General features: G+C 37.4%; 1 protein-coding gene across 1 annotated transcript; it reads right to left on the bottom strand.

Annotated features, from left to right (window-relative positions):
• Positions 1-25481: 25481 nt before the first annotated feature.
• Positions 25482-49433, bottom strand: LOC311432457 (uncharacterized protein; the record flags this gene model as incomplete). Its single annotated transcript, XM_084510907.1, has 4 exons — positions 49256-49433; positions 44715-44798; positions 40703-40779; positions 25482-25551 (listed from the first exon to the last, which is right to left on the bottom strand). Exons 1-4 carry the CDS (start codon positions 49352-49354, stop codon positions 25482-25484), a joined length of 330 nt encoding a protein of 109 aa, XP_084367033.1. The 5' UTR covers positions 49355-49433.
• Between the last annotated feature and the right edge of the window lie 22656 nt (positions 49434-72089).

Below are 72089 nucleotides of genomic sequence, written 5' to 3'. Positions count from 1 at the left end.
GGATTAAACATAATTATTTATTTAAATTTGCTCTTACTTGACCATTTCGGTATTATTCATGCAACTATAGACGTGTATGTGAGGGAAAAGGTCAATATATCAGCTAGATACCCCACAACACTGCAAAAACATTTAGGAAGCTGTCTAGTTTGTATGAGCAAAATGTTTCAGGTGTTCTCCTTCAATGAATTTATCTTGAGTTTGATATCATCTTCTGCTTCAAAATCCCCCAAAATATTATTTAGCATACATTTTACTAATCTGAAATATCTGAGTAAGGACTCAATTTTATTTATTTATTTATTTATTTTTGTCTCCACTTCTAATGACTCATTACCTTTTTTTTTTTTTGTGAAGAAGAGAGTTCCTTTTTTCTTGTCCTGCCTTTCCCCTCATCTTAACCTCGGTTATATAATTACACTGGCTTACCAAAATTTTTGCATGCAAAGGAGATTGAGAATGCCAGTCAAAGAGGTATTAATTCTTTAGGCTACTCTGAAAATCTGTGTCAGACACTTTTCCACTCTTTTCTGAAAACAGCTTTTGCTCTGTGGGTTAGAAAATTTAGAGGTTAGTTTGGGCTCAGGCTTTTTTAAAAAACAAAGTCTAAAAATGCCTGGTTTAGAATTATCATGGCAGGTGAAGAAAACAGCAACAGCCATCTTAATTTCAATTCACTTCTGTCCTTTGCCATACTCAAGGACACAAGGAAAGGTTAGCATGGATAAAGGAAAAGAGAACAGGGAGGAAAAATCCACATGCTGTAAGTAGGAATAAACACAGATTAAAAGAAAAAAAATATTGTCAGCTGTATCTCTTCTGTAGCTTTGGACAGCTTTACACCAAATTAATTCCTTTATTTATACAAGGATGTGAGATGAATCCAACCAGTTGAATCATACAGTGCATAATCCAAACATTTCAACTATCTCAGGTCTTTTTTCCTATCCTAGAAGGATACTAGAAATTCCCTTTATGCTCTGACAGTTTCCAGTAGGAGAGGAATCTTTTGCTCTTTATTTAGCCTTGTATCTTACCTTCTCTCTGCTCCTGACCTTTCAGTGTGCAATGATTTATGGAACAGAGAGAAAGAAGAGAATGCCAAGCACTGCTCAAACAACAGAAGCAAACTTCAGCTGACCTGGGCAATGTGAGGATAACTCCTTGTATTCAGTTCACATACAAAAAGATCAGTAAAAATTTAATTATTTAATAAAATTTAATAATTATGTAATAATCCATCCTCTCCACCATGAAAAGCCCAAAGCTTGGATAGCATATTAGACATTATGAATAGCACATACCTCTGCTGATTACAGGATTTCAGAGCTACAGAAAAAGTAGTTCTAGTTACATAATGGAAGTTCCTTATTTTGCCAAAATGCAAAAGGCTGGCATTCTCACAATTGTCTCAGCCCAGTATACCACCTGAAATGAACAGCATTGTTATCTGCAGTTGTAATATTCCTCTCTTCTGAGCCCTTACCTCTCTATGTGGAAGCTCTAGATGAACTTAATGCTAAAATTATCAGTAACCATTACTACATTTTCCTGTATTCCTTGAATGATTGCCTTAAGCAAAAATATTTTGTAGCCTTCCTTCCAATCCAGTATCCCACTAACTACATTTCTCTGAGTTCTTTTACTGGGGCAGAGGACCACACAAACAGACTAGGGTGAGAATGCCACAAACATAATTCATACTTATGCCCTTCCTCTCTTTTACTTCCCCAGCAGTAACGACAGGCCTCACTACATTTTTTACATTGTCACCATTTTTTGCTCTCCTATACATAGAAATTCTAGGAAAACAACCTCACCAAATAAGCTATTTTCCAGCAAGCAGTAAAGAAAAGGTAGTAAGAGATGGGAGAAAAAAACAAACAATCAAACAATCAAACAAACAAAAAAAAACAAGCATTTAAAGGGTTCAGAAAAACTTTTTCTTAGGCGATTTGGGCCCACTGTAACAGGCCAGCAGAATAGCTGTGGAAAGAGAGGAACTGGCTTTGCTCTGTACTCAGCTAATACAAAGTGGGAGCAGTGTGGTTGGTCACCAGTTTATAGACATGACGAGTGAGCATAATGAGAATTGTGATCCCCCTTGTTTCAGAATTTATTGATACCAACCGAAGAGTTGTACTAAAACAACTCGTCTTTTTCATATTATTGACAGAGATAAGAGCAGAGAATTTTCTCTCTTTTTGAAACAGTTCTCAGGTGCATCAACAGATGTGCATACCACATATATTAGGTTACATTTCTGCTGTCTTCTTTATTTTATAATGGGGAAACAATAGAAAAGGCAGGATACTTTACTCACATCCACTTCTCTTGATTCACCTGCTTTGACCAATGTATCATCTGGGATCCAAATTCAATTGCCTAGCATTCTCAAATTGAATTTTACTATAAGATCCCCAAAGTTTCATAAATTCCATGCTGGAAATACACAGTTTTCTACTCATCAATGCTATTCTTATTCCACTGTTAAAGATTTCCTTCTACAAGAAAAACAGCTAAAAATGACTCTTTGCAGTGAATGGCACAATAGTACACAATGCAACAAACAATAAACGTTATCTTAGAAAGAAAAGCTGGTGAGTTTTTTTGCAGTCCATTTGTGAACTAAAAGTGAAGCACAAATGTGAAAACCTGATTTTGATCAATAACCATACTTAAACTAAACATCAATCTTGTCTCTGAATTCACCAAGCAGAATTGCAGAAGACTGTAATTTCCTTGCCTTATATCAATTCTAATGAATTTGTCCTGATGGAAAATTGCTAACTTACAACCTTAAACCCAATTCTTTATTTTCTACCTGCAGTGAAAAGTTTTACACAATGCTTAAAGATCTATAAAGTATACTTAAAAATTCTGGCAGATTTTGGAAAGTGCTAGACATTCAAAGAGAGCACTCAGTTTTAAATTTGTAATCAGGTAGACTGACTTTAAAACTTCTTGGCACTTCTCAGTCTCCCCCATTTCTCTCTGGGGACAGGTGCCAAATATCATTGCACCATAGAGGGACAAAGAATCCTTCTCACAGTGTAAAACCTCATCCCTCCCCAGGCATATCAGCTTTATGCTTAGGAACCAGATCCTTCTCACTGATATGGCACCATTTGAATAAAAAATGTCTTTTCTACTTTTTTTTTTTTTTTTTTTTTTTCTTCAGGATTGTTCCTGCTTTGCCTGTCAACTTTTATGGGGGAGTGAATGAATCAGCTCAGAAAGCATGAAGGAGTAGAAAATTCTTATCCTAACTTGTCATATTATCTTTTTGGCCACCTGGCCTGAAATTCAGACACAATAAACATTTGAGTTTGGTATTTTAAGGCTAACACCATTGCTACTTCAAGGTTATGAAGGACCTTATCTTACTTCAGGGAGGATATGGAAAGGAATAGTAAATTCATCATAGTTAAGACTCAAAAGATGCCATTACTCTGACCTTGACTACATATTTCATTAAACATGAACTATTTTCAGTTCGGGTACCTTTTCATATCAAAGCAGCAGGTCAATAGGAATGTTTCTTCCCTCCTCCCTTTCCCTGAGGGAAAAAAAAAAAAATAAAAAATAGACTTGTTACTTCTTACTAAATGTAACTTACAGGAATTAGTCTTTACATGAAGGCAGACTAAAAATAAACTTGTTTTCTCATTAATATCTGTACATACGGAGAAGAAAAAGAACTTAAAAAATATCATTCTGATAAATTGTAGTTTCACTATAAAACATATGAACCTATGATCACTTCATTAAACAACTTACATGGTGTTACTCCTGCTTTGGTTTGACTGCAATTTCTTTCATAGTACTAATCCTTATTTCCCTACTGTACAGCAAGAGAGAATAGCTCTGTAAGTGTGTAGCCCTTTGTTGAATTTGGGATTTGGGGAGGAAGGTTTTTTTCTTCTAAATTCAAATTAAAGTAGAATTGTATTTCCTTCTTTTGTGCCTAGATGAGTAAAATATTTTCCTTAAATAAGTCATACAACAGTCCAAACTGTCATCTGTTTTGGTATGTAAAACAGAGATTAAAAAATACAATAAGTATTTTTATCAACTTTGATGGATTTTCTGAAAAAAACCTTTTTCAAATCAATTCATTAGAACTACATAGGGTTCATAACAGTCTATGAACCTTCCCTATTCTTCAAGAAACATAGTTCTTCAAATTTTCTGACTCTTGTCACTAAAAGTGAGCAAGGAATACAATGCTTATGTCAATTCTTTATGACTTATATACATACATATGTATATATATAAATGTGAAAACATATTTTTCCTGACAAAAGAAAATTTGAGAGCTTTTCTACTGAAGTCAATGTTTAAAAAGAGAAAGAGAGTAGAAGCAAAATTAAAATTAGCAGTAAAAAATACATGGTAATAAAATGAGGTATTGATTCAATACTGCTGCCACTTCACACACAACTTACTGGAAAAGAAATATTCAAAACACTAATGAGGTTTATAATGAAGTCAGATATAAATTGTGTGATACACTTCATAGGCCTCCGGCAAAAAAGTGCAGATTATTCATTGAAGTAATTGCCTAAAAAATAGGGTATCGCTAAAACACTACAGTATCAGTTTAGTATCAAATGAACCCAGGTAAAACTGTAAACTGCCTTAATAATTGTTTTCTCCAAATCTGAGACATTAGTATGCACAAGATAAATGTAACTAGCTAATTGCTAAGAACTGGAAAATTGGAAGAATCTCCTTGTTTGCTTCTTGCTGTTTCAAACACCTTGCTAGTATTTGTGAAAGAACTGCAGCTATTATACCTTTATACCGGCCAGGAACACAGAAAAACACATGGACATAGGAATCCAACGGAAACTTTTCATTAAGCACCAAGAAAATGAATAAGAAAAAAAAAAAAATAAAAATGTGTAGGCATGAAAAGACCTCTTTGGCAAGATATGCATTTTATCAATGGTTCTGTACATTGCCATTCATAGATTTGAGTATGCATGACTTATTTTTATTTCTAGGACACTAGAGGAGGCTCTGGAGTCATGATTTTTTTTTTTTTTTTTTTTTTTTTTTTTTTTTAACAAGGTTAAGGAAATTAGAAAAGAGGTAACTTGATGGTGTACTATAAAAAATGTACCCATTGTTCCTCGATGCAACTTTAAGAGCTTCAGCTGAGCTACATCAAGATTAATTCTGATCATAGAGGATTATTCTTAGATATGTACACATTTAAGGACTTGAAGAAATGCTCTGTAATAATTCCTGTTCCAATGAAAAATTTACTCCTTGCTTTCTCTCTTCCTGCTCCAAAAGGCCTATGAAGGTGTTTGGCATTTTTTTTAGAGTTAGTTAGATAGTTAGATGGTTTTGGTTATGTTTCTGTATTTTAGGCTTCATTTATCACCTTACTTTCTTGCTATGTCTACTGCTTGTAAATATTTTTACTGAAATGTCATTTAAGTCTAGATAGATCTCCCTTCTCAACTTTCTCTTCTAAATTTCAAGTTCTTAAAATTAGGTTTATAGTGTATTTAGTTAAACCTTAGTAAGGAATAAATGACAAAACAAAACAACAAATAAAAACAACCACAGAAGGTATTTTAAAAAATATATTTTATATTTCGAAAGTAGCATATGTATGGAGAACAGCTTCTACAAGATCCACTTCACTCAAACTGCAAGTTATTCTCTTGCTAATCCAGACGAGTATGCAGACAGCCTTCATGGCTGCAAAGGTGCATTACTGATGACTTCTGTTCATCTGGTTGTCCACCTACATCATCAGTCCTGCATTCAGCAAAGCTGCTTTTTAGCTGTCTGGACACAAGACTGTAGTGCTGCACAGGTTTATTCCATACCAGATGCAGAAGTCTTTATTTATCAAAGCTGAAGTTCATGAGGTTCTTGTCATCCCTTTTCTCTAGCCTGTGAAGTCTTTTGAACAGCACCCTTCCCTCCAGCCTTTCTTCATGTTTCTATCATCCAAAAACATGCAGAAAGTGCACTCTGTCTTACTACTGAGTTTGTTAACAAAGGATTCCCTGGAGATTAAGTGAGGCTGGCCAGCCTGTAGTTCCCTGGATTCTTCTTGTTCCCCATCTTCAAGATGGTGGTATTGTTTCCCTTTTTCCAATGAGCAGCAATATCACAAGGACAGTGGATAACTCCTCCAGCACCCTTTGGTGCATCCTGTCTGGCCCCTTGAGAGAGCCCTTCTTTGATCTTCCTCTGTTGTGGGTAATGCTTTCCTCCCACAGACTCTGCTAACAGGCAGGAGGTCTATGCAGGCAAACCTTACCTGTCAAAAAAAAAAAGGTAAATCTAAATTGGGTACCTTGGCTTTCTCCATGCCATTTGACACTAACTCTCCAGACCCACTGAGCACTGGCCCCACATTTTCTTTGCCTCCCTTTGGTGCCAGCAAACTTATAGAAGCTCTTGTGGCTGCCCTTCACATCATTCTTTAGTTCCAACTCCAGCTGTGCGTTGGCTTTTCTAGCTCCATCCCTGCATATTTGAACAATGTTTCTGTATTCCGACTGTCTGTCCCATCCCCATTTCCACCTTCTGTGTTCCTCTTTTAACTGTTCGAGCTCAGTCAGGAGTTCCTTGCTGATCCATGCTGGACTTCTGCCACACTTGCTGTGATAGTCCTTGAAATATCAGCTCTCACATTAGACCAGTTTCTCTGCATTTCTTTGAAATTTTAGCTGTTGAAGATATGCTTCATTTTCCTTTTATTTTTCTTTTTTCTATTTTTTTTTTCTTTTTTTTTTTTTTCATTTTAATTTAAGCTAATTTAATTAAGCTACTGTTATAGCTACAGGGAAATCAATAAAGTTACACAGCTATGAAACAGAGTGACACTGCAACGAATAACTTAAAACCACCTCTTATAATTGCCTGACACTTCTCATGGCCTACTGCTTAGTTAAACACAGCTTTGCCAAACTTCTAATATTTCAACCTCTGGTGAACGTTTTTCAGATTCTTCAGTTTTAAGAGAATAAAACTAGTTAAAATATATCTTTTTTTTTTTTTTTTTTTGTAAATAAAAGAGTCAGGCAAACATCTCTTTGAAAAGCTAAGCACAACCATGTTTAGATGATATGCAATTTATCAGATGTCAGTTTTACTGTTCCCCCTAAAATCCATTCAGATACTGAAAGGGGAAACAAACAAACAAAAAAAATTGCCAGTCACTGAATGGGACTGGAACTTGTAATCCAGGCTGACCCTTCCAGGGCAAATGGTGAGCAGAAACTAAATATCTGGAACATGGAAAAGCTCAAGGTAGGTGTGTTTCCAAAAACAGGGGCACTAGGTGATGGCGTGTTACATGGAAGCAAGGTATAGCTGACCAGCATCTTCTACTCTAAAGCAAATACTAACAGACAGCATAGTTCCCTGTGGGCTAATTGCGCCTGTGGGTGAGAATTGAGCTACCAGCCCTGATAAGAGTGTGACATGAGCCCATTTCTCACAGATCCCACCTGCCAGCTGCACTGGCTGCTCCACAGTGCTTGGTGAATCTCAGGAGGAGCACTTGTCTCTTTGCTGTGCAAAGCAGAAGCTGTGGTTGAACTCCTGTTCAAATGCAACCCACCAGAAGTAGAAAGAGCCCGATGTTTGTGTTTAAAAAAAAAAAAAAAGGGAAGGGAAGGGACACATAACTACCAAAAGCACCTCATCTCAGCACTGCTGATGCTGTTTCAATACGTACCATAAATACGTACACGTCAAAATGTTTTCTTAGAATAATCCCACTCTTTCATGATACAACGTTTCTTGAACATGATAAAAGTAGTTTGATCTTAAACTCCAAAACCTGGAGGATTCATAATGTCCCTCTAAAAGAAAATGAAAAGGCTCATCAGGTAGCCCTCAGATACTTAAGAAATACATTTAAGAAAGCAAATAGATGGGAATATTACTTTAATGTAACAAAGCTGAGGAATTTCATTGTAATGTGCTTGAAACATGCCTCAGCATAAATGCACACAGATGCCTAGCTTTAATACAACACAGCTTATTACTGACATCAGTGGGGTAATACTAAACTACTTCTCCACACAGGTGGAGAGTGCAATTTTGAAGGCTACTGAACACTGTGAATCTCCCAATGTATCACAATTATAGAAACACCTGTGTTAAATAACTTTGCGCTGATTCACTATGAAAATGCATGGTGTTCAATAGTCCTTAGAATTAAATGCCTTGCCAACAAGCCACAGGTGTACACCACTGGAGCACATGATAATATAATTGTGAAGGATGTGATGACAGCTCTCCATCCATAATACCACCTTCCCAAGATGCACTCATGCATCTATTTTATATTTAGGTATTTTCTAACTTTATCTTTATCTTTAGAGTCACCTAAGAAAGCAGCGTTGGTTCTAAAAGGAGAGCTATGCAGAAAAGAAGCAACAACGTAACGTATAATTCAGATTTAAAATCTTGATTGAATCCAGTCCAGGAAAAAAAAAAAAGGCGGGGGAAAGGGGGTGAAGAAGGGAGGCTAGGGGAGCTGGTATTTTGCATATACAGGATAATCTTGACCTTTAATATTCTTATATCTATATCAAGGTTTTGTCAAATACTTTCTTTACAGAAAATACTACAGAAGCTACTGATAAAATAAATACTTTGAATCTGTTGATCACTATAGCAGAATTGTATTAATTTGTTAAAGTTGAGAGTTTAGTTTAAAAATTCCATGGGTATTACCCATAAAAATTCCATGGGTATACCTTTCTGTTATACAAGGACATTTTGAGTGTTTTTTAAAGAAATGTATTCCTATTTGGTAGACACTGACTGGTATTAGTCCTATTCTTTGGCATAGAATTTTTGCAAGACCACTTCAGAAAATTTTGGGGGAGTTATATGATGTGGAAACTTCAGAAAATCCCTGGAGCTTTCTGCCAGAAGTTTGTGACCATGTGAGACAATAACCAAGAACAGCTAGTACAGAACCTCCTTCTAGATTGTTTCAAATAAACAATAAATATATATTATATATGAAGTTCTTAAATTAAGGAACAGAAAACTATAGCGTTACTGTCCTAAAAGATTCTGTAGAATGATAAAACTGTCTGTAACAATTATGAAACCACACATCTATCCAGATCCACTGAGGTGTACTGCCCTTTGTTTCAGTGTTTTAATGGCATGCAAAACCTAAAGGTTCAGTCAAATTTAATTTTCTGATGATTACAGTTACAAGATCCTGTACTGCAATAGTGGATGACAGGAAGAAGGTGAGCTTCGTGACTATACGTGACTTAGAAATGCATGCAAGTTGGCTAGAGTTAGTAAGAGGAAAGTGGAAAGGAAAGTTAGAAGAGGAAAGCCAAGTGGACTCATTCTCCTCATGCTTCTCTCTGCTCTTGATATGGCTTTTGATCCAAATCTTTTCTACATGTTTCAGTTAGCCCAGAGCTACAAGTACAGGTACAGAAATTTACACAGCATCTAAACTGTACTGAACATTTGCACTAGTTGGTATGGTTTTACTTTGTTTTAATTCCAAGTCCGGGGTAGCATTATTGCAAAATGCAATATTGCAAATCTGTGAAAAGTTCAGTCAAAGATCCTTGTGTTATAGTCACAACTTTAACCTTCACTCCTTCCCTCATGTTTGTCTATTTGCAGCAATTATGACATTCACTCACCTCTCACCCATAGCATGAGTATTAAACTGTTGAATAGAAATTCCATGGGAATAAGAATGAGCAAATCTGACATCCCCCAATCTGCAAATATGCTAAAAGATTGAAGAAAGGGGATCATAGAAGAAATTCTTCCCCTCCTCAATAGCCACTGTCTGTCAGATTCATGTCATTTAATTACCATAAATGCGAGTCAGTAACTTCCATCAATTTGTATCTAATTGTCGATTTAAATCTGGTGCAAGCTTTCTCCTCAAAGTACAGAATATTAAGTAGTACTGAGATTTCCTCTCATACTACTGCATTGTTAATGCCTGCTTTTTGTTCTTCTGGCTCTCATACATGAAGAACAGCAAGGGACTCCACTCTTTTTAACTCCTCTGTGCACATATACACATACACATGCACACACACACACACGCACACTGGGTCTCCTCAACAACAGAATCCAGAGCATGTTTTAGAAACAAACATTTACTATGTCATAGTCTTCAAGGTACTATGATTTTAATAGCTATCAACTTGACTGATAGCAAGATTTAGCAATGGGAGACTTCAAGGAATGAAACTATGAGACTGGAGTTAAAAACTTTTTTAAAAGCTTTTTTTGGTATGACTGCAATGAGAGTCATGCTCACTGATACGCACAGTGGTGGCAGATAACATAAACTGACCAGTGGATTATGCAGCTGCCTCTTGATCTCAATGAATTTATTCAGAAAACTAAAAAAAATAATAATAAAATACATATATATATATATATATATTTGTCCTTCTATTCAGATCCACACATTGGATGTGTGGATGCATTATCTCTGTCCTTTGTTTTTGAAGTATTGATATTTTCATGTAATACACTCTGTTTTTTGGCCCAGATTCTCTTTCTGCTTGATCTTGTGGTCAAACCCTAATCCTGCTCTTTTGAACACCACAGCTTAAAGTGATTCAGTATTATGCCTTCCTTTCCAAGTCATAGAATAAGATAAGACAGGTCATGAGGAAACAAATCTTTGCTGACAAGTAAATATCTCTGATAACCTAACTGCCAAACATGACAAAAGTCCAGAGACACACAGAAATTGATTTAACTAAGCAATATTTCAGTTTTGCTTGCATGCTTCTGATCAGTGATTTCATTAGGATATAGAATCATAGAACAAAGTTTTCATCCTGGATCAGACAAAAACCAAAGCTCAGCTACAAGGACAAAAGTACCCTTGCTTAAATGTATCTATAGCATAGTGCCACCTACTTGAAAGTGCATAGTTATAAAGGCTATAGTTGAGCATGTATCTAATTCCTTTGAGGATCATGGATATAAACCAAATCAATGGTACTTTGAAGTTAGTGAAGCTGCATCAATTTTTATCCATATTGTCTAGAACATAAGATACTCTCAAAGTGTGGTAAAGATTTTGAGCAGAATAATGTACAACATACTATTAAAATTTCAATGCATACCACCTATCCTAAAAAACAAATGTTTGAGGATCAAGTTAAAACACACTGAAGAATATAACCTATATTCAAGAATATAGCTGTCATTGAATTATGTGGACACTTTATTAATTTATGAAAACCATCTGCTGGCTACATTACTGAGGTGGTTTAACTTAAGGTGTCTGGAATTTAACAGTAAAAACATTGATGGTGGTGAGGTAAGCTAGTCTTCAAGCCAACTGATTTGTTCAAACAAGACTGATTTATTAGCTTTCATAACTTTAAGTTATCCCCAACTACCCATCTAGAAAAAAATAGTATTTTCGCACTTGCTGCTCCAGAATGATGAAGACAAAAGCAATAATGAAATTTAAAGGATCATCCCCTTTTCTCAAACAGATGAGTACTAGACAGAAATACAGGGGCCCCCTAAGTTTTATTTATTTATTTATTTTTCTAATTTGGATACACTCTTGATCACTATGAGGGAATTAATAATTTAGACAGACTTTTTTGCAGTCTCCTTCTTTATCTGCATTCTTTCTTCAGTTAAACAAATACCATTCAATTACAAAAAGCTGACTGACTTTACTCACAGGCCTCTGTATATGAGTAAGTACAAGAGCATGCATGCATTGTGTTTAAGGTAATTTCTGATTTAGAACTGGTAAATGCCAGAAAATTGGTACCACAGTGGATGCACTTAAAGAGACCAAATGGACAGCAGATGTACAGATAGACCTGTAATCATGACAACAGTTAAAAATTAATTCAGCCTGTCTACATGATTGAAATTTATTCTGTATCCAGGGACTACAGTGCTAAATGAGTTTCATAAGATGGTTACACTCTGCACTGTTGAATCATTTTAGGAAGAGACTTATTTTAAAGTAGCTGGATAGTATTTTCTCCAGTGGTATACAAAGATAGAAGTAACTAAGATTATACTCTGTAATTCATTAGACACTACACCAATTGCTTTGATATTTTCTGAAATACTAACTATATGCAATTACAGGTTGTTGTTTTCATATTCCCGTTAGTCTATGGCTGCATGCAGCTACTTCTTGGGGAAAGAAAACATAAGCACTGCATTAGAGCACAGGCGCTAAATACCTGTATTATGGCAGCATGCCCAATTTCTATCACTAACATCGAAAGCATTGCTTATCAGGGCCTTCCTTCTTATCAACTTTCCAGATAAGTTTATACCTAAAAAGACAGATGTGTAAGTACAAGAGCAGACAGTCTGAATGATGTTAAGCAGAAGATTAACTCATTTGCTGTTACATTCTTGGTATCTGTATTCAGTTTCTGCTAGTGAAAATTGGTTATATGGTTTCATCTTAGTCTTTATTTGCAGCTGTCGGTAAATACTGATGTTATAGCCTGTTATATCCCTTTAACAGATGACCAAGATTATCTTGTATGGATTGGAACTGAAATATGCATGCAAAACTGTGAAAGTTTTGAACATTGCTATTTCTTCTACTCCATGGACATTGAACCCTTAGAAAAATACCTAAAATAGTCAAATCTCAGTGAAAAAATATTTCTTGATGATGCATCTATGGGGAGTTCCTGTTCTCATAACAAACTGGTAAATTGACAAGAAAGATATTTCTTTTGTAGGAAATTCTTTGCACTTTAACTTAAAATGACAATGAGTCAGAAAAAAAATAAGCATGAAAATTCTCCAGTCTGCTCCACGTATGAATGCATCTTAACACTATACTATTTTCTGTTATTACAGAGAATCCTATAAGAGAAGTAGGAAGCCTTGCTGTGTAATTAAGACCATTTGATTTCCCATCATACTCAGTATTTACTGCATCAACTGAATTGTATTCTCAATATTATACTTGAGATGGTACCTAAGTAGAAGCCCAGATATACACATCCCCACACTTCTCTCCCTGCTCTGTATCCCTGTACCTTGGTTTTAAAAGAAGGAAAGCAAGCCTGGCTCCTAGGACTGGAAGGGAACTGTGGTGTGCTCAGACAGTTTCCTAGTCAGGATTCTGCAGAAGAACCAAGGCTCTTGCACATGCCAAGGTACACATTGGGTACTTAGCATAAAGCTAACCTTGATTTTCCTGTTCCTAGACACCCATTTGCAAGTGTTAATACCTGGTGGAGGCAGATACATTCACAACAGTTAAGTGTCCCTTCATAATAGCACAGTATTTGAGTGATCTGTCTCTTACTGTTACAGACTTTTGATTTGTTAACTAACTGCCTAAGAAAATGAGCATCCAACGTTAGTTATTCTAGCTTGATGTGCACGCCTGTTGCTGTTTTGTGCAGGTAATGCATAAAATTACAGACTATAATGTTGGAGATTTTCCTTTCCTCCTTTTTTCCCTTAGTGTAGAAGAAAAGTCTTTCAGAACAAATGTGAATAGCTGCCTCAGTGTGTGTGTGTGTGTGTTTATAGAAAATGATAATATGCACCTTGGTAGCCTTCATATAATCTTTATGTGCTGTGAGATTTAATAGGATTTTCATGCTGATCTTGTAATGGCATGTTTTTAAGTCTTGCTGTTTTTCTTTGGAAGCAAATGAGCTATGGCTGCAAGAACCCTTAGTTAATGGCACTGTGTTATCGCCTGACCATCCTCTAGGTTAACTTGGTTAGCTCGTGGCCAGTTATCTGTGCATACCAAAATGATGTGCAGAACACCACAGCTAAACATTGTGGATTCATTTTATATCTATGGCATCTTTTAGTTTCAGGTCTGTAATATTCATTTAAATGTTTCAGTAGATTCTGAAAGACAATTATAGGTTGGAAAAAATCCCCCAGATAAGGGTAAAAGCCAAGTTTTCATTATAAATTAGGTTAGACTAAAGAGAGGACATAAGAATGTTATATTGTAAGCTAAACTATAATGGGAGTAGATAAGCTAATTCACTTTCATAGCTAATATTACAGTGCTAAGTCAGGTCCATAAAGCGAAACCAAAAGAGTATTTACTTTGGTAAGACAAGAAAGAATTTGTTCTTAACATTTCTCAATTGTTATATACCTCTTCTTCAGCGGATTACAAAAAAAAAAAAAAAAAAAAAAAGGATGCCATTATTAATGCCATTATTATGTGTAGTAGCAGTCTTGCGAAAAGATTTAGTAGTGACTGGAAGTTGCTTTTAATACACTCAAAGAATTATTTAAAAAATTAAGTGTCCCAAAGTAATTTTACTCCTGAGACCTGATGTAACTACTGAGACTGAAAAGACAGCCAGATTACCACAAAACTAGCAGCAGAAGCAGATGAGACTGAGGTCATATATACATATGTATATTTATGTGTGTGTGTGTGTGTGTATATATAGTCATTTTATCGTTACTCCACTCCTACCTTGGCCTTTCTTCCTTCCAGACTATTTCTTTTATTTTTTTTCTTTCTTTCTTTCTTTATATATATATATATATATATATATATTTACACATACAAACATGTATCTATCTATCTATAGATAGATATCTAGATATCTAGATATATAGATAAATACATGCCTGAAAACAATATTTTTTTCTTTAGACATCTATAAATATAATAAATACAAAATTAGGTATGTATTTATTATATATACTTATATACATAAAATACAATATTTATTTCTTTATATGTGTTTATTAATATTATATATTATTTATATTTTCCTTATATGTGTATTTATTATAAATATTTATACATTGTGTATATATTATATATATATGTATTTATTGTCATGTATATCATATATGTATATATAAAGAAAAAAAGAAAAAAAAGTCTGGGAGGAGGAAAGGCCAAGGTAGGAGTGGAGTATATTCTTTTGTAAAGGATGAAAAAAACACTGAATAACATGTTAGGGAGTCTGAAATTCAATTTAAGAGTCTGGGAAGTGATAAGTTTCTTCTTATTATTTTCTAGTTTCTTTATTTTCACTGTTTGTTTGTATTTAATCCATCAAACTCTTATCCATGAAATTTTCCTGCTTTAGACAAGGAGCAAGTAGACATTTTCTTTGCAGACAAAAGTAGTTCAGGTTTTTGTAGCTCTCACTTTTTTTTTTTTTTTTTTTTTACAGTTGACAAGAACTAGATAATATTTATCATCTCTCTAAGAGCTTGATCCAGTACTACCAGAGTCAATAGAATTTTTTCTAGTGACCTCAATAGGCTGAAGATCAGGCAGTGAAAGAAATGTCTTGTGTGTGTGTGTGCCAATAATAACAAATTCATCCCATACCCTAGGAGTGTATCTGATCCAATATCCATCCCCTCCCTAAAACATAAAATGAATTGAAAGATATTATAAGCACACAGCTACAGCTGTGACATCTTAATGGATCTCTTGTCAGAACATAATACAAAGCCATTAAAATGTTCCAGCATAAGTCATTTGTTACTGCAGGAAACAGAACATCACCGCTTATACTTTCACAAATTCCTGTAAAAAATAGCTTCTCCACCAAGATACACACCTGTACATTTTAGGGTATTAGATTTACCATCTTCCCTATGAGCAAGAGAAAGAATACATAATCGACAGATGAATGCTTATTAAGCAGAAAAGAGCAGCCAACTGCAAAAAGATGCTTCTGTGGTAACTGCTGTGTGACTCCACCAAATTTAAAGGAGACAATTAAAAAGACAAATTAATAATGGTTAGCTCCTTAAAATGGCAACTGTGCATTAGCTGGTGCAAGTCATCATGGTAACTGATTCTGCTCTTCAGCTTTTCACATGATCATTATATTGCAGATGGAAAACAACTTTTTGCCCTTTTAATTTTAGAAGATGTCTGTAACCAGATAAATAACTGTTCTTATTCTTTATTCATACAGTTCTAATTATATCTTATTTTGGCCACAGCTATAATATTTGTGCTTGCCTAATTTCTTGCATTTAAATTCAACGCATATATAAAGAGCTAGAGCATCCACTCTGATGTTATTTAATTTTGAGAATTCAAGTCTCAATTAAAAATGAAGTATTTTGTAACAAAAAGCATCATGTCATAATAAAATGTGGGCTTGAGGTAACCTATGTGTTAAGTTTTTCTTAAATATATTTCTTTATATTATATTTATATTTCTTTATTTTATATTTTCTTAAATATATTTACCCACAGCAATGATTTAATGAGTGTATATGATATTATATACTCATTATATAATAGATATTCTTAATTCTTAACGCATTGTACAATGTCTCTGTTTAGTTACCAAACATAAGATTATAAAAGTCTACTACTTCAGAGATGAGAGCTGTGTTTTAGCTAGGTTATCATCAACCATTTAATAGATTAAATTAATTTTTCACAGTAGGATTTAATCTAAGGGTTTATCTTGGACTCCTTTGTAGTCTAAATTTAATTTAAATATGTATAATACTAAATGTTTGGGGTATATTTGTGAACTTTGTATTGACCACAAATCAAATGCTATGTAATGTAGCTGGAAAATTGCTAACATATCATGACTATGATCTTTCAAGACACTACTTTTTTTACATAGTTTTTGGGATGACTCTCTACCGTGAATTTCCTCAGTAGCTCCAGACTCCAAGCAGAGGAACAAGAACTGGGGTGGCAGGTTGAATATCACTCACTGCTTTCTCTCCATCTGTATTTATTGGACTGAAAAGTTCTCATTATTTCTCTAAATATTTTTAACTTTATACACAGAGGATTTCATGCAGGATCATGTCTAAACATTGCAGCAGGGCAAAAACCTACAGAAATTGTATAAACATGGTTGTGATGAAGTCTAGAGTTTGTGCACTTTAAGTCACTCTAAAGGCCCATATACCGTTTTGAAAATGAAATCTGATTGACAATGAAAATCTGAGAGCAGTAATGTGTCACACAAGGGGACTTGACTTCATAGACAGCAATCTCTGAACTATATGATTTGGTCTTAAGATGCAAGAAATAAAAGAAAAATAAAAGATACTGAAATGATAAAGACAAACCAGAAAATATGCATACATCTGTGCATATGTTTGTACCCAAGTGCACTCTTTTACAGACACAATAGACATTATTTTGTTAGAACACTACACTCAGGAGGTTATACTTCTGCCCTAACCAGTTGTCTGTACAGCAGTCAGATCAAAGCATCAAAATGTCACACACTTCATGCATGAAGTCTTCAGTATGTTTTTTGTCTGCTGAGGCCGAGGAAGAAGATATGCATTTTTATTATTTTATTTATTTATTTATTTACTTTAATCTGCCATTTGTGACTGTCTCTCCATGACTGACTTAGGAGCCCAGAAGATATGGGAGTTTTCATGTCCTTTGTTTTGTTTGCACCTTCCCCAACACTCTGATCACTCTGATCATACACAGAGAGAGGAGCTTTAATTGCTAGCATTTCTTACCTGAAATATAGATCCTTTGCTTTGTATTAATAATACATCATTAGGGGGAAAATATGTTTAGATCCATCTACTTTTCAATAAAAGATAATGCAAGAAAATGCAGCCCCTGCACTGTTCCTACAGTAGGAACACAAGAATGCACGGACTCAAAACTGCACATATCAAAGGATCGGGATTTTACTTCAGTTTTCCTATATCTGCGATTGTGTTAATACTAGAGAGAGATGTTTTCCTCAGAGTCACACTCCAAATGAACAGAAACCTACAACTTCTGACAACAGGAAGGACTGTAAACCAAGAGCCATCCTGATTACTGGCATCTTTCTGCACAAAACAAAGAATTATGAAAGGGGTCTGATATGAAAAACAGCAAGTTGGAAAAACTCATCCAAATAATCAAAGCCCTACTGAATCAAGTGGTTATGGCTCCAGAAATAAGCAGAGGACTTGATACCTTGTCTTTTATTAAAATAAGTATATTTACTTTTACCACAGTAAATCATTTGTAATACAGATGTGAATTGAGCTATCTTGTTGGATGAAGCTTTACACTTTCAATAGAAAAGAATCCAGTCCAATTTTTGAGGTCTTAAAGATTCCCGAAGCAATTGAATTCTGTGGTTTTTATCCACATTCCCTAGTGGATAAAATTCTATCTCTCAAAACTTCATACATAATCGACAAAAAAAAACCTGTCAAGCTCAATTCTGCAGACTGAATTATCTCTCACTCAGAAAGAAGAGACAATCCCTATAGGTCAGGTTTGAATCATGGGTAGGATAAAGTTGTTCTGAACCTCTCTGCCATCTATAGTAAGCCCACGGATAAATATAAGAGTTCAATGTCCACTGCTTTTATAGTACAACAATTTAGCTCTGTTCTTTAAAGAGGAGTCAAGGAGTCAATCACACTTTAAAATAATGATGGAAAAATGTGCTATAAGGCCTTGGGTGCATAAATTGAGTATGCTAGGAAAGAAACAGTTTGCTGAAGAGATAAAAATACTTTGGGTAATGTAATATTTTCAGTTAAGCTAGAATAAATCTTCCTGAATCTGGAAGAAACTATTTCACCTTTAGCGCAGGGTAATTTCTATCCCAAGCAAAGGCACAGGAACAGCATCTCTTTCCTCCAGTTCCCTCTCTATCACAGCAGTTTAATTCATACATCTGCAATCGTCTTTACCTGATGTAGATCACCAGCACATTTTATTATTTTTTTTTTAGTTTATATCAAAGAGAAGATTTCAATTCCATGTCAGTGTAACCCATGACTTACTAACTACAGTAATGCAGTGTTTCACTATAGAGAGGAGCACCATACTGGCCAAAATGAAATATTGGCCCTCTTCTCTCAGGTCACAGTATGCATGTGCCTTTGTTAGTGGATAACCACCTTGATATACCACAAACCCATGAAGAGAAGAACCCTGGAGAGCATTGCTTATTGTGCCTCAGCTGTTGGTTAACCCCCCCACTTTTTTTTTTTTTTTTTTAACCATTTATTCCTTTGTTTATAAAAAGAGGACAGGAGAAATGTCTACACTAGATAAATAACAGATAATTTTCATTGTATGAAAATTCACTTTCCTATTACTTGATACACTTAAATTTCTTTGCTGAAAGGTAAACTTGTTCATTCAAATTTGAAATAACAATGTGATAATACCATTATACCTCTTTCTATACAAACATGAGCACAATAATAATGTAAATAATGTAAAAATAATATAAAATAATGTAAAAAATAACATAAAAATAACATAGCCTTTCAAACATTTCACCTACACATTCTATGGGGTTAAAATGGTGCTAATGATTAAAGGCACAGATAGATAATTTAATGGCATAGAAATATGATGCTTGATTATCCCCATTTATTCTTTTAATTAGTGTTAGGCAGCATTAACATGCCTGAAATTTAATGCCCACTTGCAAAACTGAAGAAAACTTGAAATACCTTTCTAAGAATTCAATTTTTTGATACAAGTGTTTTTTTTTTTTTTGTTGTTGTTGTTTTGTTTTGTTTTGTTTTGTTTTTTCCATTTTGGCACTTCAAACAGTTAAACATCATGTACAGTGGTTATAACAGTGTTGCTCTGATTCTACAATTTCCAGCACCGGAAGTACTGCCTATGGAAAGGGAATTCAACATGGTTTTCAACTGCCCTCATGCATGCTCTTTTTTCCATTGGCATGAGTTCAATATATGAGTATCTTTACATATGTGGAATGGCTTGGCATTACAGATGTAAATAACAGCACAACAATACCTCTTTGCAGCCACTGGCTGGCTGCTATGAGTCACTGGAGGTCAGGAAGCGATACTGCTCTTAAATATTGCAATCACCTGGGGAAAAAAAAATAAACATTTCATTCCTCAGTTCACATCCACTTAACATCACATGAAAGAACTGATTTCATGTGCAACTTAAAATGGCTACAAATGTTAGGCCTTTTCTCAAACTAGCCTTCTTCCTTAAAACTAAGCAGTTTAAGCTTTTTATACTTTGTGGGCATTGGCATGCATATGTATATATATATATATATATATATATATATTATTTTTTTTGCCAAGTCTGTTGAAATCTCCAAAACAGTCCAATATGGGCTAGATTTAGTGTCATAGTCTGTCTGAGGAGGGGATACAGCTGTCTTGCTTCAGAAGGAACTATCAGGGGGCAACAATTTCTTTCAGGCTGTCCCAAGAAGATGGGAAGCAGCGGAAAAGCAGTGAGCGATTATCTTCTTGGATACTCCCCTAAAAGTATGGGCAGCCCTAAAGAAGCCATCAAAGAGCAAAGAGCTCTGACCTCTGCCTGCCCAACCTTTCTCTAATCATCCCCAACGCCCTACCCCCAGAAAAGTCAGAGGGATCCAGCTGTGATCTACAGACTTCATGAGGACAAGGTGTTTGGGCAGCAACATCTAGCTAACTAGGCTGCATCTTTCTAAGAGTGGCTTATGGCTTCGAATTTGGAGTTGGCTCACGTTCACCTGCACTGGAAAGCACTAGAATACACATGTATCAGTGTGCCAAAGACTGTGCAGATAAACCTGCCTTTCTCACTGTTAGATGCCTAATATCAACCACTTATGAATAGAATGACTACATGTTTGAGCCCATGGGAAATTAAAAAGTTAAAAAATCTTTTCCCATGGCAGCAATATAACAATAGATATCTTGAATCTACTTTACTGAATTCACTGAATGGTCCTGAACAATAAATTTATTGGTTAGGTAGTCCTAAACATGTTAAACTTGTTAGTTAAATACTGACAACAGTATAAACCATAACCACTCCTAAATGCCCCTCTGACATTAAAATTTCCTTTCAGCTTTCTGTAGTTTCCTTCTTGAATCTTTGTGAAGTTAACTCAGTTTAACTTCTTCTTGATGTTAAAATGAAAGCGTTTTCCTAATGGAGTTGAACTGTGGTAATTATAATATCAGACTCAGATAGTGTAATTATAGTTCAGTTTTTTTAAAAGCCCATTTCAGTTGGTAGACTTCATATATGTTGGTTTCAGCACACACATTGAAATAAGTCACAACACAGAAGTGCAATCAATATTCTAGATGGCATATATTCTATTCCTCCTTCTACTTCGTTTCAAGCACATAATGCTGACTGGGTTACTGGTGAGAGACATTAATTTTCCTCTGTTGCTTCAATAATATGAGACAAGGTGTTCCCCACTGGCTAAGGCATTTTCATCCTCAAGTGCTGCTTGTGCACTTGTAAAACTTGAAATATTCTTGAAGGAATGGTTGAACAATGGAGTTTTATCACATAGAAGTGCTTCTTGGTGATCAATTTTGATGCTTATTTTGTGGGGAGGATTCAAATTGAGCAATTAAGAATTTTTAATTTATTAGTGCCAAATCTGTTCTGTTAATCCTACAGTTTTGGTTACTTACATATTAACTATTATGAGAATAAAATTTTAATATATTAATATACCATATGTTCTATAAAGAAAAGAGAAGTTTTAACCATGATGGAGAAGTAAATTCTTCATGCTTCCAGGAAATGTTTTTTTCTGAAGCTTTTCTTATTAGAAATATCAAAATCCTACTTTTGCATTCTAGTTCATAACAAAAATACACTTCAAAGAACTAAAATGGGAGGTATGGAAAGACTAAACAACAACAGCTAAATAGCTGTACTACACTAACAGATACTCTTTACTATTTCTGGTATTCTTCTTGACCTCAGAATTTCAGTGGCATTTCCACGAGGAACAGAAGTCACAAATTAATTTTATCATTCCAAATTTCCCATTTCTACAAATATGACAAAAGAGTATTTTCTTGAAGTCTATTTTTTGCTTGTTTGGTCCAACTAGGCTATAAATAATATAAATAATAGGACAACTGTTTGTATACTACAATATAAAATGATCCCATTATTAACTGCTGGAGGAGATTTTTTCATATTTTATCTAAAACAGTGTTCCTGCTCTTTTTCTTGGTCTGAATTTAAATAATCTTAGAAGCTTTCTTCCTAATGCAATTTAGCTGAATTTTAAAAGAAAAAGAATGCTAACACTAACCCTTTCCCCAATCACTGAGCTAAATTAACGGCAACCTTAATAATCCCTGACTTGTATTGTGCATAATTAATTGTACCTGCAAACAGAAAGAAGTAATACAAAGCAAATATACAATATTTTGGCTTATGAAAATAAACTCTCATTTGGGTGTTTTCAAAAATTTTCTACCAAAGAATGACAGATACTTACATCATATCTAGTTGCTTTAAGGTCCTGGAAAATAAATCCATGTTGCATCAACGTAGGTTGTTGCTCAAAACATGGCACTGTGGGGAAGAAAGCTCTATGATTATTTTTTTAATGTGTTTTATGTTTTGCTTCTATCTTACACTTCCAAAGAAAACAAAAACAAGCCTCTCAGAAGACCTTCTGACACGTCAGGACAAGTTTAATAACTAAAGCAAAACACACACATTTGTTAAAGGTAGCAACTCTACACTAATGCACGTAGCATGGGTAACAAACAGGAGGAGCTGGAAGCCATCGTGCAGCAGGCAGGCTATGACTTGGTTGCCATCACAGAGAAGTGGTGGGACCACTCTCATGACTGGAGTGCTGCAATGACGCGCAGTGGCTCTCTATATTAGAGAATCTTTTGATATTGTGGAACTCGAGGCTGGGAATGATAAGATTGAGTCCCTGTGGGTTAGGATTGGTGGGAAGGCCAACAAGGCTAGCATCCTGGTCAGGGTCTGTTATAGACTGCCGAACCAGGATGAGGAGACAGATGAGGAGTTATACAGGCAGCTGACAGAAGTTGAGAAATCATCAGTGCTTGTTCTCGTGGGTGACTTCAACTTCCCTGACATTTCCTGGAAGCACAACACAGCCCAGAGAAAGCAGTCTAGGAGGTTTCTGGAGAGCGTGGAAGATAGCTTCCTGACACAGCTGGTTAGTGGGCCTACCAGGGGTGGCGCCCTGCTAGACCTTCTCTTCACAAACAGAGAAGGACTGGTGGGAGATGTGATTGTCGGGAGCTGTCTTGGGCAGAGTGACCACGAAATGGTGGAGTTCTCTATTCTTGGCGAGGCCAGGAAGGGGACCAGTAAAACCGCTGTATTGGACTTCCGGAGGGCTGACTTTGAGCTGCTCAGGACACTGGTTGGCTGAGTCCCTTGGGAGGCAGTTCTGAAGGGCAGAGGAGTCCTAGAAGGCTGAGCGCTCTTCAAGAGGGAAACCTTAATGGCACAGAAGCAGTCCGTCCCCACGTGCCCAAATATGACCCGGTGGGGAAGAAGACCGGCCTGGCTCAACAGAGAGTTGCAGCTTGAGCTTAGGAGAAAAAAGAGGGTTTATAATCCTTGGAAAAAAGGGCGGGCCACTGAGGAGGTCTATAAGGATGTAGTGAGGCTGTGCAAGGACGAAATTAGAAAGGCCAAAGGTCATCTGGAGCTCAATCTGGCTACTGTCGTTAAAGACAACAAAAAATCTTTTTAAAAATACATCAACGCGAAATGGAGGACTAAGGAGAATCTCCATCCTTTACTGGATGTGGGAGAAAACCTTGTTACAAAAGATAAGGAAAAGGTGGAGGTGCTTAATGCCTTCTTTGCCTCAGTCTTTAGCGGCAATACCGGTTGTTCTCTGGATACCCAGTACCCTGAGCTGGTGGAAGGGGATGGGGAGCAGGATGTGGCCCTCACTATCCAGAAAGAAATGGTTGGTGACCTGGTACGGCACTTGGATGTGCACAAGTCGATGGGGCTGGATGGGATCCACCCGAGGATACTGAGAGAACTGGCAGAGGAGCTGGCCAAGACCACTTTCCATCATTTATTGGCACTCCTGGCTATTGGGGGAGGTCCCAGTTGACTGGCAGCTAGAAAACGTGACGCCCATCTACAAGAAGGGCTGGAGGACAGATCCGGGAAACTATAGGCCTGTCAGTTTGACCTCAGTGCCAGGGAAGCTCATGGAGCAGATTATCTTGAGAGTCATCTCATGGCACTTACAAGGCAAGCAGGCCATCAGACACAGTCAGCATGGGTTTATGAAAGGCAGGTCCTGCTTGACGAACCTGATCTCCTTCTATGACAAAGTGACATGCTGGGTGGATGAGGGAAAGGCTGTGGATGTGGTCTACCTTGACTTCAGTAAGGCTTTTGACACCGTCTCCCACAGCATTCTCCTCAAGAAACTGGCTGCTCGTGGCTTGGACTGGCGTACGCTTCGTTGGGTTAGAAACTGGCTGGATAGCTGGGCCCAAAGAGTTGTGGTGAATGGAGTCAAATCCAGTTGGAGGCCGGTCACTAGTGGCGTCCCCCAGAGCTCGGTACTGGGGCCAGTCCTCTTTAATATCTTTATCGATGATCTGGATGAGGGCATCGAGTGCACCCTCAGTAAGTTTGCAGATTAAGTTAGGTGCATGTATTGATCTGCTCGAGGGCAGGAAGGCTCTGCAGGAGGATCTGAATAGGCTGCACCGATGGGCTGAGGTCAACTGCATGAAGTTCGACAAGGCCAAGTGCCGGGTCCTGCACGTGCGGCGCAACAACCCCAAGCAGAGATACAGGCTAGGAGATGAGTGGTTGGAAAGCTGCCTGGTAGAGAAGGACCTGGGAGTGATGGTTGATAGTCTGCTGAATATGAGCCAGAAGTGTGCTTGCGTGGCCAAGAAGGCCAACAGCAACATGGTTTGTATAAGAAACAGTGTGGCCAGCAGGGCTAGGGAAGTGATTGTCCCCCTGTACTTGGCTCTGGTGAGGCCGCACCTCAAGTACTGTGTTCAGTTTTGGGCCCTTCACTACAAGAAGGACATCAAGGTGCTCGAGCGAGTCCAGAGAAGGGCGACAAAGCTGGTGAGGGGCCTGGAGAACAAGTCCTACGAGGAGCGGCTGAGGGAGCTGGGCTTGTTCAGCCTGGAGAAGAGAAGGCTCAGGGGCGACCTTATCGCTCTCTGTAGGTACCTTAAAGGAGGCTGTAGCGAGGTGGGGTTTGGTCTGTTCTCCCACGTGCCTGGTGACAGGATGAGGGGGACATGGGCTAAAGTTGCACAGGGAAGTTTTTGGCTGGATGTTAGGAAGAACTTCTTTACCGAAAGGGCTGTTAGGCATTGGAACGGGCTGCCCAGGGAAGTGGTGGAGTCACCATCCCTGGAGGTCTTTAAAAGATGTTTAGATGCAGAACTTAGTAATATGGTTTAGTGGAGGACTTGTTACTGTTAGGTCAGAGGTTGGACTCAATGATCTTGAGGTCTCTTCCAACCTAGAAATTCTGTGATTCTGAGATTCTGTAACTCGGTCTGTCTACTCTGCAGAAGTGCCAGAGAGGCATTCAGGCTGCTCCCCAGTGGTACATTCCCTGACTGCACCAGCTGGGCACACTGAAAAAACAGTCTTGTTGTTCCTCCATTCAGATGGCACCCAGTAAGTGAGGACAGGGTTTGCTCCCGGCTGGCGCCATCTCTGGTACCACCAACTCCCCTCAGAGAAAAAAATACGTGTTTCTTCATGTTGCCCTTTCCTCGCCTTGAGACAGATGGAGTTGCTCAACTTTAAAACCTTCCACTGAGTAAGATCTAGTGAATAAAAAGGAAAAAGGAAAAAAAAAAAAGTATTAATAACAGCCAAAAGAAGGAGAAAAGACACAGCACAGGTCTCCAAAACAGCAGCGTGTTTTGTTATTGAACATAATCATCTGGAATTAGAGGTGCTTACTGAAAGAACAGTCAGCCAAAATTTGTTTTGACCTTCTTCTGAATATAACTTTGGACATGGTGCGGGTGCCTGTGTGTGCGGGTGCCCGCGTCTGCATTGTTGCTGCCTGTGGGGCGATGCTGGGGCTGCCCCATGTTGGCCCCAGCAGCCCCACAGCAGGGCACGGCTGGGCCCAGCAGCCAAGATGGTGGTGCCTCGCCTCAGGGACAGCCTGGGGAAGAAAGGAGGGCACAGTGCTGCCCAGCAGCTGGCAGAAAGAAAGGAAGAAAGGGGGCGAAACAGCCCTGTCGGCACCTGGGGAAGAGGAGGAGGAGGGAGAGCAGGAGGGGCTCCAGCTGCCACAGCAGAGATCCTCCTGGAGCAGGGATTTCCCTCCCTCAGCCCCACAGTGGAGCAGGGCATGGTGTGAGGAGGAAGGGGGAGCAGAGAGGGGCTCTCAGGGACTGACCCCAGCCCTGTGCCCCAGCCTAGGAAGTAGGAGAAAGTTTTCTTTTAATATTTGTCTTTTTTCTCATTATCCAGTTCTATTTTTAATTGGCAATAAATTAAATGTATTTTCCCCAGCTCAAATCTGTTTCTCATTAGCAAGTTACCCAGATGGCAAAGTCCTAGAGGATTGGGATGAGGCAGGATGCCTGTATTCAGACAACCAAATTCTACCTCAATTCCACTGTTTCCAGCTGTTGGATTTACTGCTAAGAAGTTTAGTCAATAAGAAACACTGAAGACTTGTATTAGTCTATCTGAATAGAGAAGAAATGGTTCACCCCTTCAAAGTATTAAAAAAAAAAAAAAGTCACTTCCATGTCCTGTGACAATTTTATTTGATTTATACTGCACTATGAACTGCTACAGGAATTAAGAATTCCTCAGACAATATTTTACCAGCTAGGGTACAGTTCACACTGCCCTAGATTTTGCTGATGTCAATGTATTTCTTTTGCTGATGTGCACGAGGTCACTTAGTACTGGAAAGATTAAATGAAATGATGGTATGAAATAGTCAAACTGCTGGTAGGTTTGTATGGCCTGTCTATTGGGATCCGAGAATCCCGTTAAAGTTAGGATACCTTTTAGTTCTAATGAATCAGGAATCAGGCATGGTTCATGAACCAGGGTTGCTTACTATTAATTATTGATATTACATCTCCATATGTAGGTCCCAGCTAACAAGACAGTTCATTGCGCTCTATAACTACACATACCGTGAGACACTCCTCCTAAGCATTACAGTTCAAATGGAAAGATAGATAAAGGCTAAGAAGGGAAGAAAAACAACATTCAAATATGAAAGTACTTATGCTAGACCATACTCCAACGTCAATGGCAGAAATGGGGAGAAAAAATTGAAGGGTTTTTTTTTTTAACCCTTAGCCATGTGAGATTCGTTCTGAGCCCAAATACTTCTGCCACATATGGAACAGAGAACAGAGTTCTCATCCTGCCTCAACTATCAATTGTTTTGATTGGTGAGGCCACACATGGAATACTGTATGCATCTCTGGGCTCCCCAGTACAAGTGGGACGTAAAACTTCTAGAGAGGGTCCAGCATAGAGTCATGAAGATGATTAAGGGATTGGAGCATCTGTCCTATGAGGAAAGACTAAGTGAGCTGGGCCTGTTTAGCCTAGAGAAGAGGAGATTGAGAGGGGATCTTATCAACTTCTATAAATACCTGAGGGGACAATGTAAAGAGGATGAGGCCAAACTCTTCTCAGTGGTGGCCAGTGAATGGACAAGGGATAATAGGTATAAATTGAACCACAGTAGGTTTCATTGTTATATGAGGAGGAACTTCAGGTGACAGAGCACTGGAACAGGCTGCCCAGAGAGGCTGTGGAGTCTCCTTTGGAGATATTCAAAACCCGCCTAGATGCAATCCTATGTAACATGCTCTAGGTGACCCTGCTTGAGCAGGGGGTTGGACTACATGATCTCTGGAGGTCCCTTCCAATCTCAACCATTCTGTGATTCTGTGATTCTGTATTCAGGCCCTGAAATCCCAAACACCTCCAAATATACACACAGCTTCTTCAGTTTACTCTGTCTTCCTCAGCTAAATAGCAAATTAGTGTGATACTGATGGCTTCTTCCCATAAGAAAGCATTACCCTTCCTCTAAAGCAAGGCAGGCAAAACAAACTCATTACAGCATAAATGGAAAATAATGCCAGCACTTTAACTTCTCCTCTAACTGCTCTGAGAGTGGAAGAAAGCAGGTGCATCCTGTATACAATCTTGGTAGAGACAGCCAAAGAGCAGTACATAGGGCAACAGCTGTACTTGTGTATTCTGCTTTATTCCTTGTAGGTCTGTCTATCTAGAGCATCAAACAATCCCAGCTAAATGCCTTTCTTCCATTGAGGAAACTATGGTGAAGTCATAAATTACATCTGTCACCTTCTGCAGTCAGAGTTTTTCCACTTACTATGTAGAAACCGGATCTAGTGTAGAGGTGGATGATTTAGCACATAACATAGTGAATAGCTTTTAACCAAATACTTTGTAATTTAATAAAGTGTCTGTGCTATACTTCTAAGTTGCTGCTACGATAGAATTTTTAATTAAAACTGTTACCGCCCCTTTCCCCTTTTGGTGTCAAATAGATCATTTGCATTTTCACAGCCCTGAGAAAGCAGTCTAGGAGGTTTCTGGAGAGCGTGGAAGATAGCTTCCTGACGCAGCTGGTTAGTGAACCTACCAGGGGTGGTGCCCCGCTAGACCTTCTCTTCACAAACAGAGAAGGACTGGTGGAGGACGTGATTGTCGGGAGCTGTCTTGGGCAGAGTGACCACACAATGGTGGAGTTCACTATTCTTGGCGAGGCCAGGAAGGGGACCAGTAAAACCGCTGTATTGGACTTTCGGAGGGCTGACTTTGAGCTGCTCAGGACACTAGTTGGTGGAGTCCCTTGGGAGGCGGTTCTGAAGGGCAGAGGAGTCCAGGAAGGCTGGGCGCTCTTCAAGAGGGAAATCTTAAGGGCACAGGAATGGTCTGTCCCCACGTGCCCAAAGACGAGCTGGCAGGGAAGAAGACCAGCCTGGCTCAACAGAGAATTGTGGCTTAATCTTAGGAGGAAAAAGAGGGTTTATAAGCTTTGGAAAAGTGGGCAGGCCACTAAGGAGGACTTTAAAGAAGTAGCGAGGCTGTGCAGGGAAAAAATTAGGAAGGCCAAAGCTCATCTGGAGCTCAATCTGGCTACTGCCGTCAAAGATAACAAAAAACGTTTCTATAAATACATCAACACAAAAAGGAGGACTAAGGAGAATCTCCATCCTTTACTGGATGCGGGGGGAAACTTAGTTACAAGAGATGAGGAAAAGGCGGAGGTGCTCAATGCCTTCTTTGCCTCAGACTTTAGCGGCAATACCGGTTGTTCTCTGGATACTCAGTACCCTGAGCTGGTGGAAGGGGATGGGGAGCAGGATGTGGCCCTCATTATCCATGAAGAAATTGTTGGTGACCTGCTACGGCACTTAGATGTGCACAAGTCGATGGGGCCGGATGGGATCCACCCAAGGGTACTGAGGGAACTGGCAGAGGAGCTGGCCAAGCCACTGTCCATCATTTATCAGCAGTCCTGGCGATCGGGGGAGGTCCCAATCGACTGGCGGCTAGCAAACGTGACGCCCATCTACAAGAAGGGCTGGAGGGCAGCCCCGGGAAACTACAGGCCTGTCAGTTTGACCTCAGTGCCAGGAAAGCTCATGGAGCAGATCCTCCTGAGAGTCATCATGCAGCACTTGCAGGGGAAGCAGGCGATCAGGCCCAGTCAGCATGGCTTTATGAAAGGCAGGTCATGCCTGACGAACCTGATCTCCTTCTATGACAAAGTGACGCGCTGGGTGGACAAGGGAAAGGCTGTGGATGTGGTCTACCTTGAGTTCAGCAAGGCTTTTGACACCGTCTCCCACAGCATTCTCCTCAAGAAACTGGCTGCTCTTGGCTTTGACTGGCGCACGCTTCGTTGGGTTAGAAACTGGCTGGATAGCCGGGCCCAAAGAGTCGTGGTGAATGGAGCCAAGTCCAGTTGGAGGCCAGTCACTAGTGGCGTCCCCCAGGGCTCGGTGCTGGGGCTGGTCCTCTTTAATATCTTCACCGATGATCTGGACGAGGGCATCGAGTGCACCCTCAGTAAGTTCGCAGATGACACCAAGTTAGGTGCGTGTGTCGATCTGCTTGAGGGTAGGAAAGCTCTGCAGGAGGATCTGGATAGGCTGCACCGATGGGCTGAGGTCAACTGCATGAAGTTCAACAAGGCCAAGTGCCGGGTCCTGCACCTGGGGCACAATAACCCCAAGCAGAGCTACAGGCTGGGAGAGGAATGGTTGGAGAGCTGCCAGGCAGAGAAGGACCTGGGAGTGATGGTGGATAGTCTGCTGAATATGAGCCAGCAGTGTGCTCAGGTGGCCAAGAAGGCCAACGGCATCCTGGCTTGTATCAGGAACAGTGTGACCAGCAGGGCTAGGGAGGTGATCGTCCCCCTGTACTCAGCTCTGGTGAGGCCGCACCTCGAGTACTGTGTTCAGTTTTGAGCCCCTCGCTACAAGAAGGACATCGAGGTGCTTGAGCGGGTGCAGAGAAGGGCGACGAAGCTGGTGAGGGGCCTGGAGAACAAGTCCTACGAGGAGCGGCTGAGGGAGCTGGGCTTGTTCAGCCTGGAGAAGAGAAGGCTCAGGGGCGACCTTATCGCTCTCTATGGGTACCTCAAGGGAGGCTGTAGCGAGGTGGGGGTTGGCCTGTTCTCCCACGTGCCTGGTGACAGGACGAGGGGGAATGGGCTTAAGTTGTGCCAAGGGAGTTTTAGGTTAGATGTTAGGAAGAACTTCTTCACTGAAAGGGTTGTGAGGCACTGGAACAGGCTGCCCAGGGAAGTGGTGGAGTCACCATCCCTGGAAGTCTTCAAAAGACGTTTAGATGTAGAGCTTAGGGAAATGGTTTAGTGGGGACTGTTAGCATTAGGTCAGAGGTTGGACTCGATGATCTTGAGGTCTCTTCCAACCTAGAAAATTCTGTGATTCTGTGATTCTGTGAACATAATTTCCTTTAATGTCTAAATAAATGCTCCACTTAATGATAGCATTTAAATAAAATTTTAATGAAAAAGTGAAATATAATATATAGGGTTGAATCCAATTTTCTTGAGTTTTAACACACATGTGGAACATGCTCTGAACTAAGGAAAATATTTTGAACCTGATGGACTGTAAATTACAACCCTTGGTGTGTAGTCAGTTTTTAATTAATTTTCTTAGTCATTCTCCATAATCCTTATAGTTGCCTGAAAAAAAAAAAAAAAAAAAAAGTAGTTGCCTTGGGCAGGGAGTGGGGAAAATTATACATCTACATTTCTGTGATATTTAACTTAGACTTCATAACCAACAAATATAAAACATAAAATATTTCAAAGATACCGAGTAGAAATTCTGTTCAGGCTATACTTTCATGTAAAGCAAGTGCCTATTTTTCACTCCATGAACAAAGATAGAGATTTATTCTTTCTTAACATCCTAAAGACAAATACTAAGTAAATATGCAGTCTCTCATTGCATTTATTATGTTAAAAACTCACATTTAAGAAATATCACTGAAGTGGGTAGAGAAAGAATTTATTCTAACAAAAGTCATACTAAACCCCAAGAGACGGCTTACATGTTAAGATGACTTAGATACCAAATCATAATTAGAGATAATTCAAATCTTTCTGTTCAGAAATTCTGCCAGAACCGGAACCTATGTAAACTTTGAAGAAGTATAGTATAGAGATGCCTGAGGTATAGTTTTTGATTTTGTTTTCCCCAGCTGATACCACATCCTAATTGGACAGGATGTTTTTAAGAGCTATTTCTCTATAATTTTAGATTACAAATAATGTCTTTTCCGAATATTATTGTAAACTGATGTTATTATTTATAGAAAAAAAGTTTGTGAAAGAATACAAAGTTGTTTTATTTATTTATTTATTTATTTATTTTCCAAGAAGCAGCATAAGTTCTCTGTGCAGTATAACTAAATGCAATGCATGCCTTCAATTGATGTTATTTTAGTGATCTAGAGCTTGCTAGCTAGAGTTCGCAACCTGTACAATTCACCTAGCTTTTCAGGTTCACTTCACACAATTACCATGATTCCAGATGAACTACAGTGCAAACAAGTTCCACTTCATCTTGAATAGTGCAATATCATCTGGGGACCAATTAAATTGACCTCTTTGTGGTAATGCTAAGACTAGAGTTTTCCTTTCCTTTAACTGTAAGATAAAGATGTGAATGGTCAAGAATCTTGCTGTAAAGATGTATCCTTTGGGCATACATAGGAACTCTATGCATAACAAATACAGTTATCAAGAGCATCCAAAGTCTCTTAAAAGAGCTGAATATTTATGGACTTTTAATAAGACTTTTTGTTGTAAGTGAAGAAAGTGCTTTTCCATCCAGGGAGTTCCAAAACATTGCAAGCAAAGGGAATTACTCAGTTACCCCCACTGGGGTGGGAAGCAAAGCAGTTTTCTTAGGCCACCTCCAATTCCCTTAGGCCACCTCTCAGTGCTCACAAAGTGTCTTTATCTTAGAAGGAATTACTGGCACTGGGCCAGTCTGGTTTCTGTTTAGCCTTTGGTGCAAGCAATCTGCAGGATGGTTTGTGTACCTCTGTTTTGAACAAGAGATTGTGCCAAACTGTAGTGAGGATTTTTAAAGAACAAACCACACTGTGGATACCTTACATTATGAGAATAGAAATGTCTTAAAAAGGGTAGAAAAAATGAGCATGGATGTTACAGACCTCTTTATTGAGTATCCAGAACTACAGAACAAATGTTGAAATAAAGTATCGGTAAATGACAAGCAGAACAAAAAGCAAATATGGTTTTAGCACATGTAGGTTGTGAGATTTATCAGATATCTTTCTTTGGAAAAAAGAAAAAAAAAGATATTTATTTGATAAGGATTTGCTAGACTAGGAACATCTATTTAACTTAGGAAGGGAACAAACTACATTAGAGAAAACAATAACTCATCTTAAAAAGTGTTATATCAGACTCAATGGCTGTTACTAGCAAAGTTTCTGAAAGGTCAGTCTTAGGTTCTAAGTTATTCAGACCCTGCTATTAAATTTAGTCTGCTAATTCTGTTCATTACGTAAAGTAGAAAGAATGTCAATACAGGAAAACATCAGAATATTTTATTCTGGAAAAAAAAAAAAAGAAGTAAAATAAATTAAAAAAAAAAAAGACTATGGACTGGAACAAGAAAATGGCATGAGATTTCATAGCAGAGTGCAAGGTCATGCTTTTTGGGATTAATAACAAGAATTTCCTCCTTCACATGGGAAGTCATTAGTTGGAAATGTCAGAGGAAGAGCAAGATCTAGGTGTATTAGTCAATTATAAGATTACTATGAACCATCACTGTGAAGTAGCCATGAAAATGTCAGAAGCAATCCTAGGATTTTTCAGGCAAGATATTTCACAAAGAAATATGGAAGTATTAATGTCATTGGAGCAGGCACTCCTAATATATCAACTGGAACGCTGCATATAATGCAGGTTCATCATGTTCAAGGAAGATGTATTGAATCTCAGGTGTAGTTGCACTGAATGTTAAACCTAAGCTCACTGCCAGTAAGCCACTGCTACCACTGCTGTGTAGTCCCCAGTCAGTCAGCCAGAGGGTGTTGTATGCTCTCAGCATCCTCTTCTTCTCCCTTTATGGAGACCATAAGGGAGAAGACCTCTTCCTGAGATTGGCTGAATTGGAGTGTTACTAACTGGAGGCACTGTTCAGACAATAGTGGCTAACCACAACCTTGAATGGGAACAGAGAAGAGTTACAGTGATGATCACAGGAGCAGAGAAATGAAAGATGCTGTGTTAATTAACCTAGAAAACCTGGTGTTGCAATGGTATATGTTAAATTAGTTCATTCATTTATTCAAAAGAGTAAAATGAATATATTTAGGTCAGAAACTAGAATACATTTTATAATAACCAGAGGAGTGAGGGAAGCATGTTTTAAATGTGAAACTGGTCTTCTTTACAGAATGAGACCCTTCTGTTTTCAGACACTCTTTCCACATATGCTGTCCACCCCCCTGCAAACACACACAATCTTAGAGTGTGCAGACACTCAGCTGGCCTTTAATTTTGAATTTTAAAGTTTGACATTTATAAAGCTTTCAGTTGTTCAGTTGACTCAATGAAATATGGTAAGAGCTGCATTTTCCAATTGGAGTTAGCTATAACACACGGTGTAACAGCTGGCATTAAAATGTCACAATTGTTTCCTTTATTTAGGGTCTCCTTCCAGCCTTAAGTCTGCTCAAACATCCACACAAAGTAGGTAAACGTGACTGTAAAATATGAAACTTATTTTAGGCTTTATCTTTGCACATTTTATTTCAAGGGAATAACAGTTTTCCCACAAAAGGAATTTATAATGTGTGCCTATAGCATTAGACTAACTTAAAATATTTGACTTCTGGAAAAATACCCACCAACCAAGATATTTGCCACAGTTGGATAAGTGGATAATGTCTGGAATGTTAAACTAGAAGGCAAACCTTCACCACAACATATGTATGGACCAAATAAAATAACTGGGACTTCTGCCAATGTATTTCAGGAAGGATTTAAGTCAAATGACTTATTATTTACTAACAGCAGCTGTTAAATCTGAATAATTTGCAGTACCTTAAATGGAAGTTTCAAGACTTCAAGTGAGACACTTGTGAGCTGCACTACTTTAATATACATGCAGCAGTAATTAATCTCTCAAGACTTTATTCTTCAGTCTGTAAAAGGCATTGAAAAACCCTGGATGAACTGTTTTGGAAGCATTTTTTTACTGCCTTCAAAATCCTGAGCAGGAATTCGGAAATAATATTCTTCTTTGGCAGTACTGATGGAGGCCAATACACTAATTAATATTCCCAGGCATTTATGCTCTAATCCTGAAAGTGCAGAAGAACAATTTTTCAAAATAAGAAAATAGACACATTTCCCATATGCTTCCTTTTGGGAAGGGACTGGGAAGACATGACAATGATGAATTGTAGATTAATGGTATTTTCTATGGGGGCCTTAGATTTCTTGAAGAAAATGAGGATTGCACACTTTTATTACAGGCTCCAAACAAACTTTTGTACTTAGGAACTGTTGCTGTTACTGAAAATCACAGCACAAAGAGTTTTAAGTAGCACTCACAACTGTAATTTGCAACATAAATTCTCATGGTAGACAGACAAAGTAGCCAGAATAACAGAATTTCACAAAAGCTAAGGGAAGCATAGGAAGAAGAAACAAGATCCTCCATAGCAGAAGGGTTCTGTGGACACTTACTTTGTAGTCCCATTACACTTGATAAACATGGTTACCCAGGGCAGGCACATGTATAGGGTATACACACCCACACAAGCACAGATTGCCTCACCACTACATGCAGAAGCCTAGCTGGGTCAGCTGACAGTAAACTTGCTATTAACAGGCCTAAGAAGAAAAGTGATTATGCATGTAAGAACTATTCTAATTGCAAAATTGTACTCTTTGCTTGTGCAGTTGAATAATTACCCCAAATCCCTTCCATTATTGATTCATATCAAAGCATTCAACAGTGGCTTTTTTTATATTCCATTTCTAGCCATTATTTCATACAATCTACTCTGATTTTCTTCAGTAAACCATTCTGTGAACCTTCAAACCCCTTTCACTATTAATACTCCCACATTTTCCATCTGCTAATGTTAACTTTACTGCTGATATTAAGGAGACAAAGGTAATAGTTAAATATTAACTATATAAGTAATATAGGTAATTTAACTTTCTCATTGATCTGTGTTTTTTTTTACTGTTTAAATGCAAGAAGGATTGAGGACTGTAATAAACAATTTACACTGTGTAATTAGGTTTAGAATTTGCTATGGGAATATTAGATAAGAAGGGCTGGGAATGCTTTCAACAGTTTAGCTTGTCGTATTATAACAGAATAGAAGGTTATGCAGATTTTTCGCAAAAGTATTTCATGCAGACTAATGTTCTTTTGTATGTAGTCTCTGCTTCAAGGTGATTAAACAATGATAACAGTACAAAGTTCTCATGTACTTTCTGTAATTTGTTTAGATTTATGTAGCATCTTTGTATCACTAAATAATAGACCCTGTCTGAGGTTAAATGATTCATTTTTATGATTACGACAATTCTGTTTTAAAATAGCTGTTCGGATTACGGATGAAAAAAAAAGGGGGGGGGGATTGAAGTAATAGCATTTTGACTCCGCTAGTTAAGCACACTCAATGCTAAACCTATTTCTGTAGACCCTCATTCTGTTGCTTTGTTATTAAGACAGAAAACTAATGAAGATTGAGACCAATAGATCCATTTTTTAATGATGCAATCAAAACAAGATTTTTTAATATAGCTAAAGCTTGGCATTAATATAGCTATAGCTAAGGCATTAAGAGAGTGATATCAAAACCCAGAATATCTGCATCAAAGACTAAGATTTCACCAAGTTAAAGTGAGGATAAAAAACAGAACAAAATCAAACTTCCAAATAACTAATTAAAAACAGCTTCTATTTCACAGGTTATTTTAGTCACAATTTGATTATCTTTGTCAAAATTACTGTTGTAATATCAGATGTACAAAACAAGGAAGGTTTCTTTTTGAAGTGTACTCTTAACAGTTAATTTCACTTGAGCTCAGATAAGCTTCAGCCAGCCACTTTGGAAGATTTCTATTAAATGTCATGCATAATTACATAAAACTTGTAAAAATTTATAATCATCATACTTTTGGATGCTTTCAAGATTCTGGAGAACCTCTCAAGCATTACTAGCCTGCTACTCATCTTTCCTGTTAAGCAGCCAGCTGCCTTGAAATTCAATTTAAAAAATGTTTTTCATTCATTTTCCAAGTAATCAATTTAAACTTGAGCAAAAATATTGAATTGACTATGAAGAAATGGCTGCTATGTTCCATAATAAAATATGATAATTTGGCATGGCCTGTAATTAACATTGGTTTTCTTAAAGAGCATATTGCAAAATCTTCATTTGAGAACAGTTTGTTTGATTTTACTTTCCTTATATAGGATTAAGAAAAGCACTATGTATATATATATATAATTTATTTTATTTTATTTTTTTTTAAGAAAAATACATTATTTTCTGAAAAATGACTGACATGGGGAGCCATGTTATCATAGTGGTATCTCTCAAATGATGCTTTACAAACCAGTTATCCTAAATTAGTCCTTTGTTGAAAGTGATAAACTACTAATACCTCTGGTCTCAGCCCACATGTTGTTAAAAAGCTGTGTGTGCGATTTGATGAATAAAGCTGAATCAACCTGCCTTTTAGTAGAATTGTAAGGCTCAGTGTCAGATAAGGGCTGTACAACAGTTTAAGTATTGCTATAGAAGGAATAAAATGTTATTTTGTCTAAAAATGGCTCATCAGGTTCCAAGAAAGTTAATACACTGTTTGGAGAATAGGTATTACAATGTCCTAATGAAGTTAAGATAAAAAATATAAATATAAATTAATAATAATAAAAATATCCTAATAGGTAGGTGAAGAGGATGTTTTAACCTGAGTAAAAACTCAGTTTGTATTAAATATGAATGAGTATATTGAACATAAGTGAGTATGTCTAAATCAGTGACCTTTTCAGTGACAGAACATCCAAATATGCAGGGCTTAAATAAATCACTTGCTCTGTAGATATCCTAAAAAACACAGTGTTTTTTGGATAGTACCTAGGGTGAACAGCTTCCTGATTTTTGAGAGAAGGAGCAACAGGCAAGTGTCTTTTTCTTTATCTCAGTCTGTCTCTATGGTATTGTCCACTTTAAAATACATTTATTTTATGAATAAACTGTATTTTTGCATTTACTTTTTACATTGTGCTACATTTACCATGACCTTCAAGGTGACAAAAGATTATTCTGAGAGAACATACTTACACTATGCAATATGATTGGGAGCATCTGAATGTCACCCTCCTTCTCCATTTTTCTCTCTTGGTGGTTTGGAATATATTTCATTAGAGCCCAACATGAATGTATACTAACTACTATGTAGGTAGGTAGATTTTCACAGCAGCTTGCATTGCTGTGTAAAGAGATTTAATAAGTCAGATTTGGAAAGGAAAAGAGTGTAACGGGTGCCTCCAATTTTCAAGTAGCGTTAGTGAAAGGCAGTGGCAAACAAAGCTTTCTTTTACATGAAGAAGTCTTTTAAGTCAAATATGTCACAGCTGAACTCTATTCACAAAAAATATTGGATTTTATGAATTGGCTAAACGAAAATTTTGTCAGTAAGTTTTTTGGTTTTTAATTGAAACATTCTCTCTAGACACATAATGAAGATCTTCAGGGTCAAGATTAGACCCAGTTTGAGAGATTACTGTGGAAAAGGGTTTCTAGCCCAATAGCATGGGGTACTGCAAGTCGGATACTGTGTCTAAAGCCACCATGTGGTGGGAGCTGCTCTGCAACCTTCTGAGAGCCCAAGGAGAAGGTATGTACCAGCAGCTGAGGCTAAGCTCAGTAACATCTCAGCCTTTGCGTACTGTGGCTGGGATCTCTCCTGCTGCCACCTCAGATCATCATGATGTGTATGTAAGAATCTTTTCTCATGTTTTCACTCATCTCAGGATACATGAACAATACTATTTAATCCATCCCACTATGTTTGCCTCAGTTATCACAATGCCAAGCTGCTGTATGATTATACATACAGCAGGAGTGCTCCTTGTGGGCTAAGCACTTTGGGTTGAATTCTGTGGATTCATCAACTTCCAAATCATTAAAATGCCAGTTCAAAATCAGTTTGGACTTCTGTCCAAATGCCTTCCCAGACTACAGAGTACAGAGAAACCAATCTTCTATTCTGTTAGAACACATCTGGTATAGAACACAGAACAGTGCAAACCAAAACCACAGTAAAAATGTGGGGTTAGGATGGTATGAGCCAGGTTAGATACCCTTATAGATCATACAGTTGTAGAATGGTTTGGATTGGAAGAGACCTTAAAGATCACCCAGTTCCAACCCCCTGCCACAGGAAGGGACATAACCAAGTTGTCCTAGGTTGCTCAAAGCCCCATCCAACATGACCTTGAACACTTCCAGGGATGAGGCATCCACAGCTTCTCTGGGCAGCTTGTTCCAGGGCCTCATCACCTTCATAGTAAAGAATTTCTTTCTAATATCTAATCTAAATCTACCCTCTTTAGTTTAAAGCAGTTTTATCAATAACAGCTTTCCTGTAGGCCCCCTTTAGGTACTGGAAGGCTGCTACAAGGTTCTATACAGATGTTACTATGCTTTTGCTGTTCCAAGGACTGGTTATTCCAACACACTGCTGTTCTTTTTCACTCTCAGATATTGTATGCAGCTGTTCCATGGATTCATCTTAAAATTATGGCAACTTGTTGCCTGATTCCGATTATAGAAAGGGCCACAACATGCAAGCAGCTGCTACAGAAACAAACACATAATTCCAGCTAGCAATGCAGTTTTCATGAGAAAGGTTAATTCTAGAAAATGTTTTATTCTGAGTAGCAGAAAACACTTTTGCCTAAAAGAATCTTAAAGACTCTGATAGCTCTAGCAGAGAAAGAAGGATATCTGAGCAGCTCACTGCATACTATTCTTTTGTGCTGTAGGATATTCTAGGCAGCCTACTTTAGATGACGCACCTCTCATACTTTACCAGTTTATTGAGAGAGGTATAATATATCAGCAAGCAAATGCAGTGTCTTCCAATGCCTGATGCTGTGCACAGTATGTCACTTTCCTGTGTGATATTATTCTACATAACTATGAACATACTCCCTGATGTCAGCTACAAAGTACAGGGGACTGCACTTCCCTTTGAACATCTGCTGACAAGTAAAATACTGGATGGAAGCAGAAGCACTTACTGTAGAGGATTAGAACTAGTCAAAAAAATCAAATCAAATTAAGTATTTCTTGTAATTATCCCTTCTTTCATAGTTTGTTGTTGTTTGTTCTGTGTTGTTTTAAATTAAATCTTTGTGACATGGTCTCCCAAGTCACTTAAATGTCATTAAAATAGAAATGTCAAAAAATTCTGACAATTTCATTTCTGATAATTTTTCAGCCTCTCCATGGACCTTTGACTTTTCACCTAATTATGGAAAAAACAAGGCTTCTGTGTTTCATATTATGTTAGAGGCAGCTCATCAGTACTACAAGAGGAATAAAGATTTCTACCAATCATAATGCCTTAAACTGATTCCTGAACAATTCAGAAGAATCTAGAAAAAAAAAAAAAAAGTGTTACATTACATTCTTCTTTTAACATAGTCCTCTGCCATGATTTGACTTTGGACAATTTGCTTTTTTGCTTTTAAGAAGTCATTCATAGCTGGTGCACTGTTTCAACACTATTTCAAAGGTAGAGGGATCAGAAAGGTAACAGTGGGGAAAACAATAGACAAAAGGATAAAAACTGAGACTCTTCACTTGAGAAACCTAGAACTGAAGAAACTTAAATAATACACTGCAAACTACAAACAGAGAAAAACTTCTGTCCCATTGACAAGACAGCTTTGCTGAAAGATTCTTTTTTGTCACGATATACTAACTCTAAAGAAAAAAAAAAAACAGCAAAGAGAAAAATCAAACATCTCTCACTTATGTAAATATTACAGCATTTCATTTTCATGAGATTGAAATGTTTAGTTTTATTCATATCAGTTTGATGATTTTCATTTGATTGTTGTTTAAACTTAACATCATATTTTAGTGTATTGAAAAAAAAAATCCTTAAGAAATGAAAGGACTTTATTGGAACAAAATGCTTTGACACAAATGAAATTGATTTTATTGGAACAAAATGCTTTGACACCAGTACAACATATCAGCATCAGTATACTTTCACTATTAACGATTTCAAATGATGCATGCAAACTTCCCTCTAATTGATGCATCTTAGAATACTGAATCCTGCTATTTGCAGATTTGGCAAGCAAGAGTAGCAATTACCTTGAATCTTGGTTAGCAACATCAGCTTCAACAGAGAAATGGAAACCAAATTTCCAAAAATATTGCATTTCATACTCCTGTAAGAGATGGTAATAATAATAATAGTGGGAAAAAAGTACTATAGTCAAGGATTATCTTAAAATTTTATGATTACTAGGTTTAGACAATCATGGGGACAATATTCAAGTATAAATATATTTAAGTGCAACCAATGACCTGTAACATCCATGAACCCTTCACTGTAGCCATGTTTCTTAAACCTTTTGTGCCTTTTAATTTTCCTGAGCTGTTCTGCAAAGATTTCTCCTGACAGACTGGTAACAAAAGAAACAATGGCCTTTTCCTAAATAAAAGAAAAAAGAAAGGGAAAAAAAAAAAAAAAAAGATGCAGCTTTGGGCAGTCTGCCTTTACAAGCGCCAACAACATTTCTTTCAAAGGCACCTGCTGTTACACATCAACCCCAGCCTGCAAAGGACAGCAACAATGACAGCCTCCTTTTTTCCACTGTGTGAAACCAGTCATGAATTATTACAGATGGCTTTAATTTATGGCATGAAAACTAGCCTGGGTTTCCTTAACCTTCAAAATCATGAATCATAAACATTATCAAAGAGGGTAAGGGGAAACAAACCATTTCAATAGAAATTAACTCACAAAACATTTATTTCAGAAACATTCACTGCTTTTCCAATATACATAACTGAACGTGAAGTTGCAGGTTAGACTCTTAGATACAGAAAGAACAGATTAGCAGCCATTAGCATCTTTGCTTCTTTAGTCTTTATCCAGGACCACTGATTTTGCTTTTACATAGGGATGAATGCTATGAGAACAGTGCCACAACGGCTGTATTTTAACAGTTCCAATTCACATGACAGCATGTCTGAAAAGACGCTCTTTGTGGGAACAGGAGGGTTCATCACCACCGTGCTGGCAGAGTTAGGATTATTATGGAAGCTGTCATAGAAACTTTAAAGATTTAATTTCTTTAAAAACCTGTCATAATGGGGGTACCCTACCTCCCTTTTCTCTTTTCCCCTCTCCTCCCCTCCCCAAAACTGTTGTATGAGTACCTTGATAACTACAATCTGCCTTACAGGGTTACTGAATGTTCATAGGCTTAACGGAAACTAACAAAAAATGTGGGGTGCTTAAAACCAGAAAAAGGATTCCAAAACAAAAGCCTGACATTTCAAGGTCTGATTTTTCTGCTTTCCCACTGTCATCCTTTACTGTAGGTATCTTAAGAATAAGTTGAAGGACACTGATGATGGTTTTGATGCCTGAAACAGCAGCAAGCTCCAGATGTTTGGACACTGTCATTTGGATGCCTGATTTTATAGATACTATCTTTTCTTAATACCTTTATTGATTATAAGCTATATGAATTAGTTCGTTTTTTCAGTGGACAGCTATTCTAATTTCTCATGTGAGATACTTCATAGATTCTCTTTTAAATTTGAAAAAAAAAAAAAAAAGCATTCATTCATACTCAGTGTTTACAAAGAAAGCATATGCAGCTATTAAGAGTTTGAAGATTTTTTATCCCTCGTCTTTTTGAAAGTCAGGGAAGTTGTATCGTGAAAAATGTCTCTCAGTGCAGTCATAACATTAGAAGACACTATACTTCCTATGGAGCAACTTCAGTGAAAGGGACAAAATAATAAGTCAGCATGGATTCAAACTGTTAGGTGCCTCTGTTCTTGGAACCAAACATCTTACTGGTTTGATTACTTCTTTAAGGACTTTCTTCAAGGGTCACAATACTTTTCTACAGTTTGGATGGCAGAAGGGCAGAGAAGAGAAGGTTGAACAAAGACCCCACCAGTATATTTATCCTTATAGTAGTGCTGAGCACCCCAGCTGAGGTAACCATTATGAGGAAACCTTAGGGATTTCTAGACCAGAGCAAAGCAGTAGTCTATCAAATAAAATACAGCATTTCTGTAAAGCATAACCTCTTCATAATTCTTTTACATGTGGTATTCTGTGGACAGTAATTACTTGTTGATCCCAGCTGTCAATTAATTTATTCCTTGAAACAGTAAGATTGGGTGCTATGAATTAGGTAGTACAGCTGCAAGTGTTTTTATGTTCATGTGGCTCTATATACATTTGGAGTGTTGTGGAACAGTTTAAACACTTTCCCATGACACCAGTTCTATGGGGAAGTATTAAGAAAAGTAAAAACAAAACAAAAGCCTAAAAAAAAATAAAATGATATTTTCTCAATTTAGCTATTATCTTTTAGTATGTAAAGAGAACTTTTCTACTCACTCATTATTTCTATTTTGAAATATATTAATCTTTCTTGAGATTTTAGAAGGTTCTAATCTTTCATTACATCTAACTGAAGTACTACAAAATACTTTGATCAGCCTTTTTGAGCTGCCCAGTTCCCAATGAGCAGTAGGGGTGACAGTGATAGTAAAAAAATGTACACATACAAACCACATGCATGCATGCAAATGCCCATTTTAGAATGGTCAACATAATCTTTCCAAAGCAATAAATTTTTGGAGAATTCCTTTCTGTGTCATCAGAAGGGAAGAAAAAAAAAAAAAGACTACCTACACAGTTTTTTTCTCTATGTTTTTAGTAAACATTAGCACTATTCCCAAAAATCAGTGGATTTTTGAGAATGTTTTCTCTCACTTTCTTGTTAGTCTGTCTATATTTTCTACAGAAAGTGGCACAAATAATAATAATACAGGTTAGCATGAGTATAGATAAAAACAGAAGAATACATGATGAGCTACAGGGTTGTTTTCTTTTTTCTAAGGATTCCAGAGTTTGTGCTAAAATACGTAATCTTGGTCTGGAAAAGCAAGCATGTCAATAAAAATGTTTCAGTCACCTGATAACTTTGAAATAACTCTGGAATTTAAAGATACTATTTTGCTCTCTTTGAGAAAAAAGAACAGTTATAGGACAGCAACTATTCATAGAATTTCAAATATCATTTAACTTGATGTAGATATAAAATTGTAGGTAATGTAGATATAATATTGTAGGTTCACAATAACACATCAGAAATATTGAGGTACAGCAGTCAGCTTGAAACTCAGATTGTGTGCCTGCTTATAAAATACTGTAAATAAGAGCTATTGTTTACTTTGTATATTGTCTTCATAGCTTTGAGCGTTGCATGAAGCAGCTTTTTCTCAGATATGTCTCTATTTTCAAAAGATGAAAGTATGAATTTTGCCTACTTTTCATTATCCAAAAAAGATGAGATAATTTTATTCCTTTTATTATGAATGAATAATTTGATAGTTTGATAGGAAGATAAAAGGTGCATTCCTGCATTGAATATTTTTTTCTTTTTTTTTTTTCTTTTTTTTTTCTCTCAAATTGACAGAAACCATTTCTAGTAACAAAAGGGAAAATGATGTATAAACTGTACTCAATGTTTAGAATGCTCTGGTATTATGAAAGGCTGAAATATAAATCTTCAAAGTACTCATGGGACTAGTTTCAGTAATGGATCATTTTGCAATATCAAAGAACAATTAACTAATTCATTAAAAATTTAGAAACATGTCTAATTTTATTCGTGAACAGATCTAACACTTATTAATTAAATTTCTCACTTGAGAAAAAAAAAACTATTCAAGTACGAGCTTAAGTGTTTTCTTACATACTTACATCTCTCTGAAGTCATTGAAATGTAAGCAGGTGCTTTCATAACAAGAAATATTACCTTGACTAGTGAAATATCTTTTTAAAAAGAAGTAACAGGTAAATAGCTGCCATATTCAGGGTTGAGAAATTTGAGAAATATGAAAAGGTATGTGCAGTTTATCTTACAAGTCATGACTGTATTGCATAGACCAGAACAGTAGTTTGCTTAGTGTCGTCAAGTTGGAGCCTTAAATTCATTACTAAAGTTCATCTGGGCACGTCAGAAAACATTTTTCCTTGTTAACATATTCTCACACTTCAGCATTAGCACAAGACTGTATCTGCTACCAGAGACAACAAACAGTGGATAAATAAGTTTTTACATACTGGAGACTTGTTGTAGATTCCATGTACTCCGTAATTCTTTTGCAGCCTCTTCAACTTCAGTGTGATCTTCTCTGTGAATGCTCCCTATTAGAATCATAGATTCATACAATCATCTATGTTGGAAAAGACCTTCAGGATCATCTAGTCCAGCCATCAGCCTGACTCACCATGACTCATCATAAAACCATGTGCCTTAGTGTTGCGTCCACAAATAGAAATGCTTCCAGGATTTGGAACTCCACCACTTCTCTGGACAGCCTATTCCAATGCTTTGTCACCTACCTCCTCAGTGAAGATATTCTTCCTAATAGCCAATCTAAACCTCCTCCGGTGCAACATGAGACTCTTTCCCCTTCTCCTATCACTTACCATCCGAAAGACACCAACACCCACCTCACAGTAACCACCCACTCTGCCTAACTTTTGTATATTCTTCCTGGAGTTACAGCCAAATGCAATTTATAAGCCTGAAACTTAGTTGAGACTGACTCCATTGTTTAGTCTGCTAAGGTTTGAATTCCAGATCTTATGCTACTGTAAAATTTGTATTTGAATTTATTTATTTTCTTACACAACAGGAAAATTTACCTAAGAATGACATGAAAGTAAAGAAGAACTGTTGTAGTAATATGTACTTCTGAAGACATGGTGTAACATAACCACACCATGCTTTGTCTCTGTTACATCATCTTGGCTGTGTCACCAGAGATGCTGGGGATTTACACAATAAACAAGAAGGCTGAAGTTATTTTCATAAAGAACTATGTTTTTTTTTGTTGGTTTTTTTTTGTGATTCATTGATCCAGTCCATTACATATCCTGTAAAAGGTAAGATTCATACAACAGAACAAGGAGGAACTTTTTTAATGTACCTTGCTACCAGAAGAAATATCTGTAGCACCATGGCTTGATGGACACGTACTATTCAGTCTTTCACCATTTTAATTGAATATACTTCACAGTATACATAAGGGGATATATTGTGTAGGATAAAACAGAAAAAAAATGTTAATTTCCCTGTAAGTTATGGGCCACATTCTGTCTTGACTGGTCATTGTGGATTTCAGTTGAGTTAGGAGGGATATAAGCAACAGCAGAATTCACTCCCAGGTCATAGAGCAAAGCCGCACAAGTTCTGACTTGATTCTATTTTGTGTGATAGCTTGGCATCCCTTCACTTTTTTTCTTTTTTTTTTTTTTTTTTTGTCTAAGGACTATAAACATTTGATTATGTGTACCAGGCCTGAGAAGAACACTGATCACAGTGCAGAGTGATTTTTATCCTGTCCGAAACAAAGAATCCTGCCAAGATGCATAGACTTAAAATAAAATTAATTTAAATTAAAATAAATTAGAGGAATTGAGAATCAAACAAAGCAAAATAACTAAAATATGCTCGAGAAGAACTTTAAAACATCATAAACTAATAGCATTGCTATTATGCTCTGGCAACCTATTTTGACCCAAACTGCATTCACAATCAGGATGCTTAAACTAACCCAGCATTTTTCCTCTGCACTCAATGTTTTCCTCTTTTTTTCTGTTCCTGCATTTAAAATTGACATTAAGAATTTCAATTCAAATTTGTAATACTTAAGAATGATCCAATAGTTCTTTGCATTTACTTGATAAGATTGATAAGAACTTTGGAAGCAAAAAAATAAAAGATAGTTGAATTCAATCCTTTACTTTAAAATACATTGCTGTTTGATAGAGAACAAACTTGCAGCACTTTAGAGCATTTGGCAAAGCTTAGTAATAGGCAAGACTCTCACACTGCATCTAAGCTGGCAGAAGAATATCATTTATAAAAAGCCATGAAGCAATGTCAGTTTTGTCACAGGATGTCTTAACTAATAGCTTATGAACTCTATCATTTGCTATCTTTTGCATTGTAAGTTTTTGATTTGGACAACAAAATGCTATAATGGAAATAACTTGCGTATTTTGTTGTTCAGTTCCTCAAGAATTGTTTTGAGACTACAGAGGACCACACAAACACTTGATCTGGTACACCCTCTATCACAAAACCACTCCTTTCTTCCCTGTAAAGACTGTGTTGTGGTCAGAAGATGTAAGATGGCATTGCTGAGAAGGCTTTACTTACCCATCATGTAGCTATTATGTACAAAGTGCGGAGTGAAGTATTTCTGGTCTGTTTGTCTAACTATGGATTTGGAAGATCAACCTCATTTTTTTTAAAAATTTTCATATAGATAATAAAAGTTTACATAGCTCTACTGTCAAATTTTTTGACTGCTGTCATTTATTCACACCTTGGACATAAGGTCTAACATTTTGGAAACAACAGTGTTCAAGAATGTCAGCAGTCCGTCTGTAAAGTCTCTCTGGATTTTTTCACATTTTTTTCTTCTTGCCATGGATATACCAACTTGAGAAGTTACTGCTATACTTTGTTACTGACCTGTGCTAGATGCCATCTCTGCAGAACTTGTGAGCATGTTTATTAACCACTTTCACTGCAAATGAGTTAATTTACTTTAAAATGCTTAAACTGTATGTCATTTCATCTGAAACAAGTTTTCAAGTAATCACAAGAGCACCTCAACCAAAAGACCAGAATGGACTGGCATAAACAGCAGGACACAGTCTCCTTAGACACAAGAATCTCCCCAGAAGGCACAGGAAGAGAATTCACAGTCAAGACTAAATCATTTCTTCTTTTTAACTAGTTCTCCTCCCCCGACCCTCAAACAAAGAACGACAAAACAAACAAGTGAAAAGGAGAATCAGGGAAATGCACAGAAACCTGAGGTTATGCATGAGTGTGTCTATTCAAACGTAAATATATATGTGCAAGCCACTAGCATGTTAAAGAACAGAGTTAAAGAATTTTAAATTCTTCCTTGGAATATTGGAAACGGAAAATTAAAAAGATCTTTAAGAAATGCCTATTTAATTGTGATGATCAGTTATTTATTTAAGGTCCACAGAATAAAACAATTGTTTTTAGTTTAGTCAGGTACAGGGCATAGCTTTTATGAAAGAAAAAAAGTCTTAAAACCTCAAAAAGTATTATAGTGAAATGCAAGGAGACATGACCAGATAAATATAACTCCCTGGAAAGAATTCTATTGATTTTTATAGTGTTTGTTCTGCAGGGATTTTTTATTCAGTCCTGGCAACCATTCAAAATCTGCATTTAAACAGAATTTTTTAAAGTGATGATCCTGATCCATTTTCTCAATGTCAGGAAATAGAAGTGTATTCTTAATGAAAAAGGCACTCTAGATATAAAATATTTAAAAGCTTCATGCTAGAATACTTACTGGTTAAAAAAAAAAAATGGGGTGAGGGTGCAGAGGACACTTACATTTGTTTTTTGTGTAGCAATGCCAACAAGCAATTCAGCCAAAAGGAGAGTTAAAATCAACATTCCACCACCATCCATCAGGCCCACATCTCTTATTGAGGGGGATGTTTGAAAATTATTGATGACTCAAGGTGCAAATACTGTTTCAAGCTTCCAGTTTCCAGCTCATATGATGAGAATGTCACCACAAAGATGTCTGTTCATTGATTTCCCCCTGCTCCCTCTTGCTTCCCCAACTTCCCTAGAAATTATTTAGCTGTTAGTGAGTCTCACTGTACGTCAGGTACTAAACAAGTGATGATGCCAGGTGGTTAGAATTGTAGAAACTTGTTGTTAAAAATAATCTTTCTTTTCCTTGCCAAATGTTTACACACTACAAAGACTTTTTCAAATTCTTCATGGTTGATGATATTGTAAAAAGGAAAAAAATAAATAAATAAAAAAGAGAACAAACTCTTCATGCCTCTCACCCCTCCCTTTTTTTTTCTGCACATACTCTGAAAATGTTTGATAGGCAAGCTGTGATAAGGAGATTTTGCTCTTTGTCATTTGTTTGCCAATTCAGCTTTTATAGCTAGAGTTTTTAAGCTCAAAATCACATCAAATTTGTCCAAACAGGTCTGGTTACTGCACCCACTACAGCAATTCTAACCTCTTGCAGTAATGTAAAGTGCACCATGAACACTTGAACAGTGGTAGAGGTAACAGGATAAGGAATCAGCGCAACCACAACACAGTTGCCATCGCAGGACAGACAAAGATAGCTGGAGGGAGTGAGGTGAAAGGGAGAGGGAACCCTTTCCCAAGAACAGCAGTGCCTACCTACCCTGTCACACATGCCTGCCACACATAAACACCATTCCCCTTTCCTGTCTCTATTGTAGTCCACCCCACCATTCTTTTCACAATGGCAAGGGCTGTGTCCTCCTTCCTTACTCCCTCCCTCCTTCCTGCCCCCTTCTCTCCCTCTCACTCCTTCCTTTTCTCCCTCCCATGTGAGGCTCAGGGATCTGAACAGACTGCAATGAGAAACAGAAGCGAAAAAGAACAATACACCTTGTGACATACAACTTGTTTAAACTTGTCCTGAATCTTTAAGATCAGACTAACGAAGGCGTTGCAAGTTGTCAGAAAATGGAAGAAAACAAAACAAAACAAAACAAAAAACTCACCCTGCTAAATTCCCCATCAGTCTCTCGATTCTTACCACTTCCTTCCAGTCTCTGCTACTGTCTGTTTCTTCTCCATCTACTTTGTTCAGCTCCTCACCCCTTTGTCCTACTGTCTCCTCCCTCTCTCTTACCATTATAAACCACTGTTGTTAAATTGGTTTCATACATACTGAGGAAAGCCTTGAGATGCCTCTTTAAGGATCTACCATGGTGAGAGAGACTTTAAAAACTTAGTTAAATGCAGAAGCAGTTTGCCTGCTGCTGGCACCTGGAAGAGAGATCATATTATCATTTACATCATTTCCTGTCCTACCACTTCCTTAACTGGGAGCTTATGTTGTTGTGTCTTACTAACCTTCATTGCAGAGTGCTGTACAAACATCTTTGTGTACATGTAAAAGGGGTATGAATTACAATGTGATGAAAAGGCAAGAGAACAGTCATAATTAATGTTTCAGCAAAACGAAAACCACCCATACAAACCAGTTCCGGCTGTTGAGGAACCGAATGCCTCCCTACTTTTCTGCTTGTTAGGAACTGGTGTATAAGGAGAGCCAGCTGTGCTCTTTCAGCTGAGTTCTACTGAAGCTGGGTGATGGAGAAGTGACACAACACAGAGGAAACAAGAATTCCCACAAAATAGTGTCATGTTTCCAATTGCTTCATGAAATCTACCTTGCAATGATACTCAACTCTTCAAAAAACTCTCTCAGGAATATAATTTCATCCATCCCACTGAAATAAGCTTCAGCCTGAAATACACTATGTCATTCCATCAAAGCTGATCCAGACCTCAAAAATGTTATTAACAACAACAGCAGCAACTGCAATACAAACACTAAAGATCATACCTTGCTTAGAAGTAAGTATATTTTAAAATAGTTTGGGATATTACATTACATTACTTACTACCTATTACATTTTTACTTCATCTTATATGAGAAATCTCACTGCTGACGGGGCTGTAGCTGTATGCACAAAATTAAGTGCAACACTTGTTTATTTATTTATTTATTTATTTGTTTGTTTGTTTCAGATCAGCACCTTTATCATGTCCAAATACAGGTCTAGTCTCTTAACCATACAAAGACAGCAAACATTTTCAGTTACAAATAGCAGGGGAAAGAGAGACCACGCCTGTTATCTACAGGCATGGCCTTGGTCTCTGCAAACCTCATTTTTCCTTGACTGAGGACTCAGGGTTTGCCCATACTTACTTAAAAACAACACATTAATGGATATTCATCAGCAAAATCTGACAACAGAATTAAAATTCTTCTTATTTCAGAACACCAAAACTATTATCAAGTTATACATATATTTTCCTAGGAATCTATAATTGTACAGATATAGTGAAGAAGAAAATTATCCATACCATGTTTTACAGAACATGGTCTTAAGCCTGACAGCAAGCTATGGTCATTTTATTTTCCATGAGTGTCTTTCTGGAGTGCAGCACAATGGGAGATAGGACAGGAGATAGGGAGTTGTTCAGTGTCACTTTGGGAGACAGTGCTGGGAGTGTGCTCTTCCTCAGTGGACAGTGATTTTTATTTTATGTAATTTAATAGTGACAGCAAGCACAGTAACAACAGGTTGCTCTTCTGTCATGGGGGAATACACAAGAGTTTTTATTGGGGATGCATGAAGTAGTCCACTAGGTGAATAAAAAGAAACTGTAAAAACATATGTAAAGAGAAATCCAAAGATCAAATTATGAGCTGTTCCTTACCTGACTGGTGAAGAATGAAGCAACGGGTAAAACTGTGGACTACTGTTATTAAAGTGGCTCCTGAGAGGAATGGATGTGAGATCATTGTAGTTGCCCATGTAAATATAATAAAAAGATTGTTCATTGTTGCAGGCAGTTTCAAGATTATAGTCTGCATCTTCGAATGCTTCCTGAGGTGGAGCTCTGAAAATATATGTGCTAATAAGTAAACAAACCAAACCTGAAAAGAATGATCTTAATTTTTACAATAATTTGGGAATTCCTTCAGTTATTCCCTGAAGAAATGTTATGAATAAGGAATCATTCCTACCAAGAGTATAAGCCTGATAACATCAGAAATGTGGGGACTGTAGGATATAGAAGCAACAGAAATATAGTAAGAAAATTACAAGATGAGGTGTTATCAAAGGATACTAAACCTGGCTTGAATTTATTTAGCAACTATTCCTTTCTCTATTAACAGGATCTTTGATAAATGCTGTCCTTGTGTTATTTCACTGGTGTCTGGACTATATATTCATGGTAGGAGGTTTTGCTAGACCTACCCAGCAGTACATCATTGGGGTTGCTTAATTAGTTAAATCACAAGGACTACCACTACCTCAAGGATTAAAGTGCCGTGGAGTCTTTGTAAAATACAAAGCCAAGAGGCATTGCTTTTATTCTAAGTAAAGTTAATAAAGTCCCCAAAGGCTTTTTTAGTCTCCCAGCTGGAAGTTCCTCCTTGAGCTGAAACACTTGAAGCAGCTAAGTCTATATAAGCTCAAAATCTTAAAGGGAGTTTTGTTACACTCATGAGAGGGGAAAACGGGGCTCTGGAGGCACTGAAGCAGCCCTGTTTATGCTTCTCCTTTGAGGCATCCTTGGGTTGCATGAACGGAACACAGCTGATGAATTTTCTGTCTATATTCTTTTGGCTAACGAGAAACATGTAAACAGATGAGAAACTCCAGAAATTCTTGCAGTTAGTACTTACTGTTGCTCAACTTGGATTTCTTTGTCCATGTGACCATGGTATTCTTAAAAGTATTTAGGACTTCTATAACAATATAGAACAAACAAGAAGATTAAAAGATCTTTTTCTTCCTTCCTTCTTTCCTTCCTTCCTTCCTTCCTTCCTTCCTTCCTTCCTTCCTTCCTTCCTTCCTTCCTTCCTTCCTTCCTTCCTTCCTTCCTTCCTTCCTTCGGCTCACATTTTACTGAGAAACAATCTACACTGGGAAACTACTTACTTCACAAAAGACAGATCTTACTGACAGAAAAAAAAATCCCATAAAAACGTATGTCCTTATGAGAAGACTAAAAGCAAACACATATAAAAATATATGAATTCAGGTTATTAAGAAATCATGCTTCATTTTAGTCTTTGAGTAATAGTAGTCTAGATTGCTACAGAGTAACTGTCCTCTGAATATGACAAATTTGCTCTTAACCTTACATTTATTTTTAGATGACCTAATTGGAAATCACTGGAACGGCACTAGAGAAAAAAAAAGCTATAAATGTTATGTTTGCACATGTAAGTTTGAGCACTGTCTTCTTGTTTAGAACTTTTGTCTTTCACTGCTAACTAAATCATTCTGTTGTTGATTGTCCAAGGGGTAAAAATCGGTTTGTAGGACATCCTGCAATGGTTAATGGGCAGACAAATGTTGCAAACATTTTCTTCCTTCTGGCAGAAAAGAAAGCATCCATGAAGTACACTTTGATACTGGCATTAAAGACTCACCAAAAGAGTGCTTAATAGGAAATGAATCTGTATGCTTTTTAATCTTTTAGTCTTAAACAAGCATAATTGAAATCTTCTGTCTGAAATACAAACAGACCATGTTTTACCTCAGTAAGCAGACATGATTACTGCTGCTCTGTCGAAGCCCTGTTGCTTAACTGTCTTGGGTTTTCAAATCAAATTATACATCCTCTCCCTCCACTGCACTGAAAGAGGATAAAATAAACAAGGCAGTCACAAAACACACTCTCATTCTTTTCCCCATTGGTCTGACAGATTCCATAGGAGGATGAGGTTGAGAAAGAAAGTGGATAAATCCCCCTGGACCCTTTGTATTAGATAAAGCAAGCTAACAGAGAGAGAAGTGATCACTTTACAGCAGAGATGAACTTCTCGCAGGAAGTTTGATAAATTGACATCATTCCAGGCAATTTGAGGTAATACAATCTTCATGTCTGAACAGTGTAATTACTAGATATGTTTCCAGCATTCAGAAACACCCTGTATCAATCACCATGAACAGTTTTAGCAACCATTTATTTCAGGAAAAGAAGGAGGGGGGAGAAGGGGCTGGGGGGAAGGAAAGGTTGGAGGGGAAGAGAAAAAGAGTAGGGGGAAAGCTAAACAGTAATTTAAGTGTCCTTTAGCATTAAACAAAATAATATAGCTGGCAGAAACATCTGCCACCTCAGTGAAGATGAGAAGACCTGATGCAAGTGAGATGGGCTCAGCAGAGATACAGCCACACTGGTGTCAGGTAGGGGACTGTGTTCTAGCATAATCCAGCTTCTCTTCCTCACAAAATATGCAGCACTTCTGATGCCATCAGTACAATCCCTGCCTATTTCATCCATCATTCTCTGCACCTCCCAGGTTTGACACATGGGCATTTTGCCCAGTTGAGGTGAGGTGTAACAACAGTCTTTCATTTTCGAGGAAGGCATGGTGATAGAAGAGCAGAACAACAGAGGAGTGGAAATAAATACATTGTGTGTATACACCACAATCTGAGTGTAAGGAGGTCATTTTTACCATGTGCTCAAAGACAGAGGTAAGACAAGTCAGCTGCAACTGTTAAATTGAGAACTGCTTCGCTGTTGGGCTTTTTTCTCCCACCCACAGAGGAAATGTTTGCCCTACTGACATGCTGAATTAATTCCCAGCTGCATGTTTTCAAATAACTTATTTTTATTCAGTTCCATATGGGGGGCATGAGGTTAATTTTTCAAGCTACGTGTAAGGTTGCAATAATTCATTTTTCGTTTATAGTGACATTTATCAAAGTGGCAAGAACCGCCACTAAAACATGTACTAATTGACTTTCTGTTATTTATAATGTTAGATAAGAGGCAAGCAACAAAAAATGATCTGCTGTTTCATATGGTCCATGCAGAATGTAATGGAAAGACCAGTCATTGGAATTACTCTGAATATACAGTGGTTAGCCATGAATAGGTTCTGGACCACATTCAAAACTGTTTTCTGGTCTGCACTCCAGCACTTTTAATTTCTCAAAAAATGGACAGGTCCAAGGTTTGTGGTCCTTCCTATAGCACATTCACAGTGCTACGCTTCAATAAAGTCTGCTGCTCTGCATGTGTGGCGAACAGTTCAGTCCTGGGTTTAGTTTCAAATCCCAAGGCGTACTTGTAAATAGGCACAGGTCTACTGATCAGAATATTATAAAACTGAGATATAATGCCCAAGTTAGGATTTATATATTTTTTCAAACCCTTAGTAACTATGAAAGCTTTAGGTCCTGAACAATAACATTAATAGTGTTAATGAATTTGGGATGAATAATATTAATCTTTTTGTAACAAAATAATATGTAAGCATCTGCAAGCAACTAAAACAAATGCAAGGAATGCTTTATTTTTTATTATTTTTTGTAATGAGCCTTGCTGTTTCTCAAGAAATCACATAGGGATAGCTTTGACTTCTGCAGACTCATGCCTAAGGGAAAGCAAGGAGGCTTTCTATCGTATAAAGGATATTCTTCTAGTGCAAGCTAATCTAAAGGAACCACTACTCAGTAAGGAATTTGTATTTTTATTATGTATTTACTGTGTATTTTTATACATAAAAATGTGGCATGTAATAGGTGTAGCACACATTATTTATTCCAATCTTATATTTATTATCTAAATGGAATTTCTTTGTGCTGATTATACAAAGACAGTAATGAAAAAGCCTAAATCTGTGGGCAAGCCTGAGAGAAGGTGATGGGCTGCTACCACAGACATCAGAATTTTGGCCAAATGGTGGGAGATGAAGCATTGCTTCCTTGAAATATCCAACACAGAATTAATATGCATATCAAAGAAGAAAGCAAAAGTAGACAGATTGAAGATTCCAGAAAGGAAAAGTGTTGATGGCTTGAAATAGTTACTGAGTTGCATGTTAGTCTACTGCTGGGCTCATGCAGACAGACCATTTTCAACACTGTGATAAAATATTTTCTGAGGGATTTTGCATTAATGTTTAGAGACATAGCTTCAAAATGCCTAATAGGAATACCAAGAAAATTCCTAAGAACTCTGCAAGAAGCAAATATATGCTAGAAGGTGCAACAGAGTTATCTCATGACAAATCTGCATACAAATTATAATAATATATAGCAGAAAGTGTGGCCACAAAGAAAATTTTTCTTCACATTTATCCACGTCATGTAGATGGTACTCCTACCTTTAATCTGTTACATACACAGAATTTCACCTTTATGAGGCTGACCAATAAACCAATTTTAATGCAGTCACATCATTTTTTTTGATGCAAAACAGTTTAGTATCTGTCTATAATGCTTTATATATTCCTAGAACAACTGATACACCCTGCACTGATACTGTCCTTGATAAGAAAGCATTTTTCAATAACTATAGTCTCTTCTAGTTTCTCCATTAGTACATTAGGCTGTTAGAAAGGTTATTTTGTGCTTATTGTTTCTTTAAAGTGGCCAGAAAATGAATTGAAGAAATACTGTGTTTAGGAGCAGGAACAAAGCTTTAGCATAAAATACAGTAACAGAGGATGGAACTACATTGAGCTAATTGAGAATTTAACAATGCTTGTATGCAGTAGACATGTTATGCATTGGAGACAAGAGAATCGTGATTGAAGTAGCCTATTTCACAACCTCCATTATGAATTCACATACAGATATATTTATACAAACATAATTATATATCCATGTGTGCATGAATATGTTTCAACTCTTCAGTAGTTTTAAGTGACAAACAGAAATACATAATCCATGAACTAATGAAGTATGTACTACTTAATAATGTAAGAATACAAATAGCAAAATATATGTTTTTAAAAATTAAAATTAAAAATATTTGCCTTTAGTCATATCAACATGGTGAAAATACCTGTTGCAATCTTGCCAGAATCTTGAAACATAGAAACCTTTGAGCTAACAGGAAAATCAATAATAATGTTTTAACAGAACTCAGACTGAGATTTTTAAAGCTATATCAAAGATAATGCCCAAATGCTCTAAGAATCTTTCTCCAGTATCATGGCATAAGACGGGATGAGAGCTTTCTTTTGGGATGACTCTTTCCACTGAAAAAGTTCCAACTGTCCCTGCCAGAACAACTTTACTTCAAAATTATGTCTAGGTACTATGTAACAATGTAAATGCTGAGTTATCAGTGAACCAGAAATAAAGTTTTACTCTTACTGGTTAAGTATTGTCCTTCCAATCTTAATCTGTTTATGATTTTTGCCTTATTTCCACAATCCTCAACACACTCATTGAGATAAATCTCAGTGAAGGCAGACTAATTTTCCAAATAAAGTAGTTCACTCTGAAATTCACATTTCACATATCTTTAAAATATTAAATTTAATCTAAGTTAATTAATTTCAACAGTATATTCACTTCTGAAATGTCTGAATAAACTTCTGGATAGTATATAAGTTGCATGTGATTAAACTGAAGTCATTTAACTGAAAATTCTACTTATTCTGTAGAAATCCTAAAAATATTTTCTGTTCTCTGAATAATATGTCATCTCCTGAGTTACATATGTCTTTGTTAAAAAAGAGCTGTATTTCAAGGAAAATAAATCAGAGGAGAAAAACATTTGGGAGGAAGAAAACAGGATTTAAAACATGTCTACAACATTATGATGCATAGTGTTATAATATACATAATCAAATACATATAAATATATATATATATGCATCTTTTTGTAAGTGTATTCACATATCTATATGCACGTACATATATACACAGATACATGTATACATATATATATGTGAATATGTAACATATGTAAATATAATGTTTGTATACATACACTCCTACACATATTTTTCTATGTATAAGTGACTGGATATGCATGAATGTTCACTCTCCTGAAATAGTTTTACCAAAAGAGAAAAAGCTATGTCAATAAAGTGACAGGAATAGAAACTTCAATTAATGGTAACAAAAAATGATTAGATGCATGGAATCACTCTGATAGAGTTGAGGAGTTAAATGATTTCAGTTCTCTACCTTCAAAAGCAACACAAATGGAAGCTGGCAGAGAAGAGAATGTGCAATAATAAAAGATACAAAAAGCTAAAGAATGGCCTCCCTTTCCTTTTTCTTGTAATGCAAGAACAAGGTGCTACAAAATAAAAACGAAGTGTCAGCTTTACAATTATTGAAATATATTTATTTATTTATTTGACATCATGAATAACTAGTAAAGATCCTTGCTCTATCACTTAGAACAAATGATTGGCCAAATAAATTAAAAATAAGAAGGATGAGGCATTTCTATGGTTAGAATAGTTATGATATATAAACCATGTATGAGTGCAGTCATGTATGAGTGCAGATTCATGCTATGGGCAAACTCTTCCATACTAGATTATTATGTAAGTCTCATTTTCAGAAGTGCATTGAAAGTTTACTTTTTTGGGGGGAAAAAAAAAAAAAAAAAAAAAAAAAAGAAAGGTTTGGTTACATGGAGTTTATTTTAACGGTAAGGACACTAACTTGTTAATATAGTGGCTAATAAAAAATTGTCTGGTTATCACCATAAAAGTATCTACACAAAGCTGATTGAATGAACACGGCACAGCAAAAAAGATTAAGCAACTAATGTAACCTGTTCATATTATTGCAAGCTAAGGGACAAAGAATTTCCAACTTTTATTCTGACTTTGAAAACAGGAATATGAGAAGAGATCATCTAATTTTCAGAAGACACATGAATAACGGGATATAATTATCTGGCACCTTGAGAATGGAAATTAACTTCAACACCATTGTTTCTCAGCTTCAGCATTTAGCTAGGGGAATAACAACTAAATGTTATCAGGGCACTGGGGTTATTATTCCTCCTCATAGCTTGAAAGCCATGTGTATGCTATCACACAGCATGGATCTCCTAGTAGAGCTGTTAGGTTCTGCGATTTGCTTGCAATTTGTGCTTTCCTAATAACTGAACCTGCATCCTGTGTGACCAAGGAGTGACACAGACACATACACAATCCATCAAGCTGCAGACACCCTCAAGATTTATCCAAGCATGGTTTCCTGCTGCACTGTGATCAAAAGATGAACATACTGAAGCCCAATTAAAGCACATGGCAATTAACTGGAAGCCTTTAGAAACAAAACTTCAAAAATAAATCATCTGAAGTTGGAAAGAGCACTGTGTAGCAGATGTTATGATCTACATTATTATTAAACCCTTTAGCACTGAGAGTTTATCAAGATGGCAATGAGATACTTAAGATTTATTACTTAGCTTTAATAAACATACTAAAGATCCAAGGAGATAAGAAAGAATGGGACATTTTCATATTTACCAGTATCCACAGGAATCCCATTTCATATAATTCTATTGGTTTATTAAAAATGGTGTATTTTGGTTACTGAAAATGTCATTTATTTTTGCTGCAGTTTTTACAAAAATATTTACAGATGCCATCTATTTGAAAGGATTGTTTCAAGAAGATGAAGCGTATGGGTAGGACCCTGACATGATATGTCTGCACGTGCATGCATGTGTTTATACATAAGTGGTTGGAGGAGGTCAGCCTAAGCAGGAACTCCTGTAATGATTCACAATTTCCAGAGATGCTCAAGTTACAGCTATTGAAAAGTTAACCTAAAAGAAAAATGAACCTTTCCCTTTCTACATCATCCAACACCAAAGCCTCATTCTTCTTCCTCACCCCTCTCCTTCCTAGACTGTAGGCAATATTCATTACCATTACAGCAGTAAATAATCCTCACAGACAGTGGCAGACACACCTATTTCCCTCACCTGTGATTTTTAAATATTTTATTTCACATAGAAATAATAAAGAAAAGACATAATAGTCACAGAGACTTTTAATAATTCTACACTAGGTATGCTATTATATTGTAAGGCCCTCCTTCCTTCCTTTTCCTATGCTAACTTGCATCCTAACTGCCCAATATGCTTTCCCCAATATTTATATACTAACAGACCACATCTGATGTCTACTTCTATTTCCATGCTCCTTTTTGCTCAGGAAGAACTGAACCATCAATAAAGTAACCAAAGAGTTTAAAAGATTTTCATAAACATCTACATGAATCCCAATAAGTTATAAACATCAACAATTTTCAAATGGTCATGATCATTTGCCATTCATAAAAAAGTACATAAATAGAAGTTTAATTCACACTGAAACCCAAAGAGTTTTTTTATTTACACAAATATCCATCTTTGAATGCTAATCAAATAGTTTAATAATTCATTAAAGTACATGCTCTCTACACAATCATGACAAAGAAGAGCAGACAATGGCAATTAAAATACAAACAATCAAAAAAAAAAAAAAAAATCATCCAGCGCAGGTACTCCAGTTACATCCATACTTAAGGTCTGCCCAAGCAATTTTGTTCTTTAGAAGGAATCACTGCATGGTAATTAATTTGACTTTCAGTGGCTGCAAAGGGAACATTTCTTCTCATAACAGCTCTGAACCCAGCAGGTTTGTAGAACATCAGTGGACTGTTGTTTTTAGTTTGATTAAACTTTTAAGCCCATACCGTGTGGGCTCACTAAAGATAAGACTTGTAAAATGTATATGCATGTAAAATGAGAGCAATGTGATTTATTTGGAGGCAAACCAGATTTCAAATATAAAATGATGAAAGAACAGTTTTATTCCTTGATCAACTCATACTTACTTTTTATAAAATGTACATATACATCCTTGAATCAGTTACTAAAATGCTCAAAAATATATAATTATGTTGTTTGGACTGTTAAGCAATTATTGCCAGTTTCAAGGCTTTGCTACTCTAACATGCCCAAGGCAAAAACTCTTTGCATTCATGAATACTGGAAAGAGCAAGTCATAAATCTATAATCTGAACATCAACATCTTTCAAGCTGCCTGTAGTATGGGGGGGGTTTACTAGTGGAAACATATATTTAAATCTGAGACTGCTGATTTTATTTACTGCCCTCTGATTTTTTTTTTGTTTGTATAGTTCTTCTACCTGTAATCACCTATCTACCCAATACTTTCTGAATTAATAAAAGCTACCAAGAAATAGATGACACAGACACTGAATCCAGGATTGTACACGACTCTCAGTGATGTAACTACAAAGGAGATTTTGTCTTTTCCGTAAAAAAAGCACATGGTACAATGTATACTTCTGTCTGCATCAGGCAACAAAGTAGGAAGTGAATGAATGTTTCCGTAGCATTAGAGCAATACAAGTTTGTCAAATAGATGTTATATTAGATAAATTTCTCTATTCACTTGCCGTCCCAAGCACAAATGAAAAATCCTGGAGCATTGGTTTGGATGGCTGTATTATACTGTTCAACAGGAGAACAGTGGTGATCCTGTCCCAAGGAAATTAGCTTGTATTAATACTCCATCTTAACCCCTGTCTTCAGGAAATTCTTGTTTACAGTTCAGGGTTGAAACCAACCATTTCTTCTTTTCTCCTTCCTAAAGAGATGCTTGTAATTAACAGTTGATGGAAAAGGAAGAAGGGAGAAGGGAAGAAGAGAGGATGGACCAAACAAATCAGATAGCACTAAACACTTAACCTTTCCTTTCTTCTTTTAGTGGATATCCTGATACACTTTGTCCTGAGACAAAGACGTCCAGTAAAGGTAGGCAACAGCAACAGAGGGAAGTACAAAAGAGTCTCTGAAGCTTCTGATTTAGAGCCTATGTCAAGATAGCACACATTATGTGTCTCAGGTGGGGAAATGATATAGGTATAGATAAAGATAAAAGAGAGAGAGACGATATATAGACAGACAGATAGAAAGATAGATTATACATGTAGGTAGCAAATGCAAACTTTTTCTTATGCATCTCCCCAAAAGGTGAAAAGTAATGACACCAAGAACAGAGAGGTTCTCCTGAAGGTTTCTTCTGATCCAGAATCACTCACTCTCTTCACTGAAATCTCAAAAAGCCAAATGCACATCCTATCTCAGCCTGAATGTAGAGAAATGGGTACAGGAATTTTCCATGAATATAGAGTGTAAGAATGTAAAAGCTTCAGTTAAACAGAGTCAATTACAAAACAAACAGCTATGTGCTGTGATCCATGCAAACTTCAGAGGACCTAAGAACTGCTTTACATTACCAAGTTTCTCAGTATGCTGTTCATAAGGTACTTTGTTCCATCTACTTCCAAGGGAAATTCTTTATACATGAAGAACAGGTATGCCTGAAAAACTCATCTCTAGTAAGTGAATGATTAGACACAGTACAAAACACCTGAAGCTTTATAGGAATCCCAATGATAAATTCATAGTTATATTTCACACTGCACATATGAAAACCCTCCCCAAACTAGGACAAGCTCAAGAGTTTAACCTGCACAATGACTGCAAAATACTGCATCTTAACATTTTTATCCACCACTGTAAAAAAAAGCAGAAAAACAAACAAACAAAAAAAAAACAAACAAACCCCAAAATCCAAACTGTAGCTAAGCTTGCTATGCTACACACATTCTATAGGGCAATCTGCTGTTTTGAGGAATTTACAGATTGAATGGTTGCTATAGCCAGCAAGCCAAAGTACAGTTTGAAGTAAAAATGTCTAACCTATTGAGAGCATGAGCAGATTCATCACTTTTGCTATTTTATAAACACCATAACCTCAGTGAATTAGATTGCATTTCAAAGCAAGAATAAACTGCACATAGAAATGAAAGAACTGCGGCCAAATCAACAGCTCATAGCATGACACATTAAATCTACTCTGCCAAACAGTTTCAGCTTCTTCTCTAGGCTACATTTGAATAAATACCTTAAGTCACAGTATACACTAGCAACATATTTCACCTGGTATGTGAACAGGAAAATAAAACTGGACTAGAAAAATTTATCAAATTCCACGTCTTTCATTTACTGAATGGTTTCAAGTGAAAAGTGTAAATTTACACTTCACTTTATAAATGTTATGTCAGTACTTTCAAACAAGTGTACTTGGATTCTTATGGTCTTTATGAATTTCTTATACCTTTGTCATCCTCACTATATTGAACAGGATTTTTCAGTATACTTTAAAGGCAAAGATTTAGTTATCAAATGGTGTAATACAAAGAACGGCTTAAGCTTCAAAATAATAATAATAATTTTGACCATTACTGGTACTCAGATCAAAGGATATTTATAAAAAAAAAAAATAAAATAAAATGCACAGGGTTGGGGGAAAGCTATACTAAGTTCTGGGGTGTGTGCTTGCAGCCCATAAGGTGAACTCCTTTCTGGGTTACATCAAAACAGGAGTGGCCAGAAAGTTGAAGAAGGTGATTGTGCCCCTCTCCCCACTTGTAGTATCACGTCCAGCTTTGGGGCCCCCAGCACAAGAAGGATGTTGGTCTGTTAGACTAGGTCCAGAGGAGGGACACAAAGTTGATCATAGGGATGGAGCACCTATAAGGAAAGGCTGAGACATCTGGGGCTGTTCAGCCTAAAGAAGAGACGTCTCCAGGATGACCTTGTTGCACCTTTTCAATATTTAAAGGGGGCTTGTAAAAAGGGTGGAGAGCAACTTGTTTTTTTCAGGCAGATACTGGCAGGATGAGGGGGAATGGTTTTAAACTAAAAGAGAGGAGATTTAGATTAGAGATTAGGATGAAATTCTTAATTTGGATGGTGGTGAGGCACTGGAGCAGGTTGCTCAGAGAAGTTGTGGATGCAGAGGGTGGCGTCCCTGACCATGGCAGGGGTGTTGGAACTGGGTGATCGTTAAGGTCCCTTCCAACCTCAGCCATTCTATGATTCTATGATCTGAACAATTCAGTTTAAGAATTTGGGCTTGGGATCCTTCTAACAGAATGTGCTGGTCCTCTGGGACAAATTACAGGTCAAAACTGAAAAATTAGAAAGCAAGGTAAAATCTATGGAATCTTATAGTAAAAAGACAACATAACAGCAAATACTCTCCCCATAAAGGAAGTAAACATTTTGAAGTCTGACTTCAGTTTTGCTGGAACAGTGTTTCCATGTTGCATTCTTGCAAATAAAAGTTGTATTAGGCCAAGTTGCTAAACCTGCAACATCCAACTAAATGCTACAGGACACCTTTCAAAACTGCTCTTCATAAGTATTATAGCCTTCTGATTAAAGATAAATGCACATCATCTACTGGTAGAAGCAGCATTAAAAACAAAGTTGTAATAAAAAAAGTGTATCTAACGTATCTAAAAGGCTGTTTTGCCTTATCAAAATTTGCTTGAGTCAAAGGTCAAACTTATTTCTTGTGCAATGATTCTAGCTCATTCCCTCTTCTTGGGTTCAATAGCTCCAAAGACCACATCTCAATTCTTTGTTTATGGATTGAATGTTTATGGATTTACAATGCAGTGATACAAGAGTTACATACTGCACACTTCCACAAAAATACTCTGAAAGTTTATGCTGGCAAGAACATCTACTTATTTGACTTCTGCAGTTATTCACTGTTAGGTATCCTGGCAGTCTTCCTTACATTCTTTTAATATAACCCACTTATTTTCTGAGGTTGCAAGAATCCATATATATGTGTATATCTATATATAGATATATAGATATATAGATATATAGATATATATATACTGTCCCCCATACAAATGAACCACTGGCAGAGGAAAATTAAATAGTTCCTCATTCTTCCTAAACCAAAAGCAAAACCAAGGAAAAAAAATAAATATGACCTTGAGACTGCATCCGTTGGTAATCACCTGCCTCTTCTCCCATGCACAACTGTTTTCAGAGGCAAGGGTTGAATCTCAGCATCATAAAAAAAGCCAGATTCTCTCCTCTGTTACTGCTTTGCAATTCCTCTTATAGCATCTAAGAGTTACACTTGTATATCTGAGGGAAAACTTGGGGCAGCACAAGGGTCCAACCTATAGTAAATGCTTTTTGATTTTGATTTGCTCTCTTACTCATCTGCTATAAGAAGCCACTGAAGCTCAAGCTGCAATGCAAAATTCATAACATTTTGATGTGAAATACAAGGGCCAGGGAAATGTAAGGAAAAGCAGAAGCACAGATGCGATGAGAAGTTCAATTTAAACCAAGAAATAACACAATATGATCATGAGGCAGCCTACAGTGCCATAGCTTTAATATCTGCAGAGAGCATGTATCTGAGGAAGGTGGGGCATTATGAGAAGTTACACTAATAGGTGCAACATTAAAGAACTGGTTTAATAAAGTTCAAAGAGAAAGCTAGGTGATTTCAACAGGATTTGAAAAATAAATTTTATGAAGTAGATGAAATGACTGAATCTATTTTATAGATAAGTACAGATAATGGGTGGACGTTTTCAAAGGATTTGCTATTGTCACATCTGTGGAAGGGGTCACAAGAGGGAGCAACTTCTTATAACATGCAGGGATGAAGGCAACTAGGATAGCATGGCTTGAAATGAGGTGAATATTTACAAACATGAAAAAATATAAAGAACTTACTAAAATACAATGCAATTATGCAATTGGATTGGAAGATTAAGAGAATAAAAATAGTGTGGGTTAAGACCTGCTTTCAAAGAGCCAATTGCTTGTTAGAGACTGGTAAATAAAAACTGTTGCTAAAGAGTTGCATTCTCTAATAAAGGAGTTTAAATTTCCTTGAGAATAGAATTAAGAGCTGGCAACATCTGTTACTATAATTATTGCCTATTACCTGTATTAGAATAGTGCCTGAGGCCCCAGTTGGAGTTTGTCCATCATTATGCCAAATACTTATGAATACATGATAAAAATCACACTCAAGGACTTTGTGGAAGGAAGTAGATGAATGGGGGAAGAATTGAGACCTTTGTCTAATGGTTAGGTAATGAAGGGACAGAGGTTTACTGCTTGTTCCAACTTGAAAAATAGGATTTAGATGCCTAAATTACTAAGGTGCATCAGAAAATTTTACCTGGGATTGCAGTTGAAAAAAACACTACAATGTGGAGGTAAAATGGTTCCCTGATTTATTTCCCAGAATTTGGGATTGCATTGAAACAGTGGTTGGATTTTTCTGTTTCACTTTTGAAAGTGAGAGTATTTCCCTGATGATTGTGTACTGGCTCAGAAGAGGAAGAAGGGTACAGGTTTCAGTACTCCTGTATGTGGGGGAGGAGGGTTAAAATTAGAATGTTATGCTTGTTTTTTACAAGCATTTTTGAGCACAATACTCAAGTCAGCTACATGAGTGATGGGATGCTCCAAAAGTTAAAGTTGAGGAAAACTCTTGTTTAATAACCAGTAATTAATAACCAGATAAGTCTAGCTACACAAAGAGTCCCTTATGAAAGAAGACCCTATTGCAACCTGGACAAATTGCAAAAGCTAATAGAATGAAATTAGTCTCTGTTTATTGCCTATCATAGAAAATCATTCTGCAGTGCAACAGGTAATGAAGAAGAGCTCCATCATGCCAGAGAGCAAGTATCTAGAAATTATCCACAAACACTGCTGGGGACAGTTGCTGAAACACATATTTTTGAGGAAGTATCTCATCAGTTCTTAGAAAAGAAGAAAAACAATCACTTAAGAGGAAAAGAAAATGTATGTTTTTCTAAACAAATAATTTTATTTTTATATTGGAAACATACATGTTTTTAAAATATCTGTGCTCTTCTTCAAGCAATTGATACCTGGAAGCCTAAATCTCTTTTACATGAGGACTGAACTTCTAAAACATGCATGGCTGAAGGTAACTGAACACATTCTGAGATTTTCTATGTACTGTACATACTAATTTGATCACAGGCAGTTAGAACCTGAATATATAGAGTTAAAGTCCTTTCTACACTTCTAACAAGTCATGTCTAAAATCCAAGACCCTCAAAAGGAACTATACGTAGTGATGATGGGCCAAACATTTTTTCTTCCTTCCAGACTTGGGAAGGGAGTTCATGAGCCAGAGCTGGATGCCTCAGTACATTATAAAATGAAGAGATATGGATGCCCAGGAGAAGAATTCATAGTAATCAGCTTCCTAAACAGGGAAATGCATAAGCCAGACAACAACAACAACAACAAAAATCATAGAGATGATCTGCAATGTTGCCTTCTGCTTTAAAGTGCCTAACTGCAACCCAAATTATGTGCTTATGTGAAAGTGGGATTCACAGCCTGGAATCCCATCTGCACTAAACTCTTCTGATTATGGAAAATTGGTTCACTCTTTTCACTTAAAAACTGTCTGTCAAAGAAGGAGGAGGAGAAAGGAATGTTAAAATAGACTAGAGATTACAGCAGTTTCTAAGGAAACCAGAGTCAATTCCCTCTCCATGCAAAATGAGCTGAAATTCAAACCTTTCACCTCCCACGGGAGTGTACCTCCACTACTTACCTAGGGCTAGGGCTAAGCCTAGGGCTAAGACACACGTCAAATATAGCAAGTACAAAGCAGATGCCGTATGGTTACTGTCCAGGTGCACACTCTCTAATCCCATTAAAAAAATCCTCTGAGGCTGTAAGCATATCATTCTGAGGTAATAATTTCAGAAAGGGATATATCTGTACTGTTATAATGCTCAAATTTCAAACAAAAGCAAAAATTAAGAAAAGGCTAACAGCACAGAGAAATTGAGAAAATGGTGGGGGGAAAATAAATAGAACCATGAGAAAATGCAAGAATAAGATGTTCTTGGCAGGAACAATGCTCGAAGTACTGGAACAACAGATAGATTTGTGACCCTCTATTAGAATAAAAATATACGCTGAGAGTTATTTACTATTTAATTAACACCTGATAAACTGAAACTGAAACAAAGCTGAAAAGTCTTGCATTCTCCAGTAGAGATCTTAAACATTCCCTAATCAAAAACTAAATTCTATATATTTAATATGTAAATTCAGTTTTTAAAATAGTTGAAACAAACAGGTCTACATTTGAAGGAATGCTTCTGTTAAAATTGCATATCACTATGTAGGGTTGTGATCAAAACACGAATTTCTAAAGTAACAGCAAGAGAAATATACATGCTGATGTTAAACAAGGCAAAACAAGACTAGATGTAGGGCATACAAAGAATTATGAAATTAGGGGACACCATGAGGTCTTGGAGAATATAAAAAGTTAGGAGAGAAATAAAATAAAGCAAGGTATGTGAGCAGTATAGAATATGGGGAAAAAAAATCAGAATCAAGAACATTAAAAGTTAAGCGTGATGATAACTAACAGACCTCCTTGGGTTGATCATAAATGTCACGCCCTTGCAAGTGTCATTAACAATGCATTAATAATTGCTTAATTGCCCCAAAAGCAAACAAATGCTAATCCACTTCCATGCCAAACAACTACATGAGAAATTAAAAGCCCGAAAAAAACTTAGAGCAGATATTTGCAGCAGCATGAGGGAAGAGATGGGGACTAGAGCCTGAGGAAGGTGGTTTAGTGTGCTCATCTAGAGTAATGGTTGCACATTCTGTACAGGATTACAGGAAGTACCAACTTTGTTTCCCAGTCTTGGAGTATTTGTGTGTTAAGAATGAACCCAATAACTGAAACAGAATTTGCTCTAAGACAATGAGTGTGAAATGCTACAACATTACTTAGATACAAGTAGTCACTATTTATGTTGAAGTCACTGGGACCTACTGAAAGTCACTGCACTTTTCATCAATTTTATGTGTCTTTTACCCTATTTTCTGCTCCACATCAGCCCAAGGTGTATGTAAATTGCACTCTTCCCCCTGATTTTTTTTTTACATGCCTTGGAAGCATGCTAGTTGGAAAACCAGTTTAACGGCGTGCATCTCTTTAATGCATAGGCTCTAATGACAAGGCTCTTAAATAAAAAACTTACAAGGACTGTAAATAGCATCTGCCTGTCATTAAGCAATAGGATGCTGCAGATAAAGCAAAGTAAAGTTCAATAGGAAGAACTCCTACAAGTAAGGAAATACATTTTTTAGCAAGAGAGAAGCACAGTACTCTATTCTCCTAGCATTTGGTGGCAGATCTGGTGTTTGCTTAGAATATGTTGAAATACGACAAACTGCCTTATGGAAACAGCCACATATACAAGACCTTCAGCAATTACAACACATAAAGGGTTGCTAGAAATTTCTGACTAATAATCACATTAGCGTGATACATTTTATTTTCAAAGCTAATTTGCCAGCATTTTACAGTACTTATTGTACATTGTTGAATGCTGATTACTGAGTTAATCCATATCACAGAAACCTGACATCTGAAACGCCCTGACAACAGCTGCACCAATATGCATTAACTAGTTTGCATGTGCAGTTTTCTGTAATAACCAGGAAGATGCAATTCAAGGTCATTATTATTACAGTTACTCATTATTACAGAAACCTCAGAGAAGAAATAAAAAATAAGTATTCAAAAGCAATGACGAGCAGAATGAATCATATTCCTAAATGTAAGCAAAGATATTACTTCACTCTAAAAAATATGATGGTAGCTCATATTGTGAAATATTGTACTTAATATGTGAGCAAATCCTTCTCTCTACTCTTATGCGAGTAAACCTCAATCTTAGCTGGTGTTGGTGTCTGAGTTATTGAGAATGTTTAGTTTAGTATTTTTTAACCTTAAAGAAGCTTAAAGGTGGCGGCTTATACTTCTAGGAGAGAAGCAAGCATGAGAGTATTCACCATAAAGCTAGCACAAGCTAGATTCATCTCCACTTTCAGTGTGGTAGACACAAGGGGTATTCAGACTGCCAGTTGGTGTCCTGGCTGTTTGAATTTTGTCTTCAGACTGGACTGTGACTTTCTGCCTCTTAGCAAGATGGACATACCCCTGGGGACACTGAGAGCCTTTCTCATCTGGTCTGACATGAGAGGCTATTTTCTGGTTTGCTTAGAAGCAAATATTTCACAAAATCACAGAATCACAGAATTTCTAGGTTGGAAGAGACCTCAAGATCATCGAGTCCAACCTCTGACACTAACAAGTCCTCCACTAAACCATATCACTAAGTTCAACATCTAAACGTCTTTTAAAGACCTCCAGGGATGGTGACTCAACCACTTCCCTGGGCAGCCCATTCCAATGCCTCACAGCCCTTTCATTAAAGAAGTTCTTCCTAACATCTAACCTAAAACTCCCCTTGCACAACTTAAGCCCATTCCCCCTCGTCCTGTCACCAGGCACATGGGAGAATAGACCAACCCCCATCTCTCTACAGCCTCTTTTAGGTACCTGTAGAGAGCAATAGGGTCGCCCCTGAGCCTCCTTTTCTCCAGGCTGAATAAACCAGGCTCCCTCAGCCGCTCCTCGTAGGACTTGTTCTCCAGGCCCCTCACCACCTTCGTTGCCCTTCTCTGGACTCGCTCAAGCACCTCGATGTCCTTCCTGTGGCGAGGGGCCCAAAACTGAACACAGTACTCGAGGTGCGGCCTCACCAGAGCTGAGTACAGGGGGACAATCACTTCCCTAGCCTTGCTGGCCACACTGCTTCTTATGCAAGCCAGGATGCCGTTGGCCTTCTTGGCCACCTGAGCACACTGCTGGCTCATATTCAGCCGACTACACACTAATCCTCCCGGGTCCTTCTCCGCCTGGCAGCTTTCCAAACACTCATCTCCCAGTCTGTATCTCTGCTTGGGGTTATTGCACTCCACGTACAGGACCCGGTACTTGGCCTTGTTGAACTTCATACAGTTGTCCTCAGCCCATCGGTCCAGCCTATCCAGATCCTCCTGCAGAGCCTTCCTACCCTCAAGCAGATCGACACACACACCTAACTTGGTGTCATGTGCAAACTTACTGAGGGTGCACTCAATGCCCTCATCCAGATCATCGATAAAGATATTAAAGAGGACTGGCCCCAGTACCGAGCCCTGGGGGATGCCACTAGTGACTGGCCTCCAACTGGATTTGACTCCATTCACCACAACTCTTTGGGCCCAGCTATCCAGCCAGTTTCTAACCCAACGAAGCGTACGCCAGTCCAAGCCACGAGCAGCCAGTTTCTTGAGGAGAATGCTGTGGGAGACGGTGTCAAAAGCCTTGCTGAAGTCAAGGTAGACCACATCCACAGCCTTTCCCTCATCCACCCAGCACGTCACTTTGTCATAGAAGGAGATCAGGTTCGTCAAGCAGGACCTGCCTTTCATAAACCCATGCTGACTGTGTCTGATGGCCTGCTTGCCTTGTAAGTGCCATGAGATGACTCTCAAGATAATCTGCTCCATGAGCTTCCCTGGCACTGGGGTCAAACGGACAGGCCTATAGTTTTCCAGGTCTGCCCTCCGGCCCTTCTTGTAGATGGGCGTCACGTTTTCTAGCCGCCAGTAGACTGGGACCTCCCCCGATAGCCAGGACTGCTGATAAATGATGGTAAGCGGCTTGGCCAGCTCCTCTGCCAGTTCTCTCAGTATCCTCGGGTGGTTCCCATCTGTCCCCATTGACTTGCATACATCCAAGTGCTGTAGGAGGTTGCCAACCATTTCTTCCTGGATAGTGAGGGCCACATCCTGCTCCCCATCCCCTTCCACCAGCTCAGGGTACTGGGTATCCAGAGAACAGCAGGTATTGCAGCTAAAGACTGAGGCAAAGAAGGCATTAAGCACCTCCGCCTTTTCCTCATCTTTTGTAACAATGTTTTCCCCCTCATCCAGTGAAGGATGGAGATTCTCCTTAGTCCTCAGTTTTACATTAATGTATTTGTAAATACATTTTTTGTTGTCTTTGACGGCAGTCGCCAGATTGAGCTCCAGATGAGCTTTGGCCCTTCTAATTTTGTCCCTGCACTGCCTCACAACATCCTTATAGTCCTCCTGAGTGGCCCACACTCTTTTCCAAAGATTGTAAACTCTCTTTTTTCTCCTAAGCTCAAGACACAATTCTCTGTTCAGCCAGGCTGGTCTTCCTCCGTGCCGGCTCATGTTTGGGCACGTGGGGACAGACTGTTCCTGTGCCATTAAGACTTCCTTCTTGAAGAGCGACCAGCCTTCTAGGACTCCTCTGCCCTTCAGAACCGCCTCCCAAGGGACCCTACCAACCAGTGTCCTGAACAGTTCAAAGTCAGCCTTCCGGAAGTCCAATACAGCGGTTTTACTGGTCCCCTTCCTGGCTTCTCCAAGAGTGGAGAACTCTACCATTTCATGGTCACTCTGCCCAAGACAGTCTCCAACCACCACACCTCCCACCAGTCCTTCTCTGTTTGTGAACAGAAGGTCTAGTGGGGCACCTCCCCTGGTAGGCTCACTAACCAGCTGCGTCTGGAAGCTATCTTCCATGCTAGTCTTCGTCCTAGACTGCTTTCTCTGGGCTGTGTTGTGCTTCCAGGATATGTCAGGGAAGTTGAAGTCACCCACAAGAACAAGCGCTGACGATTTCACAACTTTTGTCAGCTGCCTGTAGAACTCCTCATCCGTCTCGTCATCCTGGTTCGGCAGTCTATAACAGACCCCGACCAGGATGCTAGCCTTGTTGGCCTTCCCACTGATCCTAACCCACAGGGACTCATTTGGTAACCCAAATGTTATAGAGTCTTGTATACTTCAAGAAACTACTAGAAACTACTGATTAAATACAAATAATCACTGAAAACTGGCAGATCTCTCCAGATCTTTATTCCTTTGTCTCTATCCTCACTTATTTTACATGCTCTAAAGCTATTGAATAATATCAATAGATAAGAAATCATGAAACTAGAATAAAGATCTTATATTTGCATATGTACATTTATAAGTATCTTGCAGAGATAATGTTATAACATGTGGAATGTGGATGTTATTCAGTTTCAGGGCATTTTGAAGTTTATTCTCATCTTCACCAATTGAATTTCATTTACAGTTAATGTAATTTCTGTGAAATATTTAGATAATAAAATAATTGTTTTGCCCCTTTTAGATCTTATTATGAAATCACGTCTCTGAAGAACAAATAATAGATAGAAGATGAGTCTAGTAAGTTTAGTAAAAGATTAAAATGCAAGAGCAAATCAGCCACTGAATCTGCAAGTTTAAATTCA

This window comes from Aythya ferina (genome assembly GCF_964211825.1).
Source record: "Aythya ferina genome assembly, chromosome: 2".
Taxonomy (NCBI): domain Eukaryota; kingdom Metazoa; phylum Chordata; class Aves; order Anseriformes; family Anatidae; genus Aythya; species Aythya ferina.
The sequence above is the reverse complement of the archived record's forward strand: the minus strand, read 5'-3'. Positions and strand labels throughout refer to the sequence as shown.